The following is a 72,089-nucleotide window of genomic DNA, read 5'->3' on the forward strand; positions in this document are numbered from 1 at the left end:
ATATTTCATAACCCGTTACCCTAAAATCCCCGGTAACGCTATAACCTTTAATATCACCCCGAGACTCACCCCGAGCCCCGAGCTCAAACCTGTTATGACCAAACCGATAAATCATGTTCTAAGATCGTCTCATGTCGGAATACTCGAACCAATCCACATTATAATGTGGTCTCACAGTATATCATTATCATACAAACAAATATTCAATTATACCCTCAACGGGCCAAATTACCAGAATACCCCTGTAAACAAATGTGGACTCACATGCATGCATTTAACATCATATTATAATATAATTCTCATAAACATGCATAAACACATTTAATGGCATAATTAAACAGTTATGGCCCTCCCGGCCTACTAATCCAGCCGTTAAACCACATTAGGGAATCCGGGGCATTACAGGAAACAACTCAATCGGAGGTAATTCAAGTTTTAAGTTCTAAGTTTTTAAAGTTTTTAAGCTTGAATTGGACTTTGTGTTTTGGTGAGTTTTTGTTAGATTTGAAGCTTGGGTTTTATGGGTTTTAGATCATGGGGATGTTTGGAAACTTTAATTTTTGAGTATGGAGATGTTTGGATATGTTTTTGAAAGGTTTTTAGATGAAGAAATGGAGGTTTTGTGGCTGGGTTCGAGGTTGAGCCGCGACTCTGTTCTTGGGCACTGCAGCTCAAGCTTGAAGAAGCTGGTGGTTTGGGACTGATGGGCTATTTGAGCTGCGGCTCTATTGGGTAGAGCTGTGACTCTAATTGCTGTCAGAGAGGATTTTTGGGCCTGACTTGAGTGGGGCTGCAGCTCTAATGGTTGGGGCTGCGGCTCAAAAGAGGAAAAGTGACCAAAGTGGGTTTTTAGTCATGGGAACTTAAACCTTAGGCCTCGGGAGCATTCCTAATACCTGGTTTAGTGGGATTTGATGTCTCGAAGGCTAGGTCTTGGTTCTGGGATTGGTTTTAGAACTTGAACTCATTGGATCACCGTTTATGGTTGTGGCTAGGTTATCACTAGAGGCTTGGAATCGGGATTGTGCTTGTGGCTTGCTTATTGGTAACCTATGCTTGGACCAAAGGTAAGAAAACTGCACCCTATCTATATGTGACATGCATGGTTATTCTTTATGCATGTTGGATGTCTAAATGTGATGCATGTAATGCACGAGAAACATGTGATTAGGGCATAATATAAGTATTGAATATGAGATTGTTCAGAGCTTGAGCCTCTGTGTTTATGCATGATCCTAATTGTGTTAGTAATTATTGAGTAAGCATGCTGAATGCCCTGTATTTGGATATTTGACATATGATATATGTTTGGTGGCATTGCTTACTTGTATATGGTATTGACTAGTCAGGGATATTGACCTAAGAGGCAGAAACGGCATAAGTGTCCTGAACGCAGGGCCGAATGAAGATTAGATCTAATCGATATCAGCGTTGAATGACTCTAAGGCAGTAACGCTGGATCGACCCTAAGGTCGATGAATCTTATAAGCGCTTGTCTAGTCTAAGACTAATTACTCAGAGCCAGGGCCTAAGGCCTAGGTGACTGCTTGTCACATGGCTAGGGAACAGTGTTCCATGGTTATGACTCTAGGGTCATGAGGAAGGTTATGTTGGTAACTAATCATCATGCACCTATCATGTTTAAGCTAGTGAAAGGATCACTTATTTATATTGGGAACAGAACCCACCTTAGTGACTTGTACAACTGTCACTCTTCTATTTGGGGCTAAAAGCCCTGGATGATTATTATGATCATTGGTTGATGTGTTATACTCAACATTACGTGGACTCATTTGCCTGCTTGAATAGGGTTATACTTACTAGGCGTGTGCATTAAGATTTGATGACATGTTATTACTATTCATGAGCATATTAAGTTTTCTTGCTGGGCTTCGGCTCACGGGTGCTATGTGGTGCAGGTAAAGGTAAAAGAAAGCTGGACCATCCTTGATTTGGAGAGCTTAGGTGATGATGTGTACATATGCAGCTGCTCGACCACCACGGCCGAGGTTTGAAGGGGAACTAGGGTTAAACCCTGTTTTGCCGCCTAGAACGGCTGGTTGTAAATATTTTCTTGTAATAGACCTTTAAATTATATTTTTGGGATCCCAATGTATATAATAAACGTTCTAATGAAACGTTATATCTTAACCAAAAATTTTAATCCCTAAACCGCTAATCATACTTAGTTAAACATTTTTGGCCAAATAACTCGATTAGCGAGTTTAGCACTGTTTACAAGGCACACTGTAACGGTCCCTAGAGTTAGGGCGTTACAGGAACCAATCCTTAAGCCCCCAAAGCATCCCAAACCCCAAAAATAGGTTTGCTGGAAAGTGGACTAGCGCTGGGACGCTGCTTGGTAGCGTTGGGGCGTTGCCCCAAGTCAGAGAGACTCATCTCCCTGCTTTGCCTATCGCTGGGGCGCCACCTGCAAGACCATATTTTTCCGGTCGTCTCCTCTATGACCTCCCCTGAAAACTAAGCTTTCAAACCAGCCCCAAACATGCCATTTAATCCCAAAACTTCATCTAAACCCAACCTCGTCAAAACCCAAGTAAACTTCCTCAAAAACTTCCATTGATTCCCAACTAATCACTTCAAATTTCTTAACTAAAAACCATTAGAAAAACAGAGTATAGCTAAGGTTTCATGGATGAATTCTTACATCAAGCTGGATTTGAGTCCTCTTTAATGGATGAACTAAGGCTCTAAGCTCCAAAATTTGATTTCCTAACTTGGTTCTTCAAATAGGGTTCAAAAATTCCAAAGGAAGAAGGGGTAGGATGATGATCGTGAGAAGGGATGAGGAAGCTTTGTTTTGGGTAAGCTTCTACAGTCCAAAGGGTTGATATATATATCCTAGGGGTGAAAAGACTATTTTGCCCCTAGGTCATTTAAAGGTTTCTAAAGACTCCCAAGGGTAAAGCCGTCATTTCCCACCTATTTCATTAATCATAATTAACACCTTCTAATTCATGTTATTCTTGATATTCTCAAATACCAATAATTCATATCTCGCTACCCTTTAATTTCTGGCAACGTTCTAATCACCAAATTACCCCGAGACCCACCCCGAGCCTCGAACTTAATCTCGTTATGAATAAACCGCTAACTTGCACTCAACGATCGTGTCATGCCGAATGGCTCGAACAAATCCACATTATAATGTGGCCTCAACAATAGATCACCGACATGCATACAAACATACAATTACGCCCTCAATGAGCCAAAATACCCCTCCGATAAAATGTGGACCCACATGCATGCATTTAACATCATATTATAATATAATTCACATAAACATGCATATAATAGTTTAATGACATAATAAAACAATTATGGCCCTCTCGGCCTACTAATCCAACCATTAAACCACATTAGGGATTTTGGGGCATTAAAGCGTTGGTTGGTAGGTCCCCTTGCATTATTATGTCGTGGGGGACCTCTGACCACAAAGGCTGACTCCACTTGCCTTCTGCCCCCTGAAGGGCGTTGGCCTCTGCTCGGGGGGTTTCGCTCCTCAGCCTTCTGGCGTTTAGGGCTTCTAGGATTTTGTCCAGCTCTATTCTGCCTTTGCTGCTGTGTGTTTTCTTGACCAGTGGGAAAGGGTGGTTGCTGCTCAGGATCCTAGATAGGTCTCTCCTGTTGAGCAGCAGGGGGTTTCTCTGACCTCTGAGGATTCATTGGTTGTGGCGAATTGTGGTGATGCTGGGGATGCTCTGAATGTGAATTTTTTTGTGGGTGAGTACTAGGTGGCTGATTCGGCTGGGAGGCAGGTGCAGGTTGTCCTCGTGCCAATTGTATGGCTGCCTCCAAGGCTGTAGTGGCATCCCTTTGCCAGCAGTCCATGTCAGCCTCCCGCTCATTCAGTTCTTAGCGTTGCCGATCAATCTCCCTCTGCTGCAACACCATTGTTTCAGCCACATTCTCTTGATTAGCTCTCAAATTAGTTAATTCTTCTTGCAACATAATCAAAGTCGTCCTTAAAGTTTCAGCATCCATCTCCTCCTCTTCCAATTCCACCTGTGGTTCATCCTCAGCTACACCTTGTGTAGGAGGTTGGTTTGGCATATTCCCAGAGGTTTGTCTAGTATTCCTAGTTGTTTTCGCCATTCGATATTCTTGGAGGTCTTGAGTTCAGCTCTCAACGAAAGCACCAAAATGTTGACCCTTGATTTGGCCAACGACATAGTCTTTAAAGATCCCTCTCATGAGCCCTTTGAGTCTTATTTATAGGCTCAAAGATCTAATTATGGCTGATAGGCCTTAATTACATTTAATACAAACATATTTAAATAATTATGAAAATTACACTTTTTACATAAATGCAAGGTCAAATATCTGATATTCTGCGACCAGCTCTGGTCGCCTATGAAATATCCCCTTTGCTGTATGAATTCCCCTATGGTCGATGGTCGACTAGAACATAACTACTTAAATAGCCACGCGCATCTCACATGTGTACTAATCTTACCACGTCTTCAAGTGACTCTTTTTTGGGTAAACATATATATATATATATTTGTTTTTATATTATAAGCTTCAAAAATAAAACAAGTCATTAACTAAAATCCTATTGATTTAAGTTTTTTTTAATTTAAAAAAATAAAATGATACTTTTAGAGAGTTTCATATTTCTGGACATCTGAAAACTACATGAATATGTAGGTTTTACTTGAATCTAAAATCAGAAAATGTTAAAACTCGTCGGTGATACCCAGTACCAAACATAGAAAAATGTTAATATTCTCATTCTCTCCATATTCTTGCATACCAAACAACCTTAGGAATCTCGAATAAGGGCACCTACACCTATAGTGTTGCTTTGTTGATCAAATGTTGTATCTATATTCAGTCTGAAGTTGTTAATGGCTAGTGGTTTCCAACGAGTACATACAAGGACAAAAGTAGGAATTGACTTCAAGGGGCCAAAAAAAAAATTGAGGGGAGCCAAATTATATAATTTTTGAAGAAATTTTCTATATATTTTTTTATATATAAATTTTGTTTTTTCAAAATTCTTGGAGTGGCTTTAGCCCTTAAAAGTGGCTCCCTCCTTGAGTACATAGAACAAGTGATGAAATTGTATAGTCAACAATAACAACAGGTTGCAGGTTTAGGAGCACAGCAATAAAAAAAAAGTCATAATTGGAAGAAAATAATAATAATAATAACTCATAAGTCTACTATCAGAATACCTAAGTAGCCATAGCCATGAGCCATAGAAATATTCTAGTTGAGTTAGAAAACCTTAAATTAACAACCACTACCTACTACTACTACTACATACATACATACACACACAAAGACATGACTTTGTTAATTGTTTATATCGATTTCCGATCATGAAAATTGCTGCCTCTGCTTTGGTCACCACCACTCACTACATTGATCCACCATTATTTATTCAACTTGAAATTGCTGCCCTTGTCTGTATTTAGAGACATTGCATCTGCAGGGCCAGTATCCTACTTTACTTTCACACATCTATTTTAGTATTTTAGGGTTTCACATATTTATTTTAGGATTTATACTTTTTTGCCCCCTGTGTTTTGTCTAATTATTTGTTTGAACTATTTGTTTTGACAAATATATTTTTAGACTATGTATTTTGTAAAATAGTTCAAATAGAACCCTAAACTCAATTTTGGTCAAAGTTTTCTGAGCTAAAATTACAAATAACACCAAACTAGTAATTTAAAACAAAAACAAAATCATTTTGCCTAACAACTGTGTTATTATATTCAATTTATCATTTATCAAAATTGAGTTTACGAGTCTATTTAAACTATTTTACAAAACATAGAATCCAAACATATAATGGAACAGAACACAGAGTTCAAAAAGATATAAACCCTTTATTTTATCAATATATTGTAAAGTTGATTTGTTTATTACTTATTTATATTGCACCAAATATTGCATTAAATCTCTTAAAGTCACTCATGTTTGTTTCTGTTTTGGTAGATTTGGTATATTTGTGTGATAGTGTCAATTAAAGCATTGTCTAGAGCTGAAAGGTACAACTTTGTTTTTTGTTTCAATGATGCTGCTTATTTATTGACCATTAAAAATCCAATATGCAAAATAAGGAAAGAAAAATTATTGGAAGCATAACTTATAATGCTATGCTGTTCATGGTACTGATTTATATAGGAAAGTGTAATAATTTTCTTTGCTTTCCATTATAGTAAATTGCAGAGGAAACAATTTTAAGCTAAACATGTGAAGAAATATCAATTAGAATTCATCTATTATCAATAAAACAAAATATATATCTATATCTACATATATATATTAGAAAAAGCTCAGCCAAAATTGTTTATATAGTTCCTTCTACAAAACTTAAATTACATCCTTCCATCAACACTGCCATTGACAACTACAGCCACCTGCAAACCAATCAACCAATAAATGAATTCCTGTACAAAATTCCTACCTATTTTTTTGGAGGGTTTGCATTGCAGAAGAAAATTTCAAGATAAGCAGGGCAAGTTCTAGTACTTCCCCTCATCTATAAATACTTTTCCTCCAATCTTTCTTTTTTATTCTAAAACCCCTCCTTCCTAAACACCTAAGGAGTTGCTCTCCTTCATGGAAAAAGTTCACCTTTTTCCCTCTTCTCCATAGACTGACTGTTCTAAGTGTGTGTGATTCTCATGAAAGTAGCTGTACATATACAATAGCACTTAAACAATGATACACAGCACAAAAAGGCATTTAACTTATCTAATCGTACATGAGATATGTAGCTTCCTTACGATTCTTCAGAATTTTTAAGTCGGACTTGCTCGTGAGCTTTAAGAACCTCTGAAGTGAAGTTACCGAGAGCCTCGAAAATTGGGGTCAATCCCGCTTGTAAACTATTTGAAGCTGCATCGTGAACCAGTTTGATCGCTTCCCTGTGCCTTGCTCTCTCCTCGGATAATTTCTTTCGCATTGAATCTAAATCAACTTTTAGATCATCCAGTGGAGAAATTCCACTCCCTGAATGAACTTTAGATAGAGCAGTTTTGTCTGAGGATGCATCGCGATCCTGCTCTAGTTTTCCATTCTCCATGCGCAAGTGCCTAAGCCGCTTGTCAACATCCTTGGAGAGAAACTCTGCTTTAATCCTCTGGCGTTGCTCCTCGTCTTGCCTTTCCCACAATTGGCGCAGTGTTCCAGCGAATTCGTTCATTGCTTTTGATACCCCTTGTTCTGAAATTCTTTCCATTGCTTGAAACCAATCATTACATATTACGAATATTGCCGGGGCTCCTATCCGGCTTGGTGAGAAAGGAGCTATACCATCTGCTGTTTCTTCAGGTTCATTGAGAAGACACCTTAAAAGCCATCCATTCAAGGAGTCAACATACGACTTTTGCATGGTAATCCAATTGTTAAAGCAGTTGCACCAATTAAGAAGCTCCATTTCAAGTTCAACAGTAGCTTTCAGACCTGCCTCTCTTCGAGAACTGGTATGCACCCTAAGAGAGCGCATTTTACTCTCCATGATAGCTTGAAATTGTTTCTGATGGCATTTAAACATCGACTTCCACATTCTTATCAATCTACACATAATAAAGAAAGAAAAAAAACTCAACATAAGTAGGCAACAACCCAGAAAAATTGACCAAAAGGCGCAATCGATGTCTTCTAACCAGCAGGTCTCTCTCCTCATCACTCAAAGCAACGTTCATGCATAATAAAGGTATGTACAGATTATTTAGCTATTATAAGTTGTAACCAAAACTACAATTTCCCAAAACTACAATTTGGCACAAGCCTCATTCTTATACAGTAATGCAACCAAGAAACTGAGTACAAAGTTGAGCAAATCCATACCCATGAATTAATTCTGTGATTTGAGGCAACAACTCTTCATCCCTCAACTTGTGTATTCTAGATGCTATGGCATCAACAGCTTTTATACAAACATTAATTTTTGTCAGCAATTTTCGTATAGAAGCTTGGGTAGCGTCAATCTTCATGGACTCAGCTCCATGCTCATCTAGGTACTTAAGTCTCTTGCACATCTTATCATAAATAACGCGGAGCCTTTCTTCCACCTGATGCACAAACAAACAAATACTAATCATGCAACAGTGAATTGGAAGAAACGCCAAGGCTAATGAATCTCATTTTACAATGGGAACTTGAAATTCAACAAGTGCATTAAGAATCATGATCCAATCCATCAAATATGCATTTTAACTTCTTTTCTTCAATTCAAACCAACAATGTTCACGTATTACATACTTTCACTACAAAGCAAATCAAAGAATCAAGAGACACTTCATTGTTATAAATGCATACCTTAACTTCTTTGTATAGTTTCTTCTCCCAAGCATAAAGTTTCTCCAAAGTGGAAGAAAGGTTTCCAGACTTCAATTCGAAATCTTTTCCAGGAACTCCACCATATGCTTTTGCCAGTTTCAACGTTCTAGATGATAACCGTACAGGTCGCCTGGGTGGGGTCCTTGAAGATAACATGGAAGGTGCTATAATGTACAGGATCCTGGAAACGATCACTGCACAGAGATCAATAAGTTTCAAATATTCAGTGAGCTAATAAATGCCTGTTCATATGTAAACTTAAGCAACATCTTCACCCACTGAAATCATGTAAGTAATAAATTTGAGACTCATTTGGGACCACAAATTTTCAACTTTATTCACCTATAACAACACAGAAATTTAATTTCTCATATCTTAATCTCTACTTTAATCTTTAAAGTATCCACCTTAAATAGTACTTTTAAGTAAGAAACTTTTCAAAAAGCTGTAACAAATAAGATCACAAGAAACAAAAAACAAGCCGTCTTAAAATCATATTCTACAACAGAAATTCTTTATGAGAGAATGATTTAAGTACCCTGTTTCCTAGAGCCATTTCAAGTGAAACTGATGAATACACACATTCAAGTTCAGGTTGGGGTCAATAAATTTCACATACATGATCAAGAATAACCCACTTTAAAAAAAAATCTACCTTTAAGTGAAGTGGCTCTAGGCTGATAAGGCAACTTGCCAACTTCAAGTAACACAGCCACCTCCTTCCCGAAAGTAGAAGCAGTTTCAAATTCATCCTTTATTTCCCTGACAACTTCCTGAAGGTCTCTTGTACCATGAACAGACAATGTTGTCAAGCTACTCATCTTAGAAGACTCATCTTCCACATTAGGTGACTCATCAATCTCAAAACTCACTCCTTTCTTCCTAGACCCTTCTTCTTCAGGACTCTTAGACGTACTCGTATCAATTGTATCAACTGTTTCTGAACTACTCTTTATCTCAGTCTCTGGAATAGACTCTGGACTATCACTGCTTCTCATTGGCCAGGAACTTCCTTCACTACTCTTAAGAGATGAAGGTACAGCTCTAGAAGTCCCTTCACCTGAATTCTTATTCCTGTTTAAGGTCTCTTCCTTCAGCATCTTCTTCTTCACTTCCCCTGAATTCTTATGCCTGTTAAAGTTATTATCCTCATTCATCTTTTTCTTAGCTTTGACCTTCATCCCTTCTGCATCAGTTTCATCTTCCAACTCAGGTATCCCTTCTCTCTCCCTCACTTCATTCGAATCAGGACTACTAGTATTCGACCCGTACCCGTATCTCATAGCAGGATAATTAGCCGGGTAACCACTGTTGTCATAAGTATCAAAGAAATTCAAGTAATCCCAAGTTGAAACTCTCGGTGGAGAAGGCGGAGCCGGCGGCGGACTAGGCTGCCGATATTGATAATCACCAGACTGCTGCTGCCGTGGCGAACTCATTGAGAAACCAAAAAACCCACCACCGCCGTACTGTGGATTACCCGGGTACCCATAAGATGATTCGGCATATTGCCCAACTGCGGCACTAGTAGTAAACCTTTCTGTTTCAGGCTCCTCATACACCCTGGACTGTACGGTCGTCCCGGACCTTTTCGCGTAATACATGTAGGAATTAACTCCGTTACCGGTAGGAGTCTGAGAATTCCAGTCACTCTGAGGAGGGTAAGTTTCGGGAGGAATCTGAGAAGACCAATAATTGGGAGGGTAACTTCCTGGAGGAATCTGAGAAGACCAATAATTGGGAGGGTAACTTCCTGGAGGAATCTCACTCTGAGGATAACTTTGAGGAAAAGGTCTCTGGCTATGACCGTGACTGTGGCCATGGCTGTGGTCGTGGCCGTGGCCGTGGCCGTGGTTCATTCCTGAAGGGCTATCCTCCATGTGAATGTGACCACCGGAGGAATCCAATTCGGAATCCGAGTCAGACCCAGAAGACAAATGCAAGTGGGAGTCCTCAATGCCCTCCTCCTCCTCCAGATGCGAAATCGAAATCGAAGTTGACGACGACGAATTCTTGCTCTCTACTCCACCGCCACCACCGCCACCGGGGTTCTTCTTCTTCTTCTTTTTGCCTTCGTCTGAGGGCAATGTGAGAACCGGAGAGCCAGGAATGGTGGAAGAAGAAGAGTCGGCGACGACGAGCTCTTCGTCGACGAATTTACGAAGAGCGTTGCCTATGTCGTTGAGGGACTGGAAGTAAGAGACGTGGGCTGCGGCGAGAGCGTAGCGGTGATCCGACGCCGTTTTGATAAGGTCCCTCCGCTCCCGGCAAAGAGTCACTAACGGCAAGTCATCGACCTTGGAAGTTCCACAGCCCATATCCAAAAAAACCAGAAGAAAACTCTTCTTCTTCTTCTTCTTCTTCTTCTTCTTCAACACAGGTAGTGATCTTCATGGTCCTTTTCTTCTTCTCCATGCCTGTCCGTACAAACGAAGCATCGTGAACAACCCCAGATCCAAAGATGATCTACCACCAACCAAAAATATTCAGACAAAGTTAATTAACATATAAATATAGATTCAGAACAGCACACATATGCATATATATATACGTATACACATACATAATTTCTTGCTCGGTGCAAGAAAGAAATTAAATTCCAAATTGAAAAAAAAAAAATCGACTGACAGAGAGAGAGAGAAGAAGATGATGAAGATCATTGATGGTGCATGAAAATGAGTGACTACTGGATGCAAATCTGACCGTTGAGATCGACCATGAAGAGTAATGACCGTCCATGCAGAGAGAGAAAGTTAGAGAGAGAGAGGTAGAGAGACAAACCCCGACACTGAGTCAGAGAACTCGTTCCGATTCGATGTTGTAGTATGAATCTGAGTTAGAAGAAAACTAAATTAAATAAAAAACAGAGGAAACTGAGAGTTTTTTTTTTTCTTTTTCTGTATTTGAAAACAGTTATTTTAGAATTAAAAAACGAGAAATAAGGTTTTGAAAAGCGTGTTTTTGAGTTACAAATGTTTTGTAATTTGTGCTTTTTGTGTTGTAAAAAGAATAGAATAGAATGGTCTGCTCTGCTCTGCCAACTGGACATGTCATTATTACCATTTTCAGCCTTTGCTTTTCTCTTTTTTCTTTTATTTTCTTTTCTTTTCTCTAAACTAAAAAAAAGTAAAAAGTTTTATTTAGAAATGCATTAACCTTTTGACAATTTTTGGTGATAAAATCATTCCACGTGCTTATAATCAGTGAAATTAAAATAGGACACACCTAGGGCGGCAATTGGTGTCATTAGACATACAATAGAATAGGTAAAATGTTTTATTATACGTAATATTGATAAAAAATTATTAAATAATCTTTTAATAATAGAGGATGTAAATTTATATTTTATTACTTAAATGAATAAATAAATAATTTTTTTTTTTTACATGTAGTGAAATATTATTTAACAAGTTATAAATATTTTATTATTTTTTTATAAATTTTTGTATATATATATATATATATATATATGAGTGTGATTCTATTATATTTAATTATTTTATTTCTTAAAATAAATAAAATATTTAAAAATATATATATTTAAATGATGTAGAAAAAAATAGAGAAGTCTATGGTATAATATAAAAATTTGAGGTAAATTATAAAAAATTATCATTTGGTGATGTACACTTTCTCTATAATATTTAGCTAAAACTCACAAAAACATCTTCTATCAGCTTCTTTATACATATATTTATAATAACTATGCACAAACTCTAATTAATTTATATATACATTTACATATCATTTATATAATATTTTAATATTATTATTTTACTTTATAAGTTTTCTCTCTCCCATTTATCCTATTTAGTATATATTTATTATTTCTTTTTTCTTTTTCAATTATTTTATTTTACTTTAATTAATAAAGGGTATGTAATTATTTTATTTTACTTTAATTAATAAATGATTTATACATTTTTGGACCTTGTGTTTTGTCACATTACCTGTTTTGATCATGTGTTTTGATAAATTACTTTTTAGACTCTATGTTTTGTAAAATGGTTAAAATAGAACCCTAAACCCAATTTTAGTCAATGTTTTTTCAATTAAAATCACAAATAATTTACCAAACTAACAATTCAAAACAAAAATAAAATCATTCTACTTAAAAACTGTGTTGTTATATTCAATTTTTTATTCATCAAAATTGAGTTTAGGGTTTCATTTTAACCATTTTACAAAACATAGGATCCAAAAAGTAATTTGTCAAAATACATGGTCCAAACAGGTAATGAGACAAAACACATGGTCCAAAAATGTATAAACTCATTAATAAAATATGTTTAAAGATATAATATTTAAATGATGTAGATAAATATATAGAGAAGCTGATGTATGGTATAATGTAAAACTTAAAGATAAAATATAAAAATATGTGTTTTGGGGAAGTATTTTAAATGATAGAGTAGAACACCCATTGGGAGTGCTCTTAGTCGTGTTATTATAAGAAAATGTTCAACTCAAACTCGATCCGTTTGTTAATCATGTCAAAAACTAAAACTCAAACCCGAACTATTTATAAATTAATTGATTTAGCGTGATTCGTGTAACCCGTTTATATAAAGATCGTGTAAAATTTGAGTCGATCTATATACCAATTAACCTATTTATAACACATTATAAACATATTTATGACTCGTTTAACATGTTTAATATAAATAATTTAGCATATTTCTAAATTATGCATCTATTTTAAATACAAAGATATGATATATAAAACTGTATAATTTTAAACAGGTCATTAATGGATTAGTTTCGTGTTAAACATGTCAATCCAAACCCGACCTGTTTATCAAACGGACTAGACAGATCAACCAAAAAATAACTCAAATTCGTTAATTTTGTGCAAGTTTCGAATCGTGTTATTATCGTGTCTGACCCGTTTTGCTTTTATTAGATATTATGGGTAGAGGCTCTCATCGTTATGCATTCGGCAAATTGAGTGAATAGTACACTTAAGTAGTCCCAATGGCTGCTATAAATTAGCTAATATGTACAAAATAAAACAGAAAACTAAATGTAGCTAAGCTTCAATCTTAAATTTAAATATTTTTTATCTTGTTTTCTTTTCTCTTTCCCATTAGTTATTTTTTTAATTATTTATTTTTTCAAATTTTTTCTTTGATTTTAACTAATAAATATAATATTTAAATGATATAAAAAAAATGTTATTTAAGATTTTTGTCCCCGAACTATGAATTATCATGCCCCTGATTTTTTTGGGCAAATAAAAATTCCCCATAACTATTCACAGTGTTGTAAAGTGAAACTTTCGTTCAATTTTGTCCAATATGACTAACGGCATGCTGACATGATTCTTTGTTTGATGTGACTTAGTCATGTCAGCGTCACATATGTAATTTAAAAATATTAAAAAACATTTTTATTAAAAATTAATAAATTTAAAATAAATCATTACACTAAAAATAATTTAAATTAAGTCAAACCTTACAAAAATTAACCTTTTTTTTTATAAACTATGATTTGACTTAATTTAAATTAAACTTTTATTTTATTTTGTAAGATTTGATTTAATTTAAATTATTTTGAGTGTAATGATTTATTTTAAATTTATTAATTTTTAATAAAAATATATATTTTTAAATTAATTTTTTTAAAATACACATATTGCGCTGACGTGTCCAGCACACATAAGCAAACAAAGAGTCACATCAGTATGTTGTTAGCCACATTTGACAAAATTAGACGGAAGTCCTATTTTATAACACTGTGAATAGTTCAGAGGAATTTTTAATGGCCTGTAAAAATCAAGGGTATAATAATATATAAGTCATAGCTTAGGGGCAAAAACCCTAAATAGCCAAAAAAAAATATAGAAAGACTAATATATAGTGTAATGTAAAAATACGAGGTAAAATATAAAAAATAGGATTTTAATAAAGTATTTTGAAATACAGAATTGAACATCTGCTGAACAACTGCTGAGAACTAATGATTCTTTTAGTTATAATTTTGAAGACTGTGTTTAGGTAGATCCCTTGTTTTTTTTTTTAAAAGTTGATGCATTTAAGTAATGCATATTTTTTTCTTTCTAAAAAGGTATATTACTTTAGAGATTATTATTCATTATTTAAATATCTTTTGATAATATCTCTGCTCTCTCTTATCTTATATTCTCTTTTCTCTTTCTTATTATTTTTAGTGTACAGTGTAATATAAAAATTAGATGTAAAATAATAATAAAAAAAAGTAGAATTTTAACAACATATTTTGAAAAATAAAGTAAGAAAACGGTTTGGGAGTGTTTTAGGTAATAAAATTAATTTCAATATGAATGATATGTGCATTTCAAACACAAAGAAAGATGTAATATAAGTCTAAATTAATCATATAATGAGGGTATTTTGGTAATTTTATTTTTGTAATAGTTTTTATATGAAAATAAGATAAAATACAAAGAAAGAGATTATATATATTTATATTTATAAGATTGAATTGAGTTGGTGCATAAGGGAGGGAAGGGCACATGATATGATTCTATTGTTATGATTAACAATGCCTTTTCATGCAGTGACTATATATATTATGAACATTATCTTATAATAATAATAATCAATCTCACACTATCTTATTCTTACTTCTATCTTTTAACAACTTTCAGTCAATTAAACCTCATTTAGTATTTATGTAGTAGTTTTACTTTTAGGGATCAGTCTCATTTACATAAATTTGAATTTTACCCATCTAGGTCTATCATATATATATATATATATATAGTGCAATTATTTGACTATTTCCGCACTTAAATAAAAAAATTTTTAATTTTTTTATGATATTGTATATTGTTGTCATTTAAGACATCTTACAAAATTTCAATAAATATCGAATAGTTTACAGTATCAAAAACAATGTTCAAATTGTTTAATTTTACACGCGCATATAAAAAAAATAAATACGTGTGCAACAACCTTGTATTCGGTACTGTAAACTATTCGTAATTTCTTGAAAATTTACAAAATGTCTTAAAAAGTGATCCCCTATATATAATGAAAGTTTACCTTGTTTTACTACTATAATGTACCACATTGGTTCTTGGATGCCACTCCATCTTACTTCTAATATTTATATATTTACTTTGTGGGAGTACTAATATAGTCTTGTTTATTACAATACAAGTAAAATATAACTGCTAAATCCTAATAATATATTAAATTAGTTTATAATCAATGGTTAAATGGTAACATGTAATATTGTTAAAATAGATTAGAATAGATCAAATCTCCCCAAATTTAGATTTTATGGCTTTGTTAATCTTAGTAACTATAATTTACCAAAAAAGTTCATTCCAGTAGCAACATCTGAGGTATTTCTACAAATTTCTACACCCAATTTTTATTTATTTGTCTATGATCATTTTAAAATTTAAATTTATTGGTTTAATCAAGAGATCATATAACGTTAAAAACTATCTTAAGTTCAAAACGCTTAAAAAAATACATTAATAATTATTAACAAAAATAGCCAACAAAATCCTTGTTAATAATATACATTAACACAAACAATATACAATATTTTAACTATAATATACACATATCTATAGACAAAAATAAATGATTCTAATAATGGTATCACGAATATGACATGTGTCAGATGAAAATAATCAATATTAATTAGCATATATGTAATAAAAACACTATTTTCAGTTATAATATTACTCAAGTAGGATATCACGGATTTCATTAATTTTTTTACCTCAAAATGAATACAATGCTCCATTTTTTTTTTAAATGGCAAAGTTTTAATTTTTTTTAATGATGAAGATCGAATATATTTAAGTAATTTATTATTTATTATTATTATAAAAGTAGAATCTTGTATAGTTATAATGAATATTATTATTGCTTGCCAACCCACCATAATGCTCTAAAGCATATAAAAACAGCATAATTTTAGAGGAAAAAAAACAGTAAGATGCACGCAATGCAAAGATCACAACTCTCACTCCATCTTAGGGGTAGTTTGGTAATTTTATTCTAGCTCAGGGATAATTTGGTAATTTCACATGTGGGCCTATGTACTATCTATTAAGTTTGCAATAGAACCTAATCCCATCTATTATTTGGGTCCCAAAAAGAACAGTCTCTTCTGGAGAGACACAACTTGGTTAACAAAATTAGAAAAAAGTGTACCCAAAAATTAAAAAAAGCCAAAAAGTGGGGAGAAAGTAGTTTGTGATGAAAATGACTTTGGATAAAAATATAAGGATTGCTTCACAAAAATGTCCTTTTTTTTTCTTATAATTTGTACAAATTTTATTTATTTTATAATTATTCTTTGAAAAATAGTATTTCAAACACGTTTGATTTTATGGACATTATAGAGTTGTCTAAGATACTCCAAACTATATCTAAAAGACTACCTTATAAACAATTATATAGGGAAAATCTACAGATAATAATTTTGTCACGTGAAAAAATTATAATTTTATTTTTTATATGATGATGTACATTATAGTTATAACAATCATTCTACTAATTTTTAAAAAATTATGAATAATTTATGATACCGAAAGCAGGGTTTAAACAGTCAGTTGCATTACACATGTGTTTTTTTTATACGCGTGCAACTGACACGTGTGTTTTTTACCATAAATTATTCAAAATTTCTCAAAAATTGGTGAATGTTTGCTATAACTACAAAATACAATATTATATAAATATATTTGGGTTATAATTTTTTCACGCTTTAAACAATAAAAATGTTCTTAGAGGGCAAAAGTGGTGACTCTATTATAAAATTCTCTTATATATGTAAAACCTATTTTGTGAAATAACGCTGACACCACATATTTAAATAATTTTGTATATTTAGACACAATTTTGTACCTACACATATAATCTTAACCAAAAATACATAATTATATATCATATAAATGTACAATATATAATATAATTTTGTATTATTTATGACTAAAATATATATTAAAATTAATACATCAAAATGTTGCAACCTTTAATTGGTAGTTTTTGTTTGTTTGAATCTAGGTTTGATATAGAAAGAAAAAAACAAAATGTCATTTTGTGATATTGGATAGCTAATTTTATTTTCACTTAATTAATAATTATGATGAGTTTGGCTAATTCCGACCAACTACTTGGGCTAGCTACCTAGCAAATCAAACAAATTAAAATTAATAAAAAAATAACTTTTAAAAATAAATGAAAAAAATAAATAAAAGTTATTGTGTTTTGGACTTATGCATGCCCCACTTAATTGTGGTAGGACTAGGTTGGTGTAGATTGGACTTTGAACCAATCTTAGTCCCAACCTTTTGGGTTTAAACTCTTTCACATACATAGAATCTTCACTTTGGATTCTAATGTTTATTTTATATAATATATATATATATCTTTATTTTCTTTTTGCCTATAATTAGTTTAATAACCATTTTTAGGCTAACTAGATTATGTCTAAGTACATTTGTTGTAGCTAATAATAGTTTATTTTTGTCTTACAAACATTAATAAGATGCAAAAAATGAGACTTCTTGAAATTTGAACAGCATTTCTAAGAAAGAGACTATCAAGAGCAATAAAGTTACAATAAATTCTTTAACCAAAAAAAAAAATCAAAACAATAACCATTGATTTTTTTTCTTATTATTGATCAATAAATTTTGCAAAGAATTAGATTAGACTGTTACCTTTGGATTAATATCCTCATATTCAAGTTTCTCTTTCTTTAAGAGGAATAAACTCTTTCTTTAATCATAAAATTACCAAATTACCCAAGTACCCTCATAAATCATTGTTCATAAACTATCACTATTTCACCTCTCATACCATTATTATAATTAATATATAATTAGTGAAAATAGATCATCTTTTAATATTATTTTGTAAAATTACTTTCAAATAAGGTGTCTAATATGTTGGAGGGTTTGTCGAATGTGTTAAGCAAAATAGTGTAAGATTAGATTGAATCGAAAATAATAAAATTGGCATTTGTGAGAGTTTGTTGTCTATGTCAAAAGTAATCACTTCAATCTAATATGTACTTATTTATATATGTATAAAATAATATTTTAAATATTATATTTTATTTCAATATTTCAGTACTAATTGTTTTTGTTGCTATAAAAATTGGTGATAAATTATGAAAATTAATAAATAATGAGTTTATACTTATTTGCACCTTGTATTTTATCAAAGTACCTGTTTAAACCATGTGTTTTTGACAAATAATTTTTTGGATCCTATATTTTGTAAAATAGTTCAAATAAAATCATAAATTTGATTTTGGTCAAAGTTTTTTAAGTTAAAACGACAAATAATTCATCAAACTAATAATTTAAAACAAAAACAAAATTATTTTACCTAACGACTGTATTATTATATTCATTTTTTTCTTCATCGAAATTTGATTTAGAGATCTATTTGAACAATTTTACAAAACACATAATACAAAAAGAAATTTATCATAACAAATGATCCAAACAGATAATGAGGCAAAACACAGAGTCCAAAAAAATATAAATCCATGAATAATTTCATTGTTTAAAAAAATAACATTAACTTAAACATTGAAAATGTAATTGATATAAAAAAACAAACTACATTTACAAAAGTGCAGATTTGATTGATTTTTAAATACATTATAAAATAGATTGGATCCAAAATATAAAATTCAAAGATTGGATTGATTTTGTCAATAAAAAAAATGCATATTAAATTGGTTGAACTTGAGCACCCTTATTTGCTCAAAATATTTAAACAATTTTTTCTTTTTAAATATAATGTTTTATATAGCCCAAAGTTAGAGTCAATTAAAAATATATATATAAAAAAATGGGTCTAATTTGCTATAATAAACTATATACCAACATCATTTAAAAATAAACTTTGGATCAGAATCCTTTATTTAATGAAATAAATTTTTTTTTTTAAAAATCAAATAAAATATGAATATGTTTTGTTTGCATGAACCATATAAAATATTTATTTAGTAAGTGTATGAGTAACAGTGTGGTGTGCCAGCGCCATAAACGGTGAGCAGTGTCACGTGTGTGCACCGTGGTCTGAATAACATAATTAATAAAAATAAAATCCATTTTTTTTTTTAAAGAATATCACAGTTTTTTTTTTTTTTTTTATTTTGAAAAGGAGAGACAGAAATTTATTTGAATGCATAAATGAAAAGATTTTAGCTCATAAATAAGTGGGGACTTACTTTGACTTTCACTACAATTCATGTGGTTGTAAATTATGATCTGACTCAGACCACACGTCAGCTTTTGTAGTAGAAAAATAGAAAAAAGAAAAGAGTTTTGTTGTGTGAAGAAAATTGTTACAACTTACAAGTTACAAGTCATAACCTGTCCTTCAGCATCATTTTATCATATTTATTTGGTTGAATTTAAAAGAAAATTGCTAGCAATACCTGGCCAAGATCCCCCATAGTTTTGAGAAAATATATATTGTTTCACGTTTTTTTTCGAAGGGTAATGTCGTGTTAGCAATGTCTAACATGTGGCCAGCACTCATGAATATCTCACTTCTCGTGAAGAGAAAATGGAAGGAAGATCGGTTGTCGACTACTCGAGACCCGAGACCTAAGAATACATCTTCGGTAACAGGGTCCCTGAGGACTTAATCACAACAAGGAAAATGAGTTTTTACTTCGGTTTTTAAACTTGATTTACTTCGGTTTTCACTAAAATTCGTAACCGCAGTAGTTCGGAGCGAAGTAAAAACTAGTTAAAAACCGAAGTAGAATCTCCACTTTCTACTTCGGTTTTTACATAATAACTGAAGTAGAAAGTGAATATACGCGACCATCCTTGGCACTTTCTACTTCGGTTCTTAGGTAAAACTGAAGTAAAAGAGCTACTTTCAACTTCGGTTTTTACTAAGAACCGAAGTAGAAAGGGGACTTTCAACTTCGGTTTTTACTAAGAACCGAAGTAGAATGTGCCCACCTTTTTATTTAATATATATTTCTGATTATTTTTAAATGGACGATTTCTATTTATATATATATTTTTTGGCCTAATTTTATTTAAATGGTCTAATTAATATATATTTTTTTTTTTTTGGCCTAATTCTTTTTCAGCAATTTAATTATATGAATTTGCAATTATATATATTTTTACAATTGAAATTGGTTAAGAATTTTTTTTGAATGAAAAAATGATAACTTTTATTAATTAAAAATGTTATACATGAGCATATAAAACACAAGTACTTAAGTAAGATAACTACCCTTAACATTAATACATTTACAAAAAACTATACTTACAACTAAACGAACTTATAAACAAAATAGACTCACTGATAAATGTATGTCATCAATTGAGCTAACCATTCGTGTTGGATTTGCAAGAGGTCTGCAATCTCACAATATTGCGTCTTCCCACCAAACTGTAAAATTAATAAATATAAATTAATTTTATAGATTATCGATACCAAAATAAGTTATAAAAAATGAACTTACTTTTTCTTTTAGGGTTTCTATTGCATTTGATGCCCATACAATATATAAAATATTTTAGTTTAACTTAGGTCACCGATCTTTTATTTTTTAGCGGTAATAATCTCTAACATTCATGTTTAGTCCCTATTTTAACGCATGAATAACGGATTTGAGAAAATATGCACAAATTACGTAAAGTTGGAGACTTTTGCCAAATAAATATATATATATATATAAGACTTAAATGCTATATTTGTAAAAGAACAGAGACTCTAGCCGTTAATTACCCTAAAAAATAAACATCATGTTTAATTCAGCAAGCATGCATTATCTAGGTTTAGCCTCTAATGTTAAAGCATATTAATGGATATATATTTATATATACAAGGTATTTCTTAAAATATAAAAGCATGTATTATTTATATATTTAATATCTAAACTAAAATATTATAGAATTTTCTCGTACAAATCTGAGACAAGAACCTTCTTCTTTTCTTGTGCTTTTCTCGTACTAGGTTCTAGTCTTATAAATTTTTAAAAAAATTCGGCAGAGTATCCTCTGTTTCTATAGCATACCGTAATTTCATAATTACCTATAAAACCAATTAAAACAAACACAATAATCAAGCATAGATGAATCCATCATTATTAGGTTCTAGTCTTATAAAATTTTTAAAAAATTCGGCAGAGTATCCTCTGTTTCTATAGCATACCACAATTTCAAAATTTCTTATAACAACAACACAAACAAACACAATAATCAAGCATAAATCAATCCATCCTTATATCACCACAGCACGCAAATTTCCCAGAGCCTACTTCACTAATTTTCAAACATAACTTTCACTAAATCTAATATGCATGATTACATTTGTCTTATCTTTATACATAAATCTTGTAGTAATATAAATAAAAAAAATAACAAACCTTCAATATTACTCTTCAATGCACCCGAAATGAACAACAAAGTTCACCACTCAATCAACGACCCTACTAAAACATTACATAATTAGTAAACTACATAATTAATTATCAAACCAAATAATAAAAAAAAATCCAAACTAGTTAATGAAACTAATGAACCACACTTTGATCATCTTCAAGCTATTTATTTTTTTTCAAATATTTAAAAAACAAATTTATCTAATTTCTAAAATTCACTAATATACATATATATTTATAATAAACCTAATTTTTATCATATTATTTAACCTAACAAAATAAACAAATAATTATAAAAGTTAACAAAATATTAATTATAAAATTCGGAATAATAAAAAAAACATAGAAAAATAAAAAATTATCATCAAAACCATATTTTAGTAATCTATGCCTGTTTTGAAGCTCAAAATCCCCTTGCAATGACAAAACATCGATCAAAATCCAGCAAGAAACACCAAGAAACAATGGAGAAAATACCCACGGCCAAATGCTTTTTTTCTCTAAAAAACAAAAAAGAAAAGATTTTTGGACTATATTTCGGTTTATAGTGTAGAAAAGCAGCAAGAAATAAAGAAAAAAAAAAAAAAAAAAGGTGTGGAGAATGAAAATGGGTCTTGGCTCACGATTGTTAATGAAGGTTTTTAGGGTTTTTTTGCACAGAGGAGAGAGTAGGGCTTGAGGGAGATGACCGTTCAGGTGTTAAAAAAGGGTTATAAAACCCTTTAACTTCAGTTTTTAAGTAAAACCCGAAATTAAAGGTGCACAGGGGAATAATGGTTGTGCACATTTCACTTCGGTTTTTAGGTAAAAACCGAAGTGAAATGTACATAAGGGCCGCGTTTGGCTTGACCATTTTTTTGCATTTTTATTATCTCTAAACATAAGTCACGGGCTTGTGCAACCAAACACGGCCCTCTTCACTATGAATTTTTCACTTCGTTTTTTTAAAAAAGTGAAGTAGTATGTAATTTTTTTTAGGGCTCCATTTTCAAAAGCGAAGTAAAAGAGTTTGAATAGGTTTTTACTTCGTTTTTTTGTATGCTCACTATAAAAACCGAAGTAAAAGTCTATATTTCTAGTAGTGAATCAAGAGCTTACCCGCATGACAATTCCTCGGAATCCCGAGAAGCCTCCCCAGGGGTACCAGCAGATTTCTCGGAAGGTGGGCTCCACGAGAAATACGCCCAGTAGTTCCGCGTGCCCATCTACTCATGACATTTTGGCGTATCACCTTCCTACGCACAGTGAGAACCGAGTAGTGGCGTTAGCACCTCTTGGTCCCCCTTTCCATTTCCCTTACACATGGGACTACTTCTTTTCCTAAATAAAAGGAACTCGTAAGGCCAAAGCAACCCAACCCGCCTTACCAAATCAAGCACAACCTCTTGCTAGGCAACACATGTTATGTATCCCATGCATGACTCCAATCTAATTGGAGGATTATCGGCAATCCCTTTACTTTACTTAATTCTCTGCACTGATCCCTCATTGCCACCTCTAAATAAGGCATTGAAAGGTCATTTGTAAGTATCTGAAACCATATTTTCGACCTACTATTGTTACCTTGGTGCAAAATTATCATTTGCCCAATCTGTAAACCTTAAGAGTCTTGTGATTCCAGCAAGCCTTTAGTAATACAAGTGACTCGTGGACTAAGTCTCATTAACGACCAAACTACGTAAAAAAATTTCTTTCTTCCTTTCGATTTTCTACAAACTTTTCCTTCATGTAAGTAGTTGACAAAAATTAGCGCACCTCAGCCTACCAAAGACACCTTCAAGGATATTGAGAAAAGGGAAGACTAATTTTTATATGTATTCAGTTTTTGCATTGATAGTAAAAATAAATAATTGCCAAATAATTTTAGATAAATCATCTCATTTTATTTTTTTCATAACTCACATACAATTTATCTTTAACTCATTACATCGTTCTTACCAAATAAAGACTAAAGTTATGAAGAATTTGATGAATGATGAAGAAGATATCTTTCATAATCATGTTGTTTTCTTTCGAATTTGGAAGGAGATTCCTTCTAACTTTCCCTCTCGACAAACAATCATTTTTTTTTTGTTCTTTCTTTCTTTTCATTTTCTCTCTTACCAAACATAGCGTAAGGTTCCATGTAGAATTTCGCTAAATATATCAAAACAGTAGATATAGATACGAAAAGGAGGTAAGGTGAGGTGAGCCGTTATCCTAAGAATTGTAAGTGAAGAAAACCAGAGTCTTTTTGAAGGTTTTGTAACGAGTTGAGTGCGACAAAATGGACCAAGTCCGAGTTTGCTGCCTGAAGATTCTTGTTCAACAATTTTTATTGATTTGAGGCCCTCAATTTTCTAACCTTTGAACTTAGTGCTTTGGTTACATGTACACATACCAAGACGTCATGTGATTTGGTATTGTTTTCTCATTGGGAGAACACAACAATTTTTTCGAATTCGATTGGTCTCATGATACTAAGACGTGTGTGATGAAATGACTCTGTATATCATATCATATCATATGTATGTCTTTCATGGTTCTATGTGCAAATATTTCAACGAAGACTTTTGTTCAAGCGTGTCTAAAATTTGAATTAGAGTGTTATATATCATTTGAATAAGAGTGTTCTTACGTGTCTAAAATTCTCAGCCCTTGCCTTCTAATTTTCATGAAATTACTATTTTAGTTTCCTCATTCTTTGGTACCATAGTCATAAATCATGTCTCGATACTTGTTTGTATCATGTATTTTGATAAATTATTTTTTAGATTATATATTTTGTAAAATAGTTAAAATAGAACTCTAAACTCAATTTTGATGAAGAAAAAATTGAATATAACAACACAGTTTTTAAGCAGAATGATTTTATTTTTGTTCTGAATTGTTAGTTTGGTAAATTATTTGTAATTTTAGTTGAGAAAACATTGACTAAAATCGGGTTTAGGATTCTATTTTAACCATTTTACAAATATAGGGTCCAAAAAATAATTTATCAAAACACAGAGTCCAAATAAATAATTAGACAAAACACAAGGTCTAAAAAGATATAAACCATGGTATTAAACACCTAGATATAATTTTGGTATGAATTACAATACAAATCCATAAGTTACAAACGTATAAAAACTATACATGTATAGACTTCAAGAGACTATATCTAAATTCTATTTGTGGAGTTAATTAATGAGAATAAATTTCTATATATGTATAAATAGTCTCCTGAAAATAAGGACTTTATTTATGGGAAGTATTGAAAACTCAACTCAACCATCAAATAAATGTAGCTTTCAATTTAGAATAGACTCCTCAACATTTTTGTTGAGATATTTTAGATTTGAACTTAAAAAAGTCACAAAGAAAATAATAAAACCCACATAGATCTAATATTAATACTATGTGAAAGAAAAATTATATAAATTTAAGATTAAGTGAAAGAAAAATTGTATCTATTAGATATAGTAAGGAAAGTTAAATGTAGGCAACAAATTTAAGACATACAAGAAATGGTTTCTTTTGTATGTGAAAAGTGTAAAAGAACTACTATTTAATTTAGTTTTTAATTGAAAGTAGATATGTTCTAATTCTGTAATTTAACTAAAATAAGTAAGATTTTGTTATAAACTTTATAAAATATAGTTTTTGACAAAATTGGAGTATCCAATTCGAAAACTCAATTATGCTTATTGTATATGGGACTTTATTGATTTTCAATTATGCCTATTCTCTGAATTTTTTTTTAGTGGGGGAAAGGAGAATCACTTTTTGGCTTGACCCTTCTTATTAAATATTGAAAAAAATAAATGTAAAAGAAACATACTAAAATAAAAGATCTGCAGTTGATAAACTAATGGAAATGGAAGAGTACACTATGATGACATTCATTTACAAAACAATATATATATAGGGAATTTACTCATTTGGTACCCTATATTTTTGCAAAATATTATTTTGGTACTCTCTATTTTCAATAATGCTCATATGTTATCCTGTATTTTAAAATTATACATATTTGATACCCTAGACTCAGATTTGATAGATAAAATTTTGTCAATATGATCAAACTGTCATAAGTTATATGTAATTAAGTAATTAAATTTAAATTTGGAACTTAGATAATTGACAGCAGTTTGATTAAATTGGTAAAATTTTATTAATTAAATGTGAGTTTAGGGTATCAAATATGTACGATTTTAAAATATAGGGTACCATATGAGTATTATTAAAAACAGAGGGTACCAAAATGATACTTTGCAAAATCACAGAGTACCAAATGGTTAACTACCCATATATATATATATATATTCAGAAAAAAAAATCTGGTGTCAAAATTGAAAAGAACTTTTCAGGTAAAGTGCAGCTGGGAAAAAAAGGGTACAAATGTAAACCTTTAAGCTGTAATATGCAATTCTGATATTGTATTCTTTTTCTCTGTATTACTATTGTTTTTCAAATACAACAATGACATTACAAGGGAGAATTTGTTTTTTGTAGACAAATGTGAAACTCAAGAAACAAATAAGATATGCATTCCTAATGAAAATACAAGGAATACACATGAAACATTCTATTAAGAAGTTACCAAAAATCAACTCAAATATTTCTAACTTCAATCAAACTGTGAGCTGGTGATTTTCTTAATCCAATCTCACTCATTATTTGTCTCAAATTTTCTGCCTCCTTCCACCTACCTAGTGCAGAATAAATCTTTGCCATTAGTACATAGTTTCCTGTATTTTCTGGTTCAAGCTCAAACAACCACTTTGCAGCTATCTCTCCAATTTCAACATTCTCATGTATTACACAAGCACCAAGCAATGCACCCCATATAGCATGGTTAGGCATAAATGTCATACTTTTGATTAGATCATAAGCCTCTTCTAATCGACCCGAACGACCAAGAAGATCCACAATACACATGTAGTGATCGGTTTGTGGTTTCACTAACTTAGTTTCGAACATAGATTTGAACAAGTGCAGCCCTTCATCGACCAACCCAGCATGGCTGCAAGCATGCAAAACAGAAGTGAAAGTGACTTCATTTGGTTTCACACCAGATTGAACCATCTGATTAAAAAGTGAGACAGCAGCTTCGCCTTGGCCATGCATTCCACAGCCTGCAATTATCGCGCTCCATGCGATTATGTCCTTCTCCTTGGCGGGAATTTCACTAAACATCTTGTGTGCAGATTCTAAGCTTCCAGCTTTTGAGTAAACATCAACCAAACTAGTGGCAACTTCAATGCTTGAAAGAAAACCAGATCGTATAAGGTAAGAATGTATGTCCATTGCTTGACGAAAATCTGCAAGAATCGAGTATGCAGGAAGAAGACCATTTAGTGTTGCCTCATGTGTTTGTACAGCTTCCATTCTCATCTGCTTGAAAAGCTCTATTGCTTCTCTGGCAAGACCATTATAACTAAATCCAGAGATAATGGCACTCCAGGGAACCATTTTCTTTCTTGAAGTCTGTGCGAAAACACGAAGACTGTGATTTACATATTTACATTTTGCATACATGTCAATCAAGGCAGTCTCCACAATTACATCACGCTCAAGTTTTTGCCTCAATGCCCAACCGTGCAAGGACCGGCCATGCCATGAAAGAGACAGACTAGTACAAGCTGAAAGAAGAGAAGCTATAGTCACAGCATTGGGTTTTACCCCTTCATTGTGCATCAGTACAAAAAGCTCCAGCCCACTTCTTGCATCACCATTTAAAATGTAGCCATTGATCATAGTTGTCCATGTCACAACATCCCTCTTACTAATCTTATCAAAAACTAATCTTGCTTCACCCATTTCACCACACTTTGCATACATATCCACTAAAGCATTGGATGTTGTTATATTCTTCTTCTCCAATCCCTTCTCTTCCACAAAGGCATGAACCTCTCTTCCCAACACCAAATTCTTTGTGCAACTACAAGCTGGCAACACTGAAACAACAGTGGCACAATCAGGCTCCACCCCCTCATTCAACATCCATTCAAAGATGACCAAAGCCTCCTCAGCACACCCATTACGAAAGTAGCCATTAATCATGGTATTCCAAGACACCACCGTTCGCTCCTTCATCGCCTTGAAAATTCCTCGAGCTGTTTCTACGTCCCCACAATTCATATACATTGCTATAAGAGAGTTTTGAACATAAGAGTCCGACTCAAAGCCAGCAACCAATGCCCGTCCATGAACAACAACGCCAACGTCGAGCAACGACAACTCGCCACATGCTTTAGCAACAAAAGGGTACGTAAAGTTATCCGGAACACACTCTCCAGCAGTGATCATTTCAGAAAACACTTTAAGGGCATCACAGTACATACCCTTTTGCGCATACATTCTTATGACAGTATTAAACAATAAAGAGCTTCGGTCAGACAATTCATCGAACAGTTTGCGGGTATACAAGACATGACCACACAGAGCATAAGACTTAGCAAAATTTGATCTTAGGGAGGAGGATAACAAGCCCAGGGTGATGGTCTGGGCATGGAGTAGTTTAGTTCTTGTGAGTGATCGAGAAGCAATGATGTTTTTTAGTTGTTTGGTGAGGTAGTGCCTGGTTCTGGGTACTAAAGCCACAAAGGCAGCACTCATTAGTATGAAGTGTTGAAAAAGATATTGATTGTATCGTGGTGTGGTGTGGTGAGAGGGTCAGAACTAGACAAACGACATGTTCTGTAAACGACAATGAATTAAAGAGCGTTTTAACAATTTCCAACAAGCAACCAAACCAGGGAAGAAGAAGATGCCTGTGCATGGATTGTGACAGTAAAAGTTAACATATGCTCTTCATTAAAGAAAAGTGACTCGAACCAGTCATAAAAAAGGTCAAGAAAGGCCCAGGAGTCAAGGACCATACTTGTGGGCTTTATCTGAAAAGACTGAAGAACACAATTATGAATGGGTATACTCATGAAATGTAAGTCAAAGCTATTTATTATAGTACATTCATTGTGCTTCCTCTATCGGAGCATAGCTATAGTTTTAATTTCATTATGTCTACACTTCTCTTTTTGAGGACACTAATAAGCTGTCAACATTTTTCTTTCGTTCCCTAGTTCCCATATATCGTAATAATATGTTCTTTTATTATATATATTTTCAACTTCCAAGTCATAATGGAGTACCAAGTTCCAACACCTCTCAAAAAAATTACACCATAGTAGCCAGAGAAACCAACCTCCTACCACTGTTACTTTAAATCTCACGGAGTATTGCTATTGCTGCAAATCCTCTAATAGTTCGTAGAGGTAAACATTTGATTCGAAAAACCCGCAACCCTGACCAAACCCAATCCGACCAACCCGAATTTTTACAAAATCCCTTAAATTCGGGTGAAATCCGATTCGAACCCAACATGGTTCGGGTCAGGTTCGGATTTTGAAATTAAGGGTACACAAGTTCGGGTTACACCCGAACATAATTAAAAAAAAATTAATTTTCGAAAAAATTAATATTTTTTTTAAAAAAATTACCAAGATCTAATTTATAAAAAATCAACATTACCAAACTAACAACAAAGTTAAAAAAAACATGTGAAAAGTAAAAAAATAATTAAAAAAAATGGTATTTTTGAAATTTTTTTACCAAGACCCATTTTCGGCGTAAAGCCCATTTTTGGACCAATCCCACCCGAAACCCGAAATCACCCCAAAACCCAAAATTTTCAGACCGGATTTGGTACCACTTTCCTCCACCCGAAATCCGCAAAATTCGAACCCGATCCACCCCAAACTCGACCCGTGTGCACCCCAGTAATTCGTGTTCACTAGTGGTGTTCTTATTGTGTCGTAGGTCTTGCATTATAAGAAAGTGTTTAACCTAAACCCCTCCTTTTGTATTATAAGAACGTGCTTAATCTAAGCTTGTCCGCATTTATAAAATTCAAAATCGCAAGGTGCACTGTACCACACACCGCATAATTTGGCAAAAATGTAAACTGAAACCCTTAAATTGATATGATATTAATATTCAATACCATATTCAACCATATGCCGCATCAACCATAGCAAATATTTAATCTCATGGCATGCACCCTCAATCTCGAAACAAAATGTACTGATATTATTAGAGCTTTGCATTGACTACATAGAAAAGAAGAAATCTCTTACGCAAGTAATATCCTTTGTGAATGTCCGTAATCCAATTTTCCATGCAAGCATCTTTTTTCAAAAAAAAAAAAAACCAGCTTTTACATGTTAGGTGATTTATTTTATCAGCTTATTCCTCTGATTAGCATGGAGACTACAGTTCAAAGCAATAGATGTCATGAATCTAATCAATACATTTATTTGCTTCGGAAAACATGTTTGTCCATTCTATTTTTGGGTCAAATAGTAAGTTAATTCTATTATAGTAAATGACTCAAAATAATGGTATGAGAAAGTTAATGTCCTCATTTTTTAAATTGTAGAAAAATGATCATTTTATATTATTGATTACCTAAACACCAGTTAAATATTATGATTTACCTAAGACTAAAGAGAGTAAGAGTAAACATAAAAATTCGCTATACAAAATTGTTGTATTGAGCAGTTTGTTAATTTTTTTTAAAACAAAAATATTTATCTAAATAATGATTGTTTTGTAGCTATTTTGCTCTTTGCCCTAAGCCAAAATGACATTTATTAAAGACCATTTTTCCAAAATATTTTACCTAAAAATGTGGACTCAAATTTACCCTTATCTATACCCAGGCCTACTTTTTTCTGGTCCACTAAAAAAGAGGCAGGGCTTTTTTTTTTTTTGTTGTTAATTTATTGTTCTGCAATTACTACGGATGAAAATGTAACTTTGTTTCTTTCTGGTCACGTTCAATGCCAATGTTAAGATTTACATTCATCTTGTTTGTCGAGGGATTAAACCCCCTAAAAACGTTATAGCTTGGATAAGCACGTTATGAATTCGAGACATAAAGAACAGAAGGGACCATTCCCAATTTGGACTGCCTCCATTGAATTAGAGTACAAACCAGGTACCAACAATGTAATATCATTTTATAAAAAGTCCAAGCTCTAATTTCCAACTAGTGATGTCAAAAATGCCAAAACAGCAATCACTATCATGATATTCAGAAAATAATTGGACTTTAAAGGCTTATCTGGGGTTCCGCCTACGGCTTCGTACTCTGCTCGAATCTTCTGCTTCATAGAATCTGACAGCTCTCTCTGCAATTCAAATAGGTAACAACACTATTGAATTTTCTTATTCCTGTTCTTCATTTTAAGACTTCCAATTTATAGATGTGAGTTCACAAGGGTTTGAAAAAAGCTTCATCTTGTATTTTATTAAAACACACGGCATAAGAAAACATGATACTTGGTTATTTAGTCCTGCAATAAACCATAAACGATGAACAATTTAAATAAATATTCTTTCACCTGTAAAAGTCTTTTATGCTATAATTTGAAATAAAACCTTGATAAAATTTGACAAAATGAACAATAAGATGTTATTACGACCTTCCCAGTGGAGTATTTAGCTGCTACAAACTTCTCTCCAACGGGTTTTGAAGAACCATCATCGAGCACAATACCCTGATCAGAAAACATATTAAGAGATTTGGAGTTATATTCATGGAGGACACCACCAGTCTACCAGAGACCGTATCACCCTAACCAAAGAGTAAAAAGAAGCATTTAAAGCTGACAAACCTCTGGAGGATCAAATTTCGCCCCGAGATTGCTAAGTTTAGCATGGGCTTCAGCATAATCCTTGAAGAATGCTTCCTGATCTTCAGCATATTTCTCAGCATATACCTGCAAATAATGTAATTATATTTGTGAGTTAGAAAGAAATAGAGGAGAATTGTGATATGCTCTATAAGCTGTTTGCTTTACTCTGAAAGACGGGTCATCAAAAAGAACAGCATCAGTTGGCAACACGAGTAGATCTTCATCCTTCCTCTCTTTAATATCCTGTACAGACCAATACCATTCAATTCGAGAAACTCTGCAGTCCTAAAAATACATATTTTCCAATTTAACAAATTCCCACCCACAAAGAAATATCAAATAATTGTACCTTAAAGTAAGAATTGTCAAACTTCAACCATTTCACAGTCCAGGACTGTCCTCCAGGTGCTCCTGGCCCATCTTTCTGCCAAACAACATATTCTAGCAAACTATCAAGGTTTCATTGTTTGTTATTGTTGCTACTCTTTTCATTGTTACATAATACATAGCAGTTTCTGCTAGACAACCACTGAATTGCTCAGCTGTCCTTGCGAAAATAATGCCTAGAATCCACACACTACCAAGTATAAAACTTGGAATGAGAAAACTAATGTCAACCAAATCATAGAATGTGCAATTTACATAGAAGAAAGATTATTATGAACATGTATACATATGTATAGTAGGGTTATCATTTGGTTAGATACTAATGAATGAAAACATTGTAATTGAATTAATAGCTCAATTCACGTGTGTCGAATTTTTATTGCTTCTAACAAAATATTACTACCAACAGTTCTTACTATAAGATCCACCACTAACCCTCCTCTTTGGAAACAAAACATTTTTGTACAGGTACATAGCAAAACAGATTTCAGCATTAGAGAACAGAAAGATTCTTCCATACCGTATATTTTGTTTCTGGCTTGCCCCAACCACTACGCTCTGGTCTGGACCTTCCCAGTGTATGAGCACCAGATAGTGCAACAATTTCCTGCAGATAAAAAGTACACAACATGAACACTGAAATGATGTCCAGAAACCTAATCGAGAGAGCCACTGAAAACTCACTTTGTCATTTAAACCCATTCTGTAGAAAACCTCTCGAAGATGATCAGCAGGTGAAGGAGGGCCAGCATCTGGAAATCAGATAAGTACATTAAAGAAGGAAATAATAACGGTTCAGGCAATAAGACTAGCATAAACAGTGTGGGTTGTTAAGAAATTATATATAAGTTTGCTTACCAGGAAGTCGCCCTTCTTCTGGGCACTGTGCAGGTTCTGACACATCTACTCTTCCATACTTCATAGGGATTTTCGGTCCCCCAGCATCCTGAAGTTTTGGGAAGAAAAAAAACTTGGTAAGAATTTTTTTTTTAATCAACTTAGAATTTCAAAATAGCAATTAATCAAATGAGTTAAGAACAACCTCCACTGCAGTAGCACTGGCCAACTGGAACAAGTCTGCATATGTCACACCAGAGTATTTCTCTTTAATTGGCTGAAGAAGTTTCAATGCATTCACGAGACCTGAAAAATAGCAGAGCTTGTAAGACAAAATTATTTAGCAACCGATATTAACAATCAAGAAAAGTTTCAGAGTCCTTACCTGCATTGGCTCCATGTTTGAGCTCAATCTCAAATCTCAAACTTCCATTAGCTCCGCCTCTTTGCGGCCACTCCTCAATGTTCTTGTTATAAGTACCAGCATCATGCCATCCCAGGCGAACCTATTACATAACCACAGATTAATATACTATACTTTATCGGTCACTTTGATATTCAAAAGATTTAAAAATCTTTCACTTTGACTAGACTACATGGTAATTTTCCTAGTAGCAGTAGCGTTGCTCCTAATCTGCGTATTAGGTCACCAATCAAGTAAAATTCTATTGATGCTCTCTTCCAATTGCTAATAAGAACGTAACACTAGCTAAGCAAAGCCATTAAAGTTTCTTCTCAATAGTAATAGCATAAATGTAGTTCACAATAACCTAAAACAAACAGTGGAAAGAGAAATCAAACGAAAAGCCACCGAGCTCAAACTATCACAAAATCGAATCAGAGAAAACAATAAAATACCAAAATAGGATGGCAGAAATTGGTCTTGAGAAGCTCCTTGATATCTTCTCTAGCATTCTTCAACTGGTCCGGATCAGAAGCGAAGCATTTCGGAGCGGAAACCGCGCTGAAACCCCTGGCCGATAAGAAAACCGACGTTCTTCTCTGAAATCGGAGAAACGAACCAGTTCACAACACAGACACTAGCAAATACATAGCTATCTATCAATCTATATAAATATATATAAGCATTATATCATATTAAATACGAATGAATACCTGGTTTAGGAAGAGACGAGAGACGAAAGGAGAAGATCGGAGGCATTTGAGCGAGGAAGAGGAAGAGGAGGAGCGGGAAGGGAGAGCGAGTGAGGCGGTGGCTCTGGCGGCGGAGGGAAGAAGACGAGAGCCAAAAGCTGCAGAAGTCGCCATGGGAGAGAGAGTAGAGGAAGAGGAAGAGGAGTGAGTTGTTTTGGGAAGTGGTGGAAGGTGTGCGTGTAATGTTGTCGCCATTAAAGTCTCCTTTTCTCTCTCAATTTACTGCCTCTCCTTTTTTTGTTTTTTTGGGTTTTTGGATTGAAAACGAAAAGCCTCTACTAACTAAACTAAAGGCCAGTCTGAGTGGCGGCCCACTATTTATATTAGCCCGATTGCCGCACTGGTCGCCAGACCAGTCCGCTTCTCCGATTTAATGCCTTTAATTAATTTAATTACGTATTATTATTTTAAGACAAAAAATAAATATGTTATTTGGTATATGACTTTTTTTAGACTTTGTTTTATTATCTGTTTGTATCCTATTTTAACAAATTATTGTTTAGACCTTATATTTTCTAAAATAGTTTAAATAGACCCCTAAACTCGATTTTGATCAAAATTTTTTTAACTAAAATCATAAATAATTCATCAAACTAACAACTCATAACAAAAATATAATAATTCTGACTAAGAACTGTGTTATTATATTCAATTTTTTATTCATCAAAATCAGGTTTAAGGCACTATTTGAATCATTTTACATAACGCATGGTCCAAAAAATAATTTGTCAAAGCACAAAGTTCAAACAGGTAATGAGTCAACACAAGGTCTAAAAATGTAAACCTTATTTTTTTCCAAAATAAATTATATCACTTTTAGTTTTTGGATTTAGCCTTTTTCGGAGATGATTTTTTTTAATTAATTTTGTACTTTAATTTTCTATTTCCACATAATTTTATATGCAATTAGGGTCTATAAGAATTTTGTATGTTATTAATCAAATACATTACTGTGAATAAATGACATAAATAAATATTATTGGGTGATGCTACACTGTAATTTTTGTAATTTTTTTATGACGGTGTACGTTATAGTTATTTAGAATATTATGTAAAAAATTTAAGAAATTCGAAATAATTATTATTGAAAACATAGTTCAAATGATTTGTTGCACGCATGACTATTTTTTTTATGTGCGTGAAAAGTAACATATTTGAACCGTGTTTTCGACATTGTAAAATGTTCGAAATTTTCCAAAAATTTATAAGATGTTCTAAACAACTACAATATACACAAACACAATAATTATAAAAATTATGTAAAAATCATGTAGGTACTAAAAATGGGGTGCAGCTAGAATTTCCCCCAATTTTTAAGGGAAATATGCTATTATATGCTAAAAAATTAAACAAGTTAAAAAATTAAACCCAAAAAATAAACATAGGAAAGTTATCCTATTTTTTCAATTTCTTCCCCAAATTACCCCTCACTTTTCAACTTCCCCCATTTTCTCTAACTCCCTTCTCTCTCCTCCTTCTCTAACTTCCTTCTCTCTCTCTCTCTTGCTCTCTCTCTCTCAGACCAAAAAAAACCACCACGGTTTGTAGTCAGCCGGACCTCCACCCACCACGACCTCAGCCAGACCTCAGCCGGACCTCCCACACACTCAACCGACCTTCACATTCATTTTTCTCACCCCAAAGCAATGGGTAAGTGTTTTTTATGCAAAATATTGTTGGCTTTTGTTATATTTAGTGTAAGTTGTATGGATTTGCATATTGTTGGTTGTATTTTGTCCATTTTGTGTTCTGAAATGAAAGTAGACTATGCTCCGTTTTCTGCGTTTTTTCTGGGTTTTTTCGTTTTTTTGCGATTTTTGAACGATAAATTGCAATTTTGTGCGATTTCTACCAAAGTTAGAGGTTAGGGATGAAACTATACGACATTTGAACGATGTCATTGCGATTTTGTGCGATGTTATATGTGTGGCAAAACTAAGTATTTTTTGGCGATTTTAGGGCAATTTTTGGGCGATTTGTGGGCGACTTTATCTGCGTGCGATACTTGTGCGATGCCTGTGCGATATCATTGCAATTTTGTCTGTATTAATTTTGTCCAAAATTTATTGCGATAGTTGTGCGACTTTGTGCGATGTTTTTGCGATATTGAACGATATGTGTGCGATTTTAAATTTGTACGACTTTATTTGTACTTTTTTCTGATTTTAAATTTTTTTGTTTGTGACAGATTCAATTGTATTTGTGCCTGTATTGTATGATGGTGTTTGGGCTGTCGAGAGTTTCAACTGGTTATTCAATTCCCAAACAAGTAAGACGTTGATGTTTGACATGGACACTACTCTGGAAAAGTTGCGTGAAGTTTTGTATGAAGAGTTGGATGTGGATCATTTGGTGTATAAACTGAAATTAGAAGTTTGTTACATGTACATGAAAGGCACCAAGTGCCTTTCAAATCATAAAAAAGTACAAATAAAGTCGTACAAATTTAAAATCGCACACATATCGTTCAATATTGTACAAATTAGAAGTCTGTTACATGTATTCAATTCTGCTGTCGAGGGGCCACCGCTCATCTTTAGGCCTGTGATCAAACTGAACTCAGACCTCCCAAATCTGGCTTCCGTTTTACCCACGTAAAACCACACTTCATCGTTTTTAACTTTACTGACCTTCTTTTTCCTCAATAACAGTTGATGCACAATCACCCCGGAGAATTGAAGAATACTGGCATTCCAAAAAGATCCGAAGGGACTTTCCTTCACCTTATCAATCAACTTAAAGGCTTCGAACTTATCCTTTATAGCACTGAAGTACCCGTTCTCTCTGTAGGTGATACGCCCTGGAAAATGCTCGGACAATGGGAGAACGAGCTCTGGAGCCATCTGCATTTTTAAAAATAGGAATTATTATTAATCGCACAAATGTCGCAAAAGAACTCGCAAAAACTCGCAAATACCATCATACAATACAGGCACAAATACAGTTGAATCTGTCACAAACAAAAAAAATTAAAATCAGAAAAAGGTACAAATAAAGTCGTACAAATTTAAAATCGCACACATATCGTTCAATATCGCACAAAGTCGCACAACTATCGCAAGAAATTTTGGACAAAATTAATACAAACAAAATCGCAATGATATCGCACAGACATCGCACAAGTATCGCACTCAGATAAAGTCGCCCACAAATCGCCCAAAAATACTTAGTTTTTGCCACACATAACATCGCACAAAATCGCAATGGCATCGTTCAAATGTCGCATAGTTTCATCCCTAACCTCTGACTTTGGTAGAAATCGCACAAAATCGCAATTTATCGTTCAAAAATCGCAAAAAAACGAAAAACGCAGAAAACAGAGCATAGTCTACTTTCATTTCAGAATGCAAAATAGACAAAATACAACCAACAATGTGCAGATCCATACAACTTACACTAAATATAACAAAAGCCAACAATATTTTGCATAAAAAACACTTACCCATTGTTTTTGGGTGAGACAAATGAATGTGGAGGTTGGTTGAGTGTGTGGGAGGTCCGGCTGAGGTTGTGGTGGGTGGAGGTCCGACTGACTGCAAGCCATGGTGGTTTTTTTTTGTCTGAGAGAGAGAGAGCAAGAGAGAGAGAGAAGGGAGTTAGAGAAGGAGGAGAGAGAAGGGAGTTAGAGAAAATGGGGGGAAGTTGAAAAGTGAAGGGTAATTTGGGGAATAAATTGAAAAAGTAGATAACTTTCTTATATTTATTTTTTGGGTTTAATTTTTTAACTTATTTAATTTTTTAGTATATAATAGCAAATTTCCCAATTTTTAAAGCAGCAATAACTCCATCCTACTCTTACTAAGTAAAACCATTTTCACATATTTTTCTAACAGTGATTAAATTGCTAAATAAAACTTCCTTTCAAAAAATATTGTTTAAATAAAACAGACGTAATTAAATTGTTTTTCACTAAATATATATTGAATATAAAAATTGTTTCTCATGTTTAATAAATTATGTAATTAGCGAGAATTTAGATATTGAACTTAGACAATTTAACAGTGTTTTGTAATTGTATGATCCTAAGATATAGCTTAATGTATTACTTAACATAATTAAGGTTGACCATTTAGTTGTAATTATAATTGTTTAATTTTCACATTCAATCTATCCAATTAGAGTGTTTAATTTGTAACCAACCATTTAAATTTAAAAAATGGTTCACACCTTTTTGTTTGGAACTGTATTTTAAAAAAATTATTTTTGGATCATATATTTTGTAAAATTGATCAAATTGACTCCTAAACTCAATTTTTATGAAAAAAAAATGAATATAACAACACAGTTTTTAAACAGAATAATTTTATTTTTGTTCTGAATTGTTAGTTTAGTGAATTATTTGTGATTTCAGTTAAGAAAATTTTGACCAAAATCAAATTTTGGGTTTTATTTGAATCATTTTACAAAACACAAGATTCAAAATATAATTTATCAAAATATAGAGTCTAAAATTAATGAGACAAAACACGGAGTTCAAAAAGTATAATCCCTTTAAAAACAAAAAAACTAAAATATAAAAACCACTATTTTTTTATATAAATTATAATCAATATGAAAGGAATCGTGTTAGGTAGGTGAGTTTTGGATTTTTGTAGAGATTGTTTGGTGGCTTTGGCTATTCATACTTTGCCTTTTTCTATTTCTCTGTTGTGGTTTGCGTTTGGCTTAAATGTTTTGGTCAAAAGTGAATCCCTCAATTGAGACAAGCTAAAACCAAAACAAACTCTCTTTTTTCCTATAATCAATTTTCCAAATTTGAAAAAGTAACATTTACAACTCATATCCTTATATAAATATGTAGTGCACTAATTGAAAGAGATTCAATGGAGAAATTGTGATATATTCTCATATATTGAAAGATACTTGTACTATAGTTATATATAGTAGTTCAAGTGGACATGTGTCCTAAGCAGGGTCGGCCATAGGCATGGACAGGTGAGGCCTATGCCTAGGACCCCCAAATAAAAATGCTTCATTTTGTGAAAAATGTTATTTCTTTCTATACAAAAAAGCTTCATAATTTTACAAAACTACCATTTTATATATAAATACTGTAAAAATTCCAAAACTTTTCTTAGGCCCCCAATACTCATGGGCCGGCCTGGTCCTAAGCGTAGTAAATACTCTAGAATATTCTCTAACTAATCCAATAACAATATATAAAATATAATTAGACAAATCTAATATTTTGGCTTATTAGATCTCATCGTTCTTTTCCTTTAAGAAAGTATATAGACAAACTAATCTTTGTTACAATTTCAATTGCAAAAACACTATTGTTTACCAAGATTTTCATAAACTACACTAATGAATATTAGCTAAGACTAATGACATGGAATTTAGAAGATTAACACAGGATTTTTACGTGGTTGGGGCGTTAATAAGCCTTAGTCCACGAGTCAGTTGTATTAGAGCTTGGAAAGTCTTTTACAATGGAGTTTCTCTCTATGTTTTAACAGAGTAACTGTATACAAGTCCAAGAGAGCCCCTTTTTCCAGTGCTCTATCGCCTGTATTTATAGGCTCGTAGGAACACTGGGTCTGGGCCGGGTATGACACGGGCCCATCAAAGATGTGGATACTCTTGGCTTCTCTGGCGGAAGCCCAATACAAAAGATAAAAATACATAGGTCCAAGAATAATTAAGGCCCAAGAACTATATTTTGCCCGACAAAATGGTGCTTTTGGCCTGGGCACTCCGAGTTACGAGGCAGATTAAGGGGACAAAGCCAGTCAGAGTACTTGGAAGCGCAGGTCTGAAACAGCGACATGCAATCCCGAGGAGGCCTTTTCTGCAGGAGAAAAGTGGGGACAACCCCCACGCGTCGTTGGGCGGCTTCAGGGTCACGGATGCTTTTCTTTGCCAAACGGGGAGGACCTGATCCGGGTTCGTTTACCTCTGTCCCCCTTCGTTTACCAAAGTCCCAGACCGTTACCAGGCTCCGGGATCGTTTCGCGTATACTTCGACCATAATCCCAGCTGACCATACGTCTCTTGGGCGACTGTCCTGGATCACCTTCCCGGACACCATCCGGGTCCGGAATCACACTTGGGCCATAGCCCTTGGTTTCTCCCGTACCAGGCGGGCCCGGGCTGGGCCCACATCCGAATGCCCAGACCAGGGGCCTGGATCATCGCCTCGGGCCCACGGCAGGAAATGGGGATAACAACTATCTTTTTATAGTTTTTATTTTTACCATCTTTGACAAACATTTTCAATTTCAATAAGTGTTTAATTTTCTTTTTTTTTTTTAAACAAAAAAAACTCAAGACTATTTTAGGAAAAAAAAAAACAGTCTAAACCAACAAAAATAAAAATATATATTTGTTATTTTTGGAAAAAAATACAAAATTTAGGTTGCTCATATATTGGGCCATAGACGCCTTTTTAAGCGGACAATGTTCAAAGAGAAAATTACATGAAATATGAGATTTTTTTTTAAAACTTTGATAAATATGACATTTGTTTTCCGCATAATTTATTTATTTACATTTTTATGGGATTTTTTCCCCATATTTTTGTAATTTTATTAAAATACCATATAATTTCAATATTGATTTCTTTTAATCACGGGATATTTTTATTACTATATATTTTTTAATCATATTTAAGTTAATAATATAATCGTATACATTAAACCATATAATTTTTTCCACTATATATATACATATATTATTGCTATTATTATTTTTATATGTATATACATACATATAAGATTATAAAATAGTATACATTTATATATATATGGATGTATTATTATTGTTATTATATTAATTTTATATATACATTCAAATATGAGGTGATGAGAATGACTTTCATTAATTGTGGTGATGATGATGATGTTTGGGTTATGTCATTATACATATGTATGTTTTGGATTATTGTTGGAGATGTATATATGTCATTTAATTTTATTTTAAATAACAACTGATTACCACTATAAAAATAAATTTAGATTTTTTAGTAATGTGGCAGTAACCGGTTACTACTATCAATTTTAACTGTCATGGCAAGTACTCGAGTGAACTGTAACTGATTACTAACAGATTTGGAAGAAAAAAAAACAGATCATAATACATCCAGTAAAGAAGAAGAAGGTAACTGGTTAACCTTATTAAAATAACTGATTGATAACTAGTTACTGAGCCAAAGCTAGAAAATAAAAACTCAGAAAATAAAAAATTAATCTTAGAAGTAGTAGTAGAAGAAGAAGAATAAGAAGAAGGTGGTAACTGGTTACCCCTATCAAAATAACAATTAATTGGTAACTAGTTACTTAGCCAAATATTTAAAACAAAAAAAAACAACTACATCTGAAAAACAAAATAACCAAGAAGAAGAAGATCGAAGAAGGTAACTGGTTACTTAGGAAGTTTTATAAAGAAAACCAAATCTGAAAAATAAAATCATATTTAAAAATAACACATGAAGAAGGAGATTAAATAAGGTAATGTTTACAACTAGGTCCACAAAAAAACTCAGATCTAAAAAATAAAATAAAATCGTGACAGTAACTTGTTACTTAGGTAGTTTTATAAAGAAAACTAGATCTAAAAAACAAAATCAGATTTAAAAACAACCATGAAGAAGGAAATTAAATAAGGTAACTGGTTACAACTAAGTCTACAAAAAAACTCATAGCTGAAAACAAAATAGAATCATGACAGTAACTGGTTACTTAGACAGATTTAGAAAAAAAAAAAAACAGATTTGTAAAAGAAAACAATATCTAAAAAGAAAAGAAAAAACAGATATGAAACAACAAAGAAGACGCAGAAGAATGTAAAGAATAAGAAGAAGAACGTGAAAACGAAGAAGAATGCGAAGAAGAATACGAATTGGAGATGACGTCGGCGGTGACCGGAGATACGTCGTCCATTTGTCGGTGTGAGAGAGCTCCTATTGTTGTGAGAGAAAATGGTTGGCTGCCATGGTTGGCTACCATTGTTGTGAGAAAAATGGAGAGAGCAAGTGAAGAATACGTGAGAGATGGAGAGAAAGAGGAAAGTAAGAAAAAGAGTGTGTATTTTTTTTATGGTATTTTGTTCATAGTATTTTGTGGGATTCCCATATTTTTAATTTTTATTTTTTTTTGCTAGAATTACTATATTTTGTGGCATAACTTTAATGCCCATAAATATAGAAAGTAATTTATTTTTTCCCATATTTTTGTAAAGTTCTCATGTTCCAATTGAGAGCCCATTCCTGAAGCCCATTTTCTAATTCGGAGGGGAGGTTCCATGTATCAACTTCATACATTGAATTTGTGAAGTTCAATATAAACTTATTTTATCTTATTATTGAATTTTATACCGCATTTTTAATTTTTAATGATTCATTTGTAGCCTTTGAAATATAAAAAAGTGTAATCTTACAAAAGTATTGGTTAATTATATATATTTTTTAGTAAATGGTGGTAAAAATATCTAATATTTTACAAATGTTGTACTTATATACTCAATCTTTTTTATTTTATGTAAAAAATACCCAAATTATCTATAACTTATTTTTAAAATTTATCCACAGTGATAGTCATTGATTCTTTTTTCCTAGGCAATTTTTGTAATCTAAAAGTAATAACACAACTAATTTTCTATTATTAAAATTGTAATCAAAGTAAAAAACATAACAAATTAACATTAAATTAAAATTGAACATAAAATTATACTCATATGACATGACCACTAATATATATTTTTATTAATTATGCATAAATTATTAATAATAATTAAATGTTGTAACTTGGGAAGATGATATCATGCACAAAATATATAAATAAACTCTTACATAGTTTGTATCATGGTGAACTTATATATTTTTTTTTTGTCCTTTTTATATCCTCTCATATATTGTCTCATTCAACAATTTTAAAGAAATTTTATTAAACTAACTTGTAAGACTAATTAAATAATAATACAAAACTTTAATATATTAGTGTACATATGTGGTTTTTCTCATGATATCACAATTATTACCACAAATATATATTATTAAATTAATGATTTACCAATTAAAACAAAAAATGGATATATATGGAAATAAAGTAAAACAAAAAAAGTTATCAATGGAAATATTTAGAACTAAATTGGTAACGACTCCGAATAAAAAAAAAAGACATCAATGGAAATAAGTACATTGATTAGACTATTTTTTTCCATTTAAATGGTATATAGGCTCTTAGCATATGAGTATGATATATATATATATATTTATTTTTTTTGAGTAAATTTTGGCATCTTTTTTTTCGATGTAAAAAACATCTAAAATTCCTAAAAGTGTGTCTTTGTTACCACACACTATAACACATTAATGGTGTTTATATGGCATAACAAAACTCAACTGTCATTGCCAAGTAATTATTTTAAATAAATAATTAATTTAAATAATAATTATAAATTATATTTCAAATAAATAATTAAGACTAAACAAAATAATTTCAGTTAATTAAGAAACAAAATCAAGATAAAATACAAAAAATCCCTCTTTCTTGGTTTCTCTCATTTTCTAGCATTGACATTAAAAATAGTAAGTCAATTTCAAATTAATAATAATAAATTAATAAGCCTAACTTTTTTCTTCCTTTTGGCTGACCTACTAATTGCACCACCATGACCTCTATTGAACTAAAAAAACTTATCTTTTCTTGAAGCTTTTCAATCATTTTTTTGTTGAGAAATTGGTGGCAAAACTCTATGATGTTTACCTTTTGTTATACCCAAACCCCCATTCTTTATTTTTTGTGGATAAACCTCCCAAATTGTCTAACTGTTGGCAAATGAACAGTCCAGTTTGTTTCACTCAGTTATCTGCCAGTATGGACGCACGTAACAATTTAAAACCAATGTCACATCATAATTCATTAATTTTTCTTAAAGAGAAATTGACAGCAGAATTTCATATCTTTACAATTTCTTATACTTAACCCCCCAATTTTTGTTCATAATTCATTTTTTTTATATAGCCATGTATGTCCATGCTGGTAGATAACAGAGTGAAACTACCGGGATTATCAATTTGTCAACGGAATGATGGTTTTGGAGGTATTGTAACCAAAAATATAGATTAGAGGGTTAAGTATAAGAAATTGTAAAGATAATGGGGTTTCACTGCTAATTACTCTTTTTTTATTAATTTTCACAATTAAAAATTTGTTTGAATATTTTAACCCATAATTATTATATACATTTGATTGAATATTCTAAACTACATTTTCACAAAATTATAGTCAATCAACCACTTAATAATTTTTTCCCTACATTTAATCTTCCTTTATATTACCAAAAATAAATAAATTCTAAATGCTTTTTAGAGATTGTTACAAATACTATTAGTGAACTTTATGGAAGGTGATTACAAAAATATAGTTGATTCGTTAGTTACATTTATTAATTATCGTGTTTTGCTCGACGTGACCATTTCTTAATTTTATTTATGCTTGATTAATGATCGCTCCACATCTAATCGTAAATTAAAATAATTATCGTGTAAGAATTCTAATTATAAATTTCATGTCTGGTACCTGTCTAATTAGATAACAATCTTCATGTAACGTAACGGTGCAGGTCCAAAACTATGTGATGTGTCGCATATTGATTTGTATAATTTAGTATAAGATTTTATATATTTAAACCTAAAATAGACTATTAATGTGCAAGTAGCAACACTCATTAATATAAGTGCATGAAGTCTTGAAAAAGAAAAAAACTATACTTGTGGTACTGAATTTGCTCAAGTTTGTTGTAGTGGTTTGGCCAAACTATATGGGACCAATAAGTCTTAATTACTTGAAAAGGCAAACAATCAATCATGCATTTGTGGTGTCTAATCTATCCTGACTCCTCCCACAACTACGCACATTTTTATTTTATAATTTATTTTTCTTACATTAAAATTACAAATTCAAGTAATAATTTTCTTTTTAATATTTATTGCTGTGGATGTGGACCTAAGCCTAGCAATACTATTTGAATTAGATATTGACAATAATGACTCAACTAATAAGAAAACAAATGAACAAGTAATTGAATAGTAAGATACTAATCCGATCAAGATGACTTCTCACACATATTATAATGATGGGTTTATAGTTTTTTTTGGATTTTGTGTTTTGTCTAATTATCTATTTGGACTCTGTGTTTTGACAAATAACTTTTTGGATTCTGTATTTTGTAAAATGATTCAAATAGAACTCTAAACTCGAATTTGGTCAAAGTATTTTGAGCTAAAATTACAAATAATTTACCAGACTAACAATTTAAAACAAAAATCAAAATTTTTTTGTTTAACAATTGTGTTATTATATTCAATTTTTTTCTTCATCAAAAATAAATTTAGGGGTCTATTTGAACAATTTTACAAAATACAAGATTTAAAAAAGAATTTACCAAAATATAAGGTCCAAATAAATAATAGAACAAAACACATTGTCTAAAAAAATATAAAACCTGATACAATATTTCTCATGGAGGAGAAAAAAATCTCAAAGTTAGATTTTCTCGTTCTCAATATCAAAAAGAAAAAAAAAAAGTCCTATCAAGATTACAAAATTGTAGCAACAATGATTTGAATGCTGAAAATTACACTTATGGTGTGACATAATTAATTTTATTAATTTTTTTTTAGAAATGTGTTTATCTATATAATTTTAATAATTTTTCTAAAAAAATAAAAACATTCTTGACAATGTTTTTTCTTTCATTTTTACCATGTATAATATATATTTTGAATATGTTTGGTATCAAATTAAAAAATATTATTGTTGAAATAAAAAAAAATAAGAACTATATTTTATAAATTCCAAATACCATTATTTTTAATTATTTTTAAGATCCTAATGATAAGACTAAATGTTAAAAATAATTATTTCTTTAAAAAATATATTTTATCCTACAATCTACTAAGCCACTATAAGTCCTTTAGGTAAATTTGTATGAAATTCCTTCTAATTCTTTTCTTTAAATTGATCATTTAGTCTATTTGTTTTTTAATCATTTCCTTTTGATTATATTATTATTTTATGGCAGTTGACTTGTTGACCAACTTTTGCAAACACTAAACATTTATTCTTGGGTATTCTTCATTTTATTTATCCATGTTTTTAAATTTTCTCTTCTTTTTTCCAAGGTAATGTACAGAGGACATTATGGGAATTAAATAAAGTCTATTAAGCTAAATATTTTATGAGAATTGAAATTTAAAGTTAATTTGCATAAAAACTAAACTAAAACTACAATCATTGAACTTCCTTTTTTTTTAATACATTAAAAAAAAGTTTGAGAGACAGAAAACAAATATATGTATTCTTATTAATATATTTCCCTCAAAATCGTTTTATTATTTAAATTTTGTTTAATTTGATTGTAATTTTGAATTAAATATATAACTCAAATTTTGTTTAACATATACATCAATTTCGTTACATAATTGACACACTTACTTGTAAATTACAAGTTATTGTGATTAATAAAATATTATTTAAAAAATAAATAATTTAATTTATATATATTTTTAATTATTTTTGTAATTTTAAAATATCTTTTTAATTAATTTTGTAACTTAAAACAGTTTTATTTCTTTTATTAGTTAGAGACTATTATACCCAGATTTCGAGCCATGAGAATTGTGACCTCGAAAGCTGGATTCATAGTGAATGAACTTGTAAAGTCTGGAATATGTCTGAAATCTAAACAACGAGCTTGCGAAGCAGAGACGACTTCGAAGACGGTAGCCTCGAAATCCTCACGAGCTCGAAAGGTAGGCCCTGAGGTGCATCTGTTCTCTGGGATGACCTCGGATCAGGGGCTCCGAGCCTGACGCGCATACGAGCTTGAAGTCATGTGGCCTCGGGAGATGTTATAGCTCGAAAGTCAATAGGAAACCTGGGAGAATAGGGCCTTGGTGATATAGGATAATAACTTTGAATATCCTAATGAGTCATCTATAAGAGACGCAGTCTACATTTATTACTGTAAATCCCCTACAATCAAGGGATATTATTTGATCAGTTATACGCCCCCTGGTCTTCAGGAGACGTTTCCTTTTATATCGGATTACATGCATTTAATGCCATTTAATTTATTTGCATAAAAAGAGTAACTTCCCAAAATATGTGGGATAGTATTCTGAAATCTTCTCTATAAATAGAGAGGTCATGCACCATTGTAAATGGCGGAATTTCGTGATATTGAGAGAAAACTCTGAAGAATTCATCCTTGAAGAATTTTCAGAGATCATCTTGAGTTTAATAAGAAAGACTCGTGGACTAGGCAGATTTAACTGCTGAACCACATAAAAAATCGTGTTTGTATTATCATATTTTTATTGGCCATTACTGATTATTGTTTACGTGCTCTTCTTTTTCACTGTTGACGAAAAACGACGTCAACAGTTTGGTGCTTTCATTGAGAGCCTTAAGCATTCAGTCCCTCAGTAAGTCATGGCCGCTAATAATCAGAACGCTCCTGAAGAGAATTACCCAAGACGTCCTGGGAAACAACTAATGGAAAACCCAGATGTCGAAGAAAGAAGTGGATCTTCCGATTCTCGGGGACCACCTGCTCCACCAAGGGATGAGGATATGTATTACAATCCTAAGCGGTATGTTCCCATTGTGGAACTTGAGAACTGGCAACTGAAACAGCAGTTGGCAGAGGCCAACAAACGGAATGAGGAGTTGGCAAGGATAGTCGCAGAGGCGCAGGTGGCACAGCCCCCGCCTCCGCGTGAAAACCAAGCCCCTCCTCCAAGGGACGTACACGTTTCTCCCCGTAGACCCCGTGGGCGCCCACGGAAAGATGCTACCACAAGAAGGCCGGCTCAACCTCCGGCACCAGCAGAGCCATCCGCTCCCCCTAGGCCCCAGAGAAGTACTCGGGCTAGGGCCCTGGTTAATCCACCTATGGAAGTACCTGCGGGAACTGAGAACAACCGAGCCCCTGCAGAGGCTCGGACTCAAATCCCTGGGAGCGCACCAAATGCAACCAACCCATCTCGGGCAAACTCCGGACCGTCTAGGCTGCGAAATGGATGGCAGCCACCGTCACCCATACGGTTCCCTCCATCACCAATAAGATATCCTTCGCCCCCTCGCAGGAATGCTCAACCAGTTCGAGATCAGGGCGAAAGGCGTGAGGGAGGGAGACAAGGAAGTGGGGAAGCTTTCCAGGAGCGGAGAGGCGCCCCATCAGAAAGAAGTCAAACATCTCGGTTTCGCACGGCGGAGACGAGGCGGCATGGAAGAAATCCAGCTCGAAATAACTATGCGACGAGTTTTACCAGTGACGACTCTGGAGATACTAGGTCGGCCAGCAAGCATGACCGAGGTCGTAAGAATACTGGAAGCCGCAGAAATCGCCCCGACCTGCGAGAACACCTGAATCAGAGTCGGGGTAATGTTGACCCGATAAATCCAGACCTGAGGGATCGCTTGAATAGGCGTAAAGATCCCTTATGGAGGCGCGAGCCTGGAATTGTGATCGATGACAACCGACTCCAGACAGTACCTCTCGCGGACCCAGTCCAAGAAATAATTGATCAGCTTGAAAAGGCCTTTAGGCTTTTGAAAAACGAGCAAGAGCACGATTGATATGAAGACTCTGACGAGGAGCTCGAGCCGTTTGCTCCCCATATTTCCAACACTCCATTTCCCCAAGGGTTTCGGATCCCCCACGTCCCAACGTTTGAAGGAAAGACCGACCCGTACAGTCATCTGAGTACGTTCAACACCATAATGAGAGCCAGTAACGTGGGTTACGAGCTCAGATGCATGTTGTTTCCAGCATCATTGACGGGACCAGCCAAAAGTTGGTTCGAAAAATATAAGAGACATTCAATAACTTCTTGGGAGCAGCTGTCTAAAGACTTTAAGAAGCAGTTCAGAGCCATGATGGGGGTTAGACCAGAGGCATCAACCAGGTTAAACGTTAAAAAGTTACCTAACAAGGTTTAATCTGGAAGTCGCCCGAGCTCGGAACATAGATGACAGTGGATACCTAATGCTGTCCAAGCCGGAGTAATGCTAGGGAGTGCCCTCTGGGACGATATACAAAGAAAACCGGTGAGGTCCATAACCGAGTTTAACAGATGGGCGCAGAGGTTTGTCAATGTAGAGGAAGCGAGGTCGACACTTAATGTGACTTCCCAGCCTGAAACTACAACGATAAACGTCAACTCTGCCTCAACCTCGGCGGATCCAGCAGCTGTAAAGCCTGTTGCGGAAAACCCCTCCAAGAGGAAAAAGAACGAAGGGAGTAACCCCGAAGCCAAGGGAGGAAAGAAAAAGAAAGGGGAGAGATATTTCTCCATGTACAGAGTGTACACCAAGCTCAACGAGTCTCGGGAGAACATATACCTGGCCAATGAAAACCAGGTCCCCTTTAGGCGTCCGGACCTGATGAAAAATCAAAAGTCCAAGAGGGACTCCAGTAAGTATTGCCAATTTCACAGAGACACCGAACATACTACCGATGAATGTCGACAACTGAAAGACGAGATCGAAGGATTGATCTCGAGAGGTTACTTCAGACAATATGTCAAGAACCAGAGTACTAGTCAGGCGGCCGCGAGCCAGAAAGTAGCCGCGCCTCCACCCGCACAAAACAATAATTCTCGAGCTCGGGAAGAAGAAAGGCCCCCACCGATAGATGGAGAGGATGTAATAACCATCTCGGGAGGGCCTCATCCCGCAGGAATGGGCAGGAATGCCCAAAAGAGATACATTAACGAGCTGAAAACTGGGGATGGGCCCTCCTATGAACCCGAACCTAGGGCTCCAAAAAGCCAGAAGATTGAAACACAACCAATAACCTTCACTGAGGAAGATGCGTCCCATGTCCAGTTTCCTCACCATGATCCGCTGGTCATCACTCTCCAGCTGGCCAATAAAAGGGTTCACCGAGTTCTCGTAGACAATGGGAGCTCAGTCAACATTCTCTATAAAGCAACCCTTGAGAAGACGAGACTCTCCCTTCGCGACCTGAAAGCGTGTGCAACTACTTTATACGACTTTTCAGGAGAAGGGACCGCCTGCATGGGATCCATCAAGCTCCCCGTAACCTTGGGAGACTACCCAGTCTCGGCAACCAAGATGATGGAGTTCGTGGTATTAGATCTACCATCAGCCTACAATGTGCTGCTCGAGAGACCCGCCCTGGTCGGGCTGGGGGCAGTCTCATCAGTAAGGCATCTGGCCCTTAAGTTCCCGACCCCTAGCGGCGTTGGAACATTAAAGGGAGATCAATTGGCTGGGAGGGAATGCTACAACATTTCCCTGAGAGGAAAGAAGCAAACGAGCGCACAAACACTCGTCATTATTCAAGATAAAGATGGGACAATCTTAGAAATTGATGAAGAGATCGATCCAAGGGTTGAGGAGAAAACTGACCTCGAACCCTTAGAAGAGCTCGAAGAAATTCAGCTCGAGGAAGCCGATCCCTCGAAAAAGGTGAAGGTTGGAAAACACCTCCAAGATGAGACGAAATAGCAACTAATTTGCTTTTTGAAGAAGAACCAGGATGTCTTCGCATGGTCGCACTCGGACATGGTGGGAATAAGTCCGAATATAGCAAGCCACGCACTGAATATAGACAAAAGCTTCCCTCCGAAGCAACAAAAACGAAGACAGCTGGACGAAGACAGAAAGAAGGCACTAAAGGAGGAGGTCGACAGGTTGAAGGCAAACCGATTCATTAGGGATGCCTTTTACCCTGACTGGGTAGCCAATCCAATGTTGGTCCCAAAACCCAATAGGACGTGGCAGACCTGTATTGACTATTCAGACCTCAACAAAGCTTGCCCGAAAGACTGTTTTCCGTTACCAAGGATTGACCAGCTCGTGGATGCCACAGCGGGGCATGGCCTGATGTCCTTCATGGATGCCTATTATGGATATAACCAGATTCCCATGCATGCCCCCGACCAAGAACATACGAGCTTCATAACGGATAAGGGGCTATACTGTTACAATGTCATGCCATTCGGGCTCAAAAATGTTGGGGCCACATATCAGCGACTCGTGAACATGATGTTTTCAGAACAGATAGGCAACAACATGGAGGTTTATGTTGACGACATGCTTGTCAAGTCTCAACTTAACAATAACCATGTTGATGACCTCAAAGAGTGCTTTGGCGTGCTCCGAAAGTATAACATGAAACTGAATCCTCAGAAGTGCACTTTCGGGGTGTCATCAGGAAAATTCTTGGGCTTTATCGTGAACGCTCGTGGAATAGAAGCTAACCTCGACAAGATCAAGGCTCTGATTGACATGCCCTCACCTCGAAGACACAAGGATGTCCAAAGTTTGACCGGCAGGATGGCGGCCCTAAGTAGGTTTATTTCGAAATCTACAGACCGTTGTCTTCCGTTTTTCAACCTTTTGAGGGGAGGAAAGAAATTTGAATGGACAGAGGAGTGCGAGCTGGCATTCCAGGAACTTAAAAAGCACCTCACCGAACCCCCCATCTTATCAAAACCTGAAACGGGAGAAATACTGTACCTATACCTTTCCACCACCGAACACGCAATAAGCGCAGTACTCGTTCGAGAAGAAGAGAAGGTACAAAGACCCGTTTACTACATCAGTAAAAGATTACTAGGGGCAGAGTCAAGATACCCCCTGATGGAGATGGCGCTTAGTCTAATTCATTCGTCTCGTAAACTCCGCCCCTACTTCCAAGCGCATCCCATCCATGTGTTGACTGATCAACCACTTAGGCAAGTCTTGTCTAAACCAGAAGCTTCAAGTCAACTTCTTAAATGGGCTGTTGAGCTCGGACAGTTCGAGATCACCTACCACCCGAGGACGACCATTAGGGCACAGGCGCTGGCGGACTTTATAGTGGAATGTACTGGTATGACCAACGACGAAGTCATAACCCCGGCCCACGAGCTGTGGAAACTATACGTCGAGGGCTCATCCAATGAAAATGGATCGGGGCAAGAATCATTTTGATTACCCCTACAGGAAGCAGATTTCATTCTGCCTTGAGATTCAACTTCAAGGCGTCGAATAATGAAGCTGAATACGAGGCTTTGCTGGCGGGGCTTCGTGCCAAGGAGCTCAAAGCTAAAGCAATACATTGCCACAACGATTCCCAGCTCGTGGTTAACCAAATCCTAGGAGAATACCAGGCTCGTGGCACGAGAATGGCAGCTTATTTGGAGAAGGCAAAATCCGCATTGGAGTGTTTCGAATTTTATACAATCGAACAGGTTCCCCAAGAGCGGAACTCAAATGCAGATGCCTTAGCTCGGCTCGCCACATTCGTCAAAAATGAAAAACTGAACGTTGTGCCCATAGAACACCTATCGGCACCTAGCATTAACGAGCCAAAGGGGGAAGATATGTGTATGATCGAAACAGAGCCTACCTGAATGACCCCAATAGTTGAATATCTCAAGAGCGGAGTCCTTCCAAAAAATCGGAACCAGGCTTGAAAGTTAATGTATCAACTTCCCCGTTACACCATTTTGGACGAGAAGCTATACAGAAGGGGATATTCCATGCCATTACTTCGGTGCGTAACTCCACCTGAAGCTAAGAAGATCATTGAAGAAATTCATGAAGGGTTCTGCAGAGATCACACCGGGGGGCATAGCCTATCCAAGAAGATCATACGCCAAGGATATTTCTGGGCTACTATTAAAATGGATTCTTTCGAATACGTGAAGAAATGCGACAAATGTCAGAGATTCGCCACAATTCCCCGAGCTCCACCATCCGAGCTGACCATGTTGACTTCCCCATGGCCTTTCGCGGTATGGGGAATCGACCTCATAGGCTCCCTCCCAACTGGCAAAGGCGGAGTAAAATATGCTGTAGTCGTCGTGGATTACTTCATTAAGTGGACGGAGGCTGAACCATTGGCAACAATAACTTCAAAAAAGATCCTTGATTTCGTGGTAAAAAATATCGTATGCCGATATGGGGTGCCGAGGAAGATTGTATCCGACAACGGAACCCAGTTCGATTGCGACTTGTGCACCAACTTTTGTGAAAAGAACGACATAATAAAGAGTTTCTCGGTAGTAGCTCATCCTCAGGCGAATGGCCAGGTCGAGGCTGTGAACAAAACTCTCAAGAGTTCTCTAAAGAAAAAGTTGGAGGAGGCGAAGGGACGATGGCCCGAAGAATTGCCCCAAGTCCTATGGGGATATAGAACCACAGCTCGAACATCAACGGGGCATACCCCGTTCTCTCTAGCATACGGTTGCGAGGCAATGTTGCCTATTGAGGTCGAAATCCCAACAATCTGAACTCAGATTTACGACCAAAATTCAAACCACACTCAGCTCGAGGAAACCTTAGACTTGATTGAAGAAAAGAGAGAAGAGGCTCAGCTGAGAAACGCTGCCTACCAGCAACGAGCTACTAGATATTTCAACAAGAGGGTTCAAGATCGAAAGTTCGGAATGGGAGATCTGGTGTTGAGACGCGTATTTTTAGCAACACGAGATCCAGCAGCTAGTGTGCTCGGGCCGAATTGGGAAGGACCATACCAGATAGAGTCAGTCATCCGGCCCGGTGTGTACAAGCTGGGTGTAATGCCCCGGATTCTCTATTATGGTTAATGGCTGGATTAGTAGGCCGGGAGGGCCATAACTGCTTAATTATGACATTAAATGTGTTTATGCATGGTTATGAGAATTATATTATGATATGATGTTAAATACATGCATGTGAGTCCACATTTGCTTACAGGGGTATTTTGGTAATTTGGCTCGTTGAGGGTATAATTGTATATTTGTATGTGTGATAATGATATATTGTGAGACCACATTATAATGTGGATTGGTTCGAGTATTTCGACATGAGACGATCTTTAAACATGATTTATCGGTTTGGTCATAACAGGTTTGAGGTCGGGGCTCGGGGTGAGTCTCGGGGTGATATTGGTGGTTATAGCGTTACCGGGGATTTTAGGGTAACGGGATATGAATTATTGGTGTTTGAGGATATTGAGATTAGCGGGAATTGGGAAGCGTTAATTATAATTAACGGGTTAAGCGGGAAGTACCAATTTTGCCCTTGGGGTGGCTTTAGAGGCTTAAGATGACACAAGGGGTATTTTGGTCTTTTTGGAAGGATATATATGACTTAAGTGACTTAGGAAGCTGTGGAATAAACAGAGTAAAATAGGGGTTTGCTTCTTCATTCCCGTACCTTCTCCTAGCTTCATATTCTCCATTGCCTTCTTTGAGAGTTTTGAGTTCTAGGTGGGATATCAAGCTAAGGAACTTCAAGGCTGAGTTAGTAGACTTGGTTCTGCTTGTGTGGGAGTTCAAAACAGGTTTTGAGGTAAGTTTTGAACACTGAACTTAAGTTATGCTCTGTTTTCGTTTAAGCTTTTCAGTCATGGGTTTTGATGTGGAAAGTGTGAATCAAAGGGGGTTTTAATGTTAGTTTGATTGGGGTTTGATGTGAGTAAGCTAAGGGTGTTGTTTGGGGGTTCAATTATGTGTTAGGAAGAGGTTCTATGAGGGTTTAAAGGTCTGGTTTGAGAGTGAATTGCACAGGGAGAAAAACTGGTTCGTGTGGCCGACTTAGCCATTCTGGGTTGAGCGCCGCGGCGCAGCAGGGGAGCGCCGCGGCCCTTGGCGTTTGGCAGGCAGAGAGCCTCTCTGTCTGGAGGCGCGTCGCGGCACAGCAGAGGGGGGGGCCGCGGCCCTTAAGGTTAATTTTGCCAAAATGAGGTTTTTAGCTTGGGGATTCAAACCATAGGCCTCGGGGTTGAACCTAGTACCCGGTTGGGTAGCATTTGAGGTCTCGGGGGCTGGGATTTGGTTTGGGAACCCTCAGTTATCATTTTTATTGATAAATTCTATAATTTGGTTATGACCAGGTGACCGTCAAAGTTTTTAAAGGTTGATCGTTCTCAGGGGTCGTTCATATAATATTCTCACTCGAACTAGAGGTAAGAAAACAGTGTATGAGTACAGTTGCACCCTGTATAGATATATGGCATGTTTGGTTTGATATTTGAGGCATGCGGTTGATATATGTGGACATGGATTGCATATTAAATGCTATTGAACGCTGATTACTTGCTTGAGACACTGACTAGTCAGGGACCGACTCTAAAGTCGAGAATCATGCATTGAATGGCTCTATAGCATTAATGCCAGACCGACCCTAAGGTCGAAGAACTTATAAGCACTTGCCTGGTCTACGACCAGATGACTATAGCCAAGGTATATGACCCCGGTGACCGTTTGTCACGCGGCTAAGGGACGTTGTCCATAGTTTCGACTCTAGAGTCGTGAGGGAGGTTATGTTGGTGACCAATCACCATGCACCTTTCCTGATCAAGCTTATGAAAGAAATCACCTAACAGTTAAGCCCTAGTGACCCTATCGTCACATGGCTGGAGGGAGCGATGCTCATTATTGTGACTTTTGGCTATTGTCACCTATTTGTTGGACTGATAGTCCTGAATGGTTATTATGATCGTTGTTGATACTATATCACGTTTTATTGTGTTTTCTTGCTGGGCCTTGGCTCATGGGTGCTATGTGGTGCAGATAAAGGAAAGGAAAAGCTTGGCCAGCCTTGAGTGGAGAGCTTGGGTGATGTGATGTACATACAGGGCCGCTTGGCTGCCACGGTCAAGGAGTTCTCAGAGGGACTAGGGGTTTACCCTATTTTTGCCGCTTAGGCCGGCGGAGATTGTAAATTTGGAATTGTAGCAACTCTTTTGTATTACGAACAACTTGTAAATATTTTAAAAGGCTCATGAGCAGTTTATTTACTTAATGAAATGTACCCTTTCCTTTTTACTGGTTTTCACCTTAACCTGATAATGATACTTAGATCACGTTTTTAACCAAAGGACTCGGGTAGCGGGTCAAATTTCCGGTTCACTGTTCACCGTAACTGTTCTAGGGTAACCAGGGCGTTACACTGGGGTTCGGCCATAGTGGAGGCACCAACCTGCGAGGTCAGCGCCACTGCAGAGGCACCGACCTGCGAGGTCGGCGTCGCTGTAGGAGCACCAACCTGGGAAGTTGTCGCCGCGACGGAGCTCGTAACAGGCGGAGCAGAAGGAGTTTTTTCGGACCTCCTGGGGACTTTGGTGGGCCGATCCACCTTTCGCGACCCCGTCCTGGGAGGCTTGCTCCTCTTGGCACCACCACTTTCGATGATGTTGTCAAGGTCGGAATCCATCTTGTCTGCACAAGTCACGACACAAGGTGAATCATAACAAAAAGAAGGAATAGTATATGAAGTGATTCAGTATTGCACAGATATACAAAGCAATGATAGAAGAAACCTAACTGGAACTCTCCCCCGAGCTCGAGCTCGGGGACCATGAGATTCTCCCATCTTCAGAAGAGGTGGGGGGAGTACCTTCCCTATAGGTGGACGTCAACCTCGAAAGGTCCCTATAATCATTGGTCCTATATTGGACGGCTATCCCGTCCCACACCTCGTTCAGACTGTATATGGTGTCATACTTCCCGAGCCAACTATCAAACCTATGAACTCGGTCGTCTACCCAAGTCCATATGTAGAAGTGGTCTTTATCATCTGGACATAAAACTAACCTATCGGGTTTATGTTTTAATAAGGTGGGGGACCACATTCTCGAGCTAAGGATGACTTTACCTTCTTCATCTGAGTCTGAGCTCGAGGCTTCGTTGTTAGCATCATTCCCCGATGGTGGACTCCTTCGGCGAGCTGGAGGTGGAGGCCTCACCTCTCTCCTCGGAGGGAGGATGCCTGTGGGCAAAGGCACCTGCTCCCAATGATCATACTTTTTATTGGACCAGTCCGAGGTGGACTGGCCATCTCCCAAAAGCCCGCAATCTCGGAGCTTATCCTCATGCAAAAGGTACGAGAGAGACCTCCTGCCGTAAGGGAGTTGGAGCAGGGTCTCTCTATGCCCCTTCATTGCCTTGTCGGGAGTAGGATGGTGAAAATTGGCTGGAAAGCAAGACACATTTCAACTAAGTACGGATTTTACAATTAAAATCCCGAGCACAGAGATAAAGAAGGTTGGAATACTTACGAATCCGCCTGAATGAGTAGCATCGAGACGGAGACAAGCCATCTGTCCAGAAGAATGCTTTTTTGAAATCAGGTGGATGATTAGGGAGATCCTCAAATACCTTTTTCTCTTTGGGATAGATCGAAAGGTAGTAAAAGCCATCTCCTCCCCGAGCTTGGGAGGGATTACTTTTCAGATAGAAGAGATATAAAATCTCCTGCGGCGAAGGCCCCTTCCACTTCAGCTCGTGGTATAACGAACTCAGGGCAGACAGAACCCTGTAAGAATTGGTGTTGAGCTGGAACGGAGCCAACCCAACAAATTCCGTGAAGTCCTTGAAAAAAGACTTCAAAGGCAGTAGCGCTCCTGCCTTCATGTGTTCCTGACTCCATGTTGCGTACCTCAGCCTGTTGTCGGGGTTTCCAGACCCTGGGGCATAGCAGCTACGTTCGCTAGCGGTCGGAGCTCGACATCTCAAGGAGCTTGACAACTTGAGGCCATGGAAGGCCAGAATATCAGTTATCTGATTTATCGAGGTAACCGAGCTCCAATAGAGCTCGACCTCGAAGATTTCTCTCCTCGGTTGCGAGGTAGAAGGCTCCCCCATGAGTGAAAATTGGAGCTCTCCCGGGATGTACGCAACGGTCACTGTCAATTTAGGGTCGAGTGGGATCGGCCTGGGCTCTGAATTGGATTTTGGATAAATAGCCTCTCGAAGGGTCCTCCTTTTTTTCTCTATGACCTCGTCAATTTGGCGGCGATAATGAGCTCGAATATCCTCCTGTTCGCGCGCGAGGTCGTACTCGCGAATTCGACGTTGATTCCGAGCAAACAGCGACTCCGGGCTCGGGGTTTTGGGCGAGTAAGGGATTGCCAGCAACGACCCCCACCGTCTTTCCAAATTCTGTGACATCTAGCGAGAAAGAAAAAATGGTGAGGGCCATGCATGCAAGAGTCCAAGAATTACGAGCTTGACAGGACAAGCTCGGAGTTTAAGAACAAAACGAGCTCGATACTAAGACCCTATTAAAGAGTCAGAACGTGTATTCTACGGGAAAAAGGAGGAGAGTGGACATAACTTTTTGAAAATCCCGAAATATCAGGGAAAAAATGTGGCGGTTATTCAGAAAAGGTAACATTGGGTATCGTGCATTATTTAAAACCAAGATTTTGTACCCAAATATCTTGGTGTGCAAGATACGTCTTTTAAATTTTGAAAACCCAGAAAAAAGAGACCATATTTGGGGTTGTTCTACATATAAACTGGATTTAGAACCAGTAATGGTAAAACCTAAATCTAAATACCTTTTGGTCGAAGCATCCTATAATATCAAACTGCGAAATGAACTAGTGCATTCCCAGGAACAAAAACAGCAAAGCCGGAAACTGATAAAAATATATATACATATTAGATACTTACACAATGAAGGTGATTGCAAAAAAATTGTCGACTGAAGGAGAGGCTGCAAGTATGTGCTCACGGTCTCGAACAGACTGATGGTCCTCTGTTTCTTCGGCTGAGAAAACATGCACAAGCAAGAAGTTCCCAGGGAGAGTTTCTGGTTTTATTTTTGTTCTTTCCTCTGATGAACGAAAAATAGAAGGAAGACGATGAATGGGGTCTTATATATAGACGGTAAAAGGGGATTAATCTGGGGCATTGAATAAAATCCTTGCAAGATCCAACGGATAGGGATTACTGATATGATGGTACCAGAAAGGTGGCAGACGAATGATCGTGGGCAGATTTCCAAGGTACTCGAGTACCCTGAATGGGCAATACCCAACTGACATGTGTCCATTCTCAAGTATGTGACGGTACGGTTCCCAAAGAAAGTAGTTCAAAAGTTTCCTTCTCATAGGATTCGAACAAATACTTTTGAGGGGGCAAGATGTTATACCCAGATTTCGAGCCATGAGAATTGTGACCTCGAAAGCTGGATTCATAGTGAATGAACTTGTAAAGTCTGGAATATGTCCGAAATCTAAACAAAGAGCCTGCGAAGCAGAGGCGACTTCGAGGACGGTAGCTCAAAATCCTCACGAGCTCGAAAGGTAGGCCCCGAGGTGCATCTGTTCTCTGGGATGATCTCGGATCAGGGGCTCCGAGCCTGACGCGCGTATGAGCTCGAAGTCATGTGGCCTCGGGAGATGTTATAGCTCGAAAGTCAATAGGAAACCTGGGAGAATAGGGCCTTGGTGATATAGGATAATAACTTTGAATATCCTAATGAGTTATTGTTGGGTTTTATGCCCTTATAAAACCATGTCGGACATGTAGCACGATTTCATATTATCAATAAAAGTAGTAGAAATCATTTAGTTTGAAAACCGTGTTGCTTGCTTGTTTTATTACATGATTATTGAAATAATAAAAATATTTATAAAATCCCGAACATATGGATAGTTACAATTATAGTGACTTGGTCACAGTGGATTATAGTTGTAATTATATGTTCAAAAGAACGAGTCCTAAGATTATATCAGTGCATTGGATTTTCACTGATTAGGCAATCTACGATATGATCTACTTACACATTCAGGGTGTGATGTCTTGTCCAAGGCATCGGCCAAGTAGATAAGATCGGATGTATTTAGTTACATCGGACTAGGACCGATATTGATTATTGATTGATAAATAAGTATCGTTGTTATCAAATCTAATCAATGTCACAACGTTGACCATATATTAAGTCAATCTTAATTCTGAGTGATAATATTCTGCTAATTATATTATTTAAATCTTTTGACTTGTTCGTTACCAGCTTACCCTATGGTCTAGCCCATACTTACATCTTGGAGATTTAGTAATGTAATTGAGTGGGAGTATTATTCATAGATATGAAATCTATAACTTCTGTATGAGAAGTGAAAAGATGATTTCCTTAATTGCTTTGTTCAAAAGGTTAAATGATTGAGATCTCATTTCTGTGATTAAGTTAATGGAAATATCATTTATAAGGAACTTAGTGGGAGTTAAGGATAAAATACTGATGAGGGGTAAAATAGTAATTTGCACCCAGCTTGTTAGTAAGTCATCGATAGAGAATTGACTAACTGTAATGGTTATAACAATGGATAACGTATTTATGGTTTGGAAAATACGTTCTATGAATTCAAGAGTTCAATTCCAAGTCTATAGTGGAGTCATTAATAAGGTAGTGAAATTATTCGTAAATAAATTCACGGTAACTTATTGGAGCTTGATTTCATGGATCCATGGTCCCCGCATCACCTTTGAGTAAATCATCTAGAATGTCTCAATTAATTGATTTAAATATCAATTAGGATTTTTTAAAGTTGACTAGGTCAATTTTGGAAAATTTATAGAGATATGAGATTTAGAGAACAAAATAGAATCTTTGGGTAAATTTATTAATATTGATAAATTGGTATCAATATAAATAAATAATATTAAATCAAGTTTCAAATTATAATTAGTTGATTTGAATAAGGATTTAATTAATTAATTAAAAAATAAATAAATAAAAGGTTTTGAATTTAGGCCCAGTTGGGATTTAAATTCAAAACAAAGAGATTGGGCCCAAGTCCATTTATGGCAGCCCAAGGCTTTTATTTTTGTTTATTATTTTTAATTAATTTAGATTTAAATAAATCTCATTAAGTTGCCTATATAAGGAATATGATATCTAGGGTTTTCATAAAAAAGCAAGTTAGTCTCAGTTGATTTGGGTAAGTGAAAACCTAGACACTCTAAACCTTTCTTGGCCACTCTCTCTCTTCTTTTCTTCAAGAACTCTATCTCATGTGTTGAGAACCAGCCCACACTAGTTATAGGTTGATTAAATGCTTGGTGAGGAAGACTGTGTTGTTGATCTTGTTCAATCTCTTGATAATACTCTGCTACAGAAAGGAATCAAGGGTTAGAGAGATTGAAGGATGGAGTTGTTCCAGTTCTGCTGCGTAATTGTAAGTTTTTACTTTACTCTGTATTTGTATCAATTTCATAGGAGCATGTTCTAAGAATTTGCATGTTTGTTTGATAATATGTAAATTGCATGAAAATAAATAAAGATCCTGCAATGAGTTTTTCCAACAGTCATCTATAAGAGACGCGGTCTACATTTATTACTGTAAATCCCCTACAATCAAGGGATATTATTTGATCAGTTATACGCCCCCTAGTCTTCAGGGGACGTTTCCTTTTATATCGGATTACAGGCATTTAATGTCATTTAATTTATTTGCATAAAAAGAGTAACTTCCCAAAGTATGTGGGATAGTATTCTAAAATCTTCTCTATAAATAGAGAGGTCATGCACCATTGTAAAGGGCGGAATTTTTGTGATCTTGAGAGAAAACTCTGAAGAATTCATCCTTGAAGAATTTTCAGAGATCATCTTGAGTTTAATAACAAAGACTCGTGGACTAGGCAGATTTAACTGCTGAACCACGTAAAAAATCGTGTTTGTATTATCATATTTTTATTGGCCATTACTGATTATTGTTTACGTGCTCTTCTTTTACTGTTGACGAAAAACGGCGTCAACAAAGACAAATAAAAATATGACATGTAGTAGGTTATTTTTTTCAAATTAATTTTAATTACCTATTACATATAATTAAGGTTAGTTTGGCTATATTGATAAAATTGTTTACGAAATTTGAGTTAAAAATACATTTTATCCACTTTTTTAAATTACAAGGTATCCGATAAATCAATATTGTGAACATAGGTATCAAATAAGTATATTCTCGTATATACTGGCGGACCTATATAGAGCCTAGAGTGGGCTAATGCCCACAATGATTTTTTTTTCTTCAAAATAAAAGTTTAATATTATCTATACAATTTAGTAATTTTTATGTAAATTTTGACATTTATACCTTCTAAACTTTACAATTTAGTACTTTTTATGTAGATTTTGATATTTATGTCCTCTGAGTTTTACAATTTACTACTTTTTATGTATATTTTGATATTTATGCACTCTTTAAATATTTTTTAAACTTTCGTCCCAGAACAAAATTTCTAGGCCCACCATATATATATAGGACAATTCTTCTACAGGGGCTTCACTTTAAGCCCTAAGCCCTAACGGTGGGGCTCTCAGTGTTTCTTGACCCGTGAACAGTTTTCGGCGCGATTTTTTTATGACCGTGTATATTGTAGCTATTTAGAGCATCCTGCAAATTTTCAAAAAATTATGAATAGTTTATAGTACTGAAAACTAGGTTCAAACATGTTGCTTTCCACACGCATAAAAAAAATTAGTCACGCGTGTAACAACATGTTTGAACCTAGATTTTTGTACTGTAAACTATTCAGAAATTTTTGAAAATTTGCAGGATGCTCTAAATAGCTACAACATACATGGTCATAAAAAAAAAATCTCGCCAAAAACTGTTCACTGGTCAAAAACACCGAGAGCCCTACCAGTAGGACTTAAAGTGAAGCCCCTATACGAAAATTCTTGTATATATATATATATATATGTTTTATTCTGATATCACATAGCTAGCTTTCTAACCTAAAATTTAAAATAATTTTATTATAAAAGTAAGATATGGTTTTAAACTAGAACTACATTCACATTATTATTTTATGATATCAAATTGACATTTTTTAAAAATTTATATTGAATATAGAGTGTGACGAAATGTTTATATCATAGAAAAACAAAAAACAAAAATAGTTACATTTTTTTTATTGTTTAATTAATAATATTTTTAATAAAATTTATCAGCATATTCTAAATACAAGACAAATTTTTATTAAATAAATTTAACCTATTTTGTCATAATAAAAATTATTTATACCAAAATTAGTGAATTCTATATGTAGGTTGAATTATTTTTGTTTGAAATTAATTTAGATATGATCTTATTTATTTATAATTATTGTTTCAAATTTGAAAAAAACATTTTTTAAAAAAAAAAAAGGGTAACACATCCAAAGATGTGCTTTGCAACTAGTATATATAAATGTGGCTCATCATATAATGAAGACTCTCCCTTCCTTCCCTTATGGTTCTTAATGTGGTTTTTATTTTTAGAGAATATTAGAAACTTATTATTTATATATTTCTACTTGTAGTGTATCATCTATAGTCTATGTTAGGAAAATGTAATTTGTCTCCATGGAAATTGGTAAGAAAATACAACTTTAGACAAAATATTATAAATAAATCATTATTGATTAAATAGTATTACAACTCTATAACAAAATATACATATAAATATATAAAGAGATAGAAGATAATAGAAATAGAAAATACAACTCTAAGACAAAAAGATACAAATAAATTAGAAGTAGTAAAATAAAAATTATAGATGAGATTACAACTTTAAAACAAATGATACAAATAAAAGAGTAAATAGAGAATAATAGAAGAAGATGAAACACAATAAAATAAAAGAACAAGAACAGAAACAATGAACAAGAACTCTCACTCACATAATCAAAGTGAAGAGTGTTGGGGATCATCAACTTGAACAATGTTTGAAACCCTTGTCCAAAAGCTTATTTCCCCCTAACTCAAGCACTAGGGGATCTTTCACGAATTATGGAAATGCTTTCTGGAATAATCAAGTCTCTAAGTGTTTTCTAGCCAAGTGTTCTAATGGATAGAAAAATTGTGTCTTACAAGTGAGCAATAAACTCCTATTTGTAGAGTTTATAACACCATTTGAATTTCAAATTCCACCAACCCCATAGTTGTTACCAATGATTAATTGAATGTTTATGGAATTAAAAATGGGATTTGGAAGTTATTTAGGTTTTTGGAGCTGTTAAAAATGTTTGAAAAAACTAAAAAACTTGGTCAGTTTTCACTTGTGGCTGCGGCCACTGCTCTCTGTTCCCCAGGCTGTGGCCACTGACCAAATTCAGCATATCAAATTTTGCTGTTTTTCCAAACGGTTTCAACACCCTCCCAATTGATTTTGTAACTCTCAAAAGACATTATTGAGGTTAAAATCATATCTCTAACAACCATTTCACATATGATTTTAAAAAATTCATCTCAATATTGTGTAACAATAAATCTACATAATAATGTGCAATATTTGGAAGTTACAAATTTGTGACCGAATTTGTAATACTCTATTATATGTTACAATATGTGATACTCTTTGTCACACTTATTTAATCTAAAACATTATATTATAAAATAATATAACAACCTATGTATAGAAAATATCACATCAAACATGCATTTTTTAAATAATAAATTTACTTGATTGGGAGATATTATTATTTGTATTTTAATTATTGTACTTCAAATTTATTATCAATGAAGAATAATCTTTTGTTTTTTAAAAAAAAAAAAAAAATCTACAAAGTTAATTATTAGTATATGTAACATGATTATTGCTATTATTGTTCTTTTCAATTTGATTAAAGAAGCACAAACTTTGGTCCTCACAATCTGGCAAAATTTCCTTTTCAATAATAATAAAAATCTTTTAAATATAATTATTTTTGTCTCGAGTGTTGTCTTCTTCGTATCTTTTGGATATTAATATATAGTCTCCACTTAAATAGATTTAAATTGGTTGTCCAAATAATGTGTTAATGTCATTAGTACCCTTTTTAAACTTTTTCTCTTAAAAAGTTAATATTAAATTATAACACGAAATACAAAATAATATTAAATTTATTCCAATCTTATTTAATATATTATAGGCTAATACATTATTCTATCCAATACACACCATATTTTAAATAGATGGACCCATAAAATTAAAACAAAAGAAATATATGAAAACTTATAAAGTACAAATATTTAAAAAAATATATACATTAGTTTTTAGAATATTATGAAGACAAGATATATCTCTTCTATATAATAAGTGTGTAAATAACATAAATTTTTTGTTTTAATAATTTGCTTTATTAACTTTAAGGTAATATTCTAAATATTTAACACAACATTTAAAACTAACTTAAAATAGATATTTATCAATTATATCAATATAAATATTATAATAAGATATAATACAAGACTAGATATTTAATAACTATATTAATATAAATTTAAATATTATACAATATTATTATGGTAATAGTATATAATCCTATTTTTTTAACTAATTATATTAATATGAATTCAAATATTATAAAATATTATTATAATAGTAATATTTAATATAAAACTAGATATTTAATACTTATATCAATATAAATTTAAATATTATTATAATAATAATATATGATATATAATCTTTAATTTTTATTAAAAAAATTATAATTTATGTTTAAAAAAATTATCATATTATATATATTTAAAAAAATTTGTTTAATTTTTTATTTAATATGTTTATACTATTTTTTTAATATATAATATTGTTTATTTTAAAAATATTTATATGACAATAATACAAATTTAATAAATATAATTAATAAATTATATAAATAAAACTAAACAAATATGCATAACGTATTTGTATCTAGTGTATATATATATAAGATTGAAATTAACCCAAAAAAATAATTAAAGAATGTGAAAAATTTGAGAAAAAAGTAATAAGAATAAATCCAAAAGCTAATTTATTTAATTTTTAATAATAAATAAGATGCGTGTATATATATTATTGGGTTATAAATATCATCTTCTTCAAGATGTACAATCATTTTTTTATTGATAAGTATTTCATATATTGTTTAAATTATCTACAGATTTCTTAATTAGATCATAATAAAATTTCCAACCTAATTTCTTCATAATTATTACACAAATTTCCATTCCAATGTTAGGCACACAAATATTACACATATTATGTACACACAATAATGTGTATTTAGTTTTAATCATTAATATTTTTCCGAGTGAAATCACATCATTTTTAAATCATGTAACTCAGATTAATTATATTTTATTGTATATAAAAATATTAATATATGTATATAATATACATTAAAATATTATACAAAGTTACGTGACATTATTTTTTTAATAATAAATAACCAATCCAAAAGTAGACCCCAACAATTGATTCGGTAGCCTAATTACTAAAATAGTCAAATTTCAATCCCAAACATCATCACCATTACTAAATTTGGTCAACTAACAAAATGATAAAATCAAATTATTACTCATATATATACTTATCAATATAAAATAAATTGTATTCCTTTATTCAAAAATAAATAAATAAATTGTGCTATGTTGATACTGACTTTATATAGTGAAATAGTCTTTCATTTTTCTTTCTTTAGGATAAGAATTAAAACAAAACTTTGATTCAATTAGCATTAAATTTTTAAGAATTTAGAATAGTGAAAACATTCATTTTTAATTTAATAATTGTGTTTCGTGCATTCTTTTGTAATAATTAAAAATATATATTTTTTAATTTTTTTAGAAGGTTGTGTGGTAGAGATTTATTTTCACTATGAATGTACAACATACTTTTTATATGGACACATAAAGATATTTTGACTACAATTTTTTTATAATAGTGTTCATTGTATAACAAACTTAAAATTTATTGCTAAATATATTTACAGTAAATTACCATATATCACAAATAATAAATATAATTAGGGGAGGACAAAATCTAGGAGGTATAGAGTAAGAATAAGAATATTATAAATAATTTCTTTAAAAAAATGATAAATGCTATGATAAATACTATGTAGAAAAAAGTCAACTAAATTTCATGAAAAACTATGCACTATAATTTGACTAATATGAAAGTTTAAGTGTCAAGCAATGAATACCAAAGAAAGGACTAAGGAGTCCATAAATGATATTCTACACGCTTATTAACTTACTTTTTAAAATAAATTGTAAATCTTATTTTTATAAAAATCAAAATCATTATACTCTTGTTTGATTTTATCTAATGAGATTAGAGCATTGTTAATATTATCTTCAATGGATTATGTAAATTTTGTACTAAATTTGACAAAAAAAATTTAACAAATGTTATATTTGGTACATTTTTTTTACAATTTTGGTCCAATGCATTTGGTACAAATTAACTTAAAAAATTTACAAAATTATTTATTTTTTATTGAGGTATATAACAAAATTATTAAATAAATAACTAAAAAGTTAAAAAGCTTTAAATCAACATAAACAACATTAATTAGTGGCAAAAATGTAAATAAAAATGTAACATTTATTGTTTTTTCATCAACAATAGAGTCTCATTTTGTCAAAATAATGTGTTAAAAGTGACAATACACCATTTTTATAGTTATCTATCGGAAATTCTCTAAAGGATAGTTATCTAAAATTTCTCCTACTATTATTAGTGTAATTAAATATTAAGTCTAATATAATTTAATTTAATAAATTATAATATAATATGTTTACCACTTCATTCATGTGATATGGGATGAGAATAAAATATAATGTACTTGGACTATATTTGTTGTACTTAGAATTTTAATAATTAATAATCATTCGATCAATTCACATTTAATACGAACATTATGCGTTCAACATAATCCAAACTCTAAAAAATGAGATATATATATTAAAAAGAATAAAGAAATAACAAGTGGGGAACAATTAAAGAATCAATTTGTCACTCACCCTACCATTATAAGATCCAAATTAAAATAATAATTATGATTTTTGAAAACAAAAACATTGGAACCATTTTCTAATTAAAAAATAAAACAGTTTTGTATTCACTATACATTCAAAACAATAAATAAATATTAATTAAAAAAATAATTTAGTACAAACAAACAATTATCGCCAAAGCAGATGAGACTATAGGCCTTCTCTTTCTTTCTCCAACGGTACTACTACTCACTACTGCTCTTCCATATATAAATATACACACACACACACACCGATCGTATTAGAAAGAACAACTCTCTCTCTCTCTTTCTCTCTCACTCAGGAAAAGCTTTTCGCTAAACCATATACTTCATCTTCATCTTCATCGGCTCGATCCGATCTGCGATTGATCTGGACCGTCGATAATTTCGGGATGGGGAGCGTAGGAAGGACGGTGTTCGAAGGCAAAGACGCATTGAATATGGCGGAAGAGCTCAGAGCAAGCTTCGCCTCCGGTAAGACTCGGAGCTACGAATGGAGAGTTTCTCAGTTGAAAGCTATAATCAAAATCATAAACTCTCACGAATCTGAAATTCTTCAAGCTCTTCACTCCGATCTCTCCAAGCCTGAAATCGAGGCTTATATTCAAGAGGTTCGTTCGTTCGTTCTTCTTTTTAATTTTTATTTTTAAATTTATGATTGTGTTTTGTGTGCTATTTATTTTTTCCATAAAGTTCGTTTTGGCTTTTTATGAATGTTTGACTGAATCTCTTAAAATATCTTCCTTCATTACCCCTCCATTCATTAATTTGGATAATTTTATAGTAGGGCATAGAAAATCTAACATTTAGAAAAAATATAATCCAATTTCTTTTTTAAAATAATATATATTATAATTATAGCAGATATTTTATTAATTTTAATGAAATTCTGAATAATTTAGAGTGCTCAAATTAGAAATTATAACATAATTTTTTTTATAATAATGTATACAATTATAGATGACATTTTACTGATTTTTATGAAATTTTGAATTATTTAAAGTGGTCAAATCAGAATTCCAATGTGTATAAGAAAAAATTAATCATGCTTGCAATTTATTATTTCTACTCTAATTTAAGTACAGTAAATTATTTAAAATTTTTTAAAAATTGATAAATGTCAACTATAACTATAATATAAACAATAATAATTAATTTTTTTAAATACCAGAAATAAACACGTTCCCTAATGTAGGAACATTTTCTATGACCCTACTAAATAATTATCTCATTAATTTAATTTATTAATTATAATATTAATAATAATAGTAAAATAAAATATAGCTTAATTTTGTAATAATTTACATTTTATTTTTATAAATGATAAAAAAAAAATTAAATAGCTTACAAAATTATTCAGAGGTAGTCGGAATCTGAAGCGTGTAAAAATTCAGTCTTCCATCTACGGCTGCACGCAAGCATGCATAATTTATTTTTATATAAAAAGTTGAATTATATTGAGTCATAATCCAAGTAAAGTTTAGATGTGATTGGTACGTATTTAGAAAATAAAAGTTTTAAAATTTTGGTTTGAAATATGACTTAAAATTATCATTAAAATAATATGTTTTAAATAACAAAGATTCTTATGTTAAAGTTAAATTCTATTTTGCACCCTCTATTTTAAGAAATTATAAAAGGCTCATTTGATTTTTAAATTAGTAAAAAATGCTCATTGTAAAAGTGGTCCCATCATTTTTTTATTTTTTGAAAAAGACTAATATACTCTCAATTTTTAATAATTATTCATTTTAAAAATCTAAAATAAAACATAATTTTAAGGTCAATTAAAAAAATTTGACTTTGATTTGATTATGCATAAAGTGACAAACTTAAGAACACCGTTGATTATCTTAAAAACACATACAGTATAATGTTAATTTTTATTTATTTTTATATGATTTAAATTTAAGATTTAAGTTTAATGTAATAAATTTTTTAATTATTAAAATAATTAGATATAAATTAAAATAATTAATTTATAAAAATTAAGGACATTTTAGTTTTTTTTAACAAAATTTGACTAAAATCGTGTTTAAAAAACCATCTTCAATAATTTCTCAAGGATCTAAAGTAGAATTTAGCCTAAATAGAGTAATTTTTTTGTATTATATTTTTTTAATAAGTTAAAAAAATATGGAATTTGCTCGTTTGGTACTTTATATTTTGGTAAAGTATTATTTTGTTATCATTTTTTTTAATAATTCGTATTTAATATATTATATTTTAAAATTATATATATTTGATACTTAGACTCAAACTAAATTTGCTAACCTAAATTTGTTAACTATACTGTCCTTTTTTAAATCAATAAAAAATTTAATCTAAATTTGCTCACCTAAATTTGTTAACTATGCTGTCTTTTATTTATTACCTTACACTCAAACTAAATTTGATTACCTAAATTTGTTAACTAGGGTGACTATTTTTTAAGAAAAAAAATCAATCAAAGATTTTATTTTATTTTATTTTAATTTAATTTTCAAAGCTGACGCGTGGACGGGATCCAGTGTTGTCGTTCGTATCGTATCGTATCGTGTCTCAACAAAATATAGCAAAATATCCGGAAGCTGAATGGGAAACGACACCTCTTCCTGACTTCACGCGCACTCAAATCGCGTGGCAGCAATTTAGAGTGTAATCTAAAACTCAAAACGACAAACGTTACGTTCGATGTAAGGCACGGGCGGCCCATGGGGGCCCACCAAGCCTTATAATATAAAAACTATTTATTTAAATAATTATGCGTATTATTTCCTTAATCTATAGCTTTCGTAACCGGGAATTTACCGCCTTTATCACCACCTTAGCCGGCGTATATATACGGTTATACACCTATATATATGGAGAGAGAGTGTCGCACACATAAGAAAAATCAAGTATCGGATTAGCTATGGCGCAAGGAGTGGAGGAGAAGATCGAGGAGGTGTTTGATTCAACAGCGGCGTCGTTTTTGGTCAAAGACCTGAAGCAGAGCTTCGCCTCTGGTAAGACTCGGAGCTACGAATGGAGAGTTTCGCAGTTGAAGAGTATTATGAAACTGGTCAACGATCACGAGCGAGAGGTGGTTGATGCTCTTCGCTCCGACCTGTCCAAGCCCGAATTCGAATCCGTCGTCTATGAGGTCTATACTCGATTATTAGTTTTTTTTTTCTTTCTAAAATTAAAAAAAGAAATCTCGATTCGTTATCTGTGGTAGAAAAAAATTGTGAATTTGCAGTGATGTTTAGTGTGTTCGTGGTTAATTTTTCTATGAACACTCAGGTATAGACATTAATCTCTGACTTTTGGGCTGTATGGGTTATTTGGATAAATTCATAGAAATATATTGCAAGAATTTAAGCCTAATTCAATGCAGATTTAAGTGTGTGCTCATATATGATGACCATTATAACAAAAGCCTCGTTGCATTGATTGTGGGAGAAGGAGTCATGTCACAATTGGTGTAAAAGAAACTTGAATTTAATATTGTGTCATGTGGGGTTTTTGATGGTGAACCATAAACCGTGTCTTTTGTTCACACTTATATACTTTGTTTCTTGTATTTTCGGTTTAGATATTTTTTACCCTGCCCCATATCCATAAATGATATACAAATATATATATATATATAAATCTTCAAGTGACTAGCATTTCAGTTTCTGGTGTCATGTAATTCAAGTTTACATTTTTGCAACGGTTTGACTGAATTTCAGCTCTTAATATGCTAGTCAACAAACTTTACATATGCAATGGGCATAAGGGCATTAATTGATGTAAACTAACTGCTTAGCCTTTCATGATATGGTTAGGAGCTTTAGAACTGCGCATTTATTGCAACAATGAGAAACTTGTCCACATCACTTTTCTAGGAAGTTATGTCTTTAATATCTTTTTTTGGCCTTGTATAAGACACCACATCATCACACGAAGGTTAGCGATATTCAATATCACTTATTAAATTAAAATATCTGAGACCTTATTGGATTAGAACAGTAGCAGTAGCGGTATGCAACATATTTGAAGTGTTGTACATCACTGCTGCCCCTTAGCAACACTCTATAATTAATGTCTGATTTGATATTTGTTCCGTGGTTGGATAAGAAAAACCGTTTGACTGTTTTCTGATATCATATAGAGTAACACATATGCAGTAATTTAAGATTTTGTTTTTCATTATTTTTTCTCAAATTTTATCTTTATGCTCATTAGATAAAATTAAACTCGTGAACTTTATTAAAATACTAAGATTTCTTAGTCACTTTTGAAAAGAAAGTGTAACTTTGGCTTCCTACTGGACATGTTTGTTGACACTGATATAAGAATGATGTACTTCTTAATTTCAGGTTATCAAGTATAACAATTATTATCACGTGGGCATTTACTAGAGAGGAGACTATTAGTTTAGACCTTCACAGTTACAATGTGAAATTTCATGATTTTCTGAGAAATTTATTTTCTAGTTCATTTAAAAAAATTAAATTTAAAATCTCACTGAAGTTTAATTGCCCATGAAACTAAGAATAACCCCTTCCACACATTAAACGACATAAAAAAAGTATTAGTTAGCCAGGAATTGTGAGTGAAAATTAAGTAGTTCTCATCCCTTTGCTCAATTTTTTCTCTATGGCTATTATGCAGCTATCTATGTTGAAGAACTCATGTAAAGGGGCTCTTAAGCAACTAAAGCGTTGGATGATACCAGAAAAGGTATATGTTGTCACAAGTTCTCCTCCGATACATGTGGTCTTTGACATGTATTTTTGCAAGTTTAATTCAATATCATCTGGTCTTTGTAGGTTAAAACTTCAATGACCACTTTCCCTTCTTCAGCTGAGATAGTGTCTGAACCATTAGGT

At 33.6% G+C, this 72,089-nt stretch overlaps 4 protein-coding genes across 10 annotated transcripts in view; 1 reads left to right on the forward strand and 3 right to left on the reverse strand.

The window, feature by feature from the left end:
• Positions 1-6,264: 6,264 nt before the first annotated feature.
• LOC133807287 (nitrate regulatory gene2 protein-like) lies at positions 6,265-11,260 on the reverse strand. Of its 4 annotated transcripts, none has more exons than XM_062245517.1 (5): positions 11,104-11,260; positions 8,978-10,788; positions 8,302-8,516; positions 7,831-8,054; positions 6,265-7,556 (listed from the first exon to the last, which is right to left on the reverse strand). In XM_062245517.1, the coding sequence occupies exons 2-5, from the start codon at positions 10,638-10,640 to the stop codon at positions 6,761-6,763; spliced, it is 2,898 nt and encodes a 965-aa protein (XP_062101501.1). In that variant the 5' UTR covers positions 10,641-10,788; positions 11,104-11,260; the 3' UTR covers positions 6,265-6,760. The 4 variants fall into 4 exon arrangements, with proteins under 4 accessions (XP_062101501.1, XP_062101502.1, XP_062101499.1 ...); XM_062245518.1 differs by having other exon boundaries at positions 8,978-10,739; positions 11,026-11,260; XM_062245515.1 differs by having other exon boundaries at positions 11,026-11,260.
• A 14,744-nt stretch (positions 11,261-26,004) lies between these two features.
• On the reverse strand, positions 26,005-28,835 carry LOC133804616 (pentatricopeptide repeat-containing protein At5g39350). Its single transcript, XM_062242762.1, has one exon. The coding sequence runs from the start codon at positions 28,282-28,284 to the stop codon at positions 26,278-26,280; it is 2,007 nt and encodes a 668-aa protein (XP_062098746.1). The 5' UTR covers positions 28,285-28,835; the 3' UTR covers positions 26,005-26,277.
• A 1,767-nt stretch (positions 28,836-30,602) lies between these two features.
• On the reverse strand, positions 30,603-34,015 carry LOC133807266 (probable L-ascorbate peroxidase 6, chloroplastic/mitochondrial). Of its 2 annotated transcripts, none has more exons than XM_062245479.1 (12): positions 33,705-34,015; positions 33,447-33,590; positions 32,974-33,094; positions 32,794-32,894; positions 32,610-32,697; positions 32,436-32,503; positions 32,272-32,358; positions 31,714-31,788; positions 31,530-31,607; positions 31,344-31,448; positions 31,152-31,226; positions 30,603-30,857 (listed from the first exon to the last, which is right to left on the reverse strand). In XM_062245479.1, exons 1-12 carry the CDS (start codon positions 33,936-33,938, stop codon positions 30,705-30,707), a joined length of 1,329 nt encoding a protein of 442 aa, XP_062101463.1. In that variant the 5' UTR covers positions 33,939-34,015; the 3' UTR covers positions 30,603-30,704. The 2 variants fall into 2 exon arrangements, with proteins under 2 accessions (XP_062101463.1, XP_062101464.1); XM_062245480.1 differs by having other exon boundaries at positions 30,603-31,022.
• A 33,532-nt stretch (positions 34,016-67,547) lies between these two features.
• The window catches only part of LOC133807250 (aldehyde dehydrogenase family 3 member H1), a 7,115-nt gene continuing 2,573 nt past the window's right edge, over positions 67,548-72,089 (forward strand). Inside the window, exons 1-3 of one of the 3 annotated variants that reach the window (XM_062245463.1) lie at positions 67,548-67,862; positions 71,872-71,940; positions 72,030-72,089. The exon at positions 72,030-72,089 is cut by the window's right edge and continues 37 nt beyond it. In XM_062245463.1, the coding sequence (XP_062101447.1) occupies positions 67,644-67,862; positions 71,872-71,940; positions 72,030-72,089 (348 nt within the window). In that variant the 5' untranslated portion in view covers positions 67,548-67,643. Of the gene's footprint in view, positions 67,863-70,024; positions 70,376-71,871; positions 71,941-72,029 lie in introns of those variants that run through there. The other 2 variants (XM_062245461.1, XM_062245462.1) reach the window with 2 other exon arrangements.

This window comes from Humulus lupulus, chromosome X (genome assembly GCF_963169125.1).
Source record: "Humulus lupulus chromosome X, drHumLupu1.1, whole genome shotgun sequence".
NCBI classification, from domain to species: domain Eukaryota; kingdom Viridiplantae; phylum Streptophyta; class Magnoliopsida; order Rosales; family Cannabaceae; genus Humulus; species Humulus lupulus.

Coding starts and splice junctions, on each gene's coding strand:
- LOC133807287 (XM_062245517.1), bottom strand. CDS start 10,640: ATGGGCTGTGGAACTTCCAAGGTCGATGACTTGCCGTTAGTGACTCTT. Junction 8,517..8,977: donor TAGAGCCACTTCACTTAAAG/GTAGATTTTTTT, acceptor ATCTCTGTGCAG/TGATCGTTTCCAGGATCCTG. Junction 8,055..8,301: donor AACTATACAAAGAAGTTAAG/GTATGCATTTAT, acceptor TTTGTGCATCAG/GTGGAAGAAAGGCTCCGCGT.
- LOC133804616 (XM_062242762.1), bottom strand. CDS start 28,284: ATGAGTGCTGCCTTTGTGGCTTTAGTACCCAGAACCAGGCACTACCTC.
- LOC133807266 (XM_062245479.1), bottom strand. CDS start 33,938: ATGGCGACAACATTACACGCACACCTTCCACCACTTCCCAAAACAACT. Junction 33,095..33,446: donor ATTTCTGCCATCCTATTTTG/GTATTTTATTGT, acceptor GTTATGTAATAG/GTTCGCCTGGGATGGCATGA. Junction 31,608..31,713: donor TTGACAATTCTTACTTTAAG/GTACAATTATTT, acceptor TGGTCTGTACAG/GATATTAAAGAGAGGAAGGA.